Source organism: Borostomias antarcticus (assembly GCF_949987555.1).
Source record: "Borostomias antarcticus genome assembly, chromosome: 19".
Classification (NCBI taxonomy): Eukaryota; Metazoa; Chordata; class Actinopteri; order Stomiiformes; family Stomiidae; genus Borostomias; species Borostomias antarcticus.
In genome coordinates this window covers 5,230,335-5,288,773 of record NC_140252.1, presented here as the reverse complement: position 1 = coordinate 5,288,773, position 58,439 = coordinate 5,230,335, and the positions used below count along the sequence as shown (strand labels likewise).

Below are 58,439 nucleotides of genomic sequence, written 5' to 3'. Positions count from 1 at the left end.
CTTTACGACTCGCTACCACGCGCCTCCTGCGCCTTTACGACTCGCTACCACACGCCTCCTGTGCCTTTATGACTCGCTACCACGCGCCTCCTGCGCCTTTACGACTCGCTACCACACGCCTCCTGCGCCTTAACGACTCGCTACCACACGCCTCCTGCGTCTTTATGACTCGCTACCACACGCCTCCTGCGCCTTAACGACTCGCTACCACACGCCTCCTGCATCTTTATGACTCGCTACCACACGCCTCCTGCGCATTTATGACTCGCTACCACACGCCTCCTGCGTCTTTATGACTCGCTACCACACGCCTCCTGCGCCTTTATGACTAGTTACCACACGCCTCCTGCGCCTTTATGACTCGCTACCTCACGCCTCCTGCGTCTTTATGACTCGCTACCACACGCCTCCTGCGCCTTTATGACTCGCTACCACACGCCTCCTGCGTCTTTATGACTCGCTACCTCACGCCTCCTGTGTCTTTATGACTCGCTACCACACGCCTCCTGCGCCTTTACGACTCGCTACCACACGCCTCCTGCGTCTTTACGACTTGCTACCACGCGCCTCCTGCGCCTTTATGACTCGCTACCACACGCCTCCTGCGCCTCCTGCACCTTTATGACGCTGTGCGTTTCTAAACAGCAGGTATACCGCAGGCTTAATGGGTTTCTATTCATCAGTTGCATGGACCCTGGACTTGCATGTTCCAGGGAGGCTGGTCTCTCCAGCTGACAAACAGAGCGTATCCTCCTGACTTCCCCTCGCCTCCCTGCAGGAATCGCCGCGGCCACCATGTTCGCCCCGGACGTGGAGACCCAGCTGAGCGACACCACGCTGAAAGTGGCGTTCGACGGCGACGCTGTGCTGTTTTCAGACGAGTCCGAGATCATCGTGAAGAAACACGGCCTGGACACGTTCTTTGAGCACGAGAAGGAATTTGAAAATAAACCTCTTGCACAAGTGAATATTTAAGTTTCGACTTTCTAATACTCTAAACGTGTATTCTTAAAAATCGTTACTTAGGTCATTTTGTAGCATTTAGATTTGGCTTGGATTAAGTGAAGCTGTGTTTGATCTGGTTTTGGACAGAGATGCTAAGCGCTCACAGCTGTTGTTTCACTCAGGGTCCTTTGAAGTGTTTCCTGGAGGCCCTCGGGAAGCTCCAGAGGAAGTTCTACGCTAAGAACGAGCGCATGACCTGTCCCATCCGCACCTACCTGATCACGGCCCGCAGTGCCGCCAGCTCGGGGGCCCGCGTCCTGAAGACACTGAGGAGCTGGGGCCTGGAGATCGACGAGGCCCTCTTCCTGGCCGGGGCCCCCAAAGGGCCCCTCCTGCAGAAGATTCGGCCGCACATCTTCTTCGATGACCAGATGTTCCACATAGAGGGCGCCAAGGAGCTCGGGACCATCTCTGCACACGTGCCGTACGGGATTGGACAGAAGTACCACAGGGGCAAACTTCTAGAGCAGCCTGCTAAGGAGAAGTGAACCCTCACAGGTGGGAATGTATCACATGCAAATCCTTTGTTTGCTACCACAAACCTTTCACTTTTCTGTCTTGTGGTGTGTCCTCAATTTAGTAGTTTTCAGTCTTGTGGTGTGTCCTCAGTTTTCTTGTTTTTGGGATTATGTATTATTCCTCTTACTGTAAATGCTTCAATTCGCTGTCAATATTTTACACTTTTTATATACTTAAAAATACTTTTATACTAAAATGGGGTACTAAGAAGTGATGTAGGCTAAGATATGATAACAATAATATTTACAAAGCACTTTTCATACAAAAATAGCACAATGCACTCAAGTGCTTCATCATCCTCATTGTTTGTTCTTTTTAGTGTAGAACTTTTAAGTGTATTTAAATATTCACCCTACAGTGTTTCACATAGGTTTGTTAGAGAAACAGCACTTCAGTGGCACGATTCATGTAATAGTTGGCAGCACTACTTGGCCTTGAGGTATGTTATGAAACAGTCGTTCTCATTCTCAATTTGGAATGTGTGTGTTAGATTACTGTACCACAACCACAACAACCCCACAGTGACCATCAGCAGATCAACGTTTTTCAGTGGACAAACTGAAATTGTTAGATATTTGTGTGTTCAGTGTGTTTCTGTCTCTCTCTTTCTCTCTCTCTCTCTCACACACACACACACACGTGCGCACCAGTGTCCCCTATTGTTTCTGTCCATATAGAGGCAATATCACCTTTTACCACCCTTTAATATAGGAATGTGCCATTTTAAGTGTCATCATTGTGGAAACAACACAATGGCTTTGTGTCATAGTAATGGAGCATTTGGAGCAGAGAGAGGAAGCTTGTACTGGGTAGAATGCTTGAGTATGCTAGACTACACAGTAGGTCTAGAGGCAGGACCTACAGGGTAGAGACCATGTCTTAAAGGCTATTATTGTGCACAGACAAACTATGTACAATGTCTTTACTATGTATTTAGCCCTTTGGGATAAATCTGGCATATCTACACATTGTTGATTAATATGCACTGTCCCATGAACTTAACTGAACTTACATAGCAATCTCAAACATGTTTGGAGAGGTTTTAAGAAATTTAACAGATTATTTTGTTTTAGTGGACACCATTCCATTAATCAATTGAAGGGGACTTTATATTTGTGGATTTAAATAATCTCAAAGTTAATGCTGCATACAAACGTAAAAGTCTCACTTAAAAAAATGTGACTATTAACGTCAGACACTTTGCTTAAAGGATCGTAGCGTAGGGAATGTGAGCCGTGAGTGTAGCCTACAGACGTAACGGAGAATAGCCAGTCTGCGCGCTATGCGCATGTGTGCTGGAGCAAGTGGGGAAGCTATTTCGTTTCTAAAGACGTTTCTAAAGATCATATTACAGAGGCATGTGAAAAACCACAACAAGCCCTCGCTCTATGTAAGCACAACTAGCGATTCATAAAGACAGATTGATGAAAACAACCCTTTCGCGGCAGAAAATAGATTTTTTAGAAGCTGCATTCCCATAGCCCCGTCCGCCGCCATTACATGGATATACTTGGCTCACGGTGGATTTAAAATTTCTTCTACAGGCCTCCGAATTACACCTAAGTTATCTTGGTGAGTCAAACGTCTTATAATATGCCGTAAATAAGGTCCAGGTTGTCAAAAATGAGCATTCTCCTTTAATATTATGACCTGTTTACAATTTCCTAACCCTGATGTCATCATGTCATCTCTCTGTATTTTTTACACACAATGTAAGGCAATTACTGTATTATAAACACACTGCAGAACTGCTTTGTTATAAGCACACTGCAGAGAGCATTAATAAAGATTGAAATGGGACTTAGTAGTTTTTTTCTCCCCCCACATTTTAGGGTGCTGCTCAGCTGTGTTTTCCTTCAGTCCTGTGTTCAGATTCTAGTTCATGTACATGCAGGGCGCGGCCACACGAGGGCACTCCAGTTCCCACTGTCACAGAAAAGCGTCTCCAGGCAGCAGACTGCACCCCTCCAGCAGCTCAGCCCAGGAGGCAGTTGCCATGGATACATCTGGTGCTGAAACAAGAGAACTGACGAGGCACCGTTTGCCTCAGACATAATTAATAACAAAGGATTAGATGGATAAAGTTGCTGGGCGCTCTCTCTGTGAGAGACTTCTTACAGGCACGATAAGGATAATTAGGTTTGTGTGTATTTCTGGAAAAGTGCTGTTCAGATTACATGTCTTTCTAGGTTGTAAGGTGTGCATTTTACAATTTGCTGTATGACGGAATGCACGATGGATGCCCCTTGTGTAAATTGTTAGGTTTTGTCATACATATTTATGCATGGTGTAAGCCTACAGAATACTACTGTATATCTCAGATATGATCCGTCTGGCATGTGTCGATCTGGATGTTTTTGTGTTTGCTGGTGTCTGCACAGTAAGAGCACTCGGCTACACTGTTCTCCCAGGGGGATAACGTTACTGTGTGACGAGCCTAATGTCCCTGTGTTCACAGGAGTCCACAGATGCAGAGCTATGGCAGCCCCTCTGCTGACAGGAAGCTGTCATATGCTAATGACATGTATTGAGGTCAGCGGGTCTCTATTCTTCCTACTGTAGCATTAGCTAGCAGGATTCCCAGTGCAGCATAATATCCAGGTCACATCACACACGTAAAGCACGCTTATTTAACAACAGCTTGATGTTGTTTAGTGGGTTTTTAATAGACGTCAATATAGCACAGAGCCTCTAGAGGCTTAGTGAATCCTGCCCTATTGACTCTTTGCTCACGTGCTCCTCTGTGAAACATGTTTGTTATCCTGGTTATGCATTTGGCGTGTGTCTAATTGGACTCCAGAGTAAACAACACCACTGTCTCAAGAATGCCTTGGTCCTTAACAGTCTAGTTGGTTCTCGTTGTTTTGAATGCCTTGGTCCTTAACAGTCTAGTTGGTTCTCGTTGTTTTGAATGCCTTGGTCCTTATCCAGTTTAGATGGTTCTCATCGGATTATGAGATTCTGTGGAAGGACCCCTGGCTAATCTGAGGCATGGATGGATGGATGGATTATTGATGTACATTATTGAACATCCACTGTGAAAAGCTAAGAGATGCATGTTTGCATGTGAGATTGTGCTGCATCTGCAGCCCTATGTAAAGTAAATAGACCAGTTTAACTTAAAGGAATATGCTCGTTTTTGACAACCTGGACCTTATTTACGACATATTATAAGAAGTTTGACTCACCCAGATCACTTTTTTGTTGTTCGGAGGCCTGTAGAAGAAATATAAAATCCAGCGCGAGCCAGTATATCCATGTAATGGCGGCGCACGGGGCATAGGGAATGCCGTTTCTCAAAATCCATTTTCGGCCGCTAAACGGTTGTTTTCATCAATCACATTGCATGAATCGACAGTTGATATTCCTCTACGCCAGCCATTGTTGTTTTGGTTCCAAATAAGGGGTCTTGATCCTCTGTAACATGTTCTTTAGAAGCCTCTCCCCCACTTGCTCCAGCACGCATGCGCACAGGCCAGCGCGCAGACTTGCTATTCTCCGTCTGTAGGCTACACTCGCGGCTCACATTCTCTGCGCTACGATCGGATTGTTGGTGCCTAGAATACACTCAGAGCAACAAATGCATTCCTCCTCTGTTGGCATAGGGTGACAATGTAGGCAAAAACACCACCAGTTACCATCTCTTCGGGAGCGTGCAGCGGTTTGTTCTCGAGCCAGCTGTTCCTCTCTCTGTCTCCTCACCCTCCTTTCAAGGAGCTCTTCGTCCGTATACTCTGGCTCAAAACGATATGGACGTCCGTCATATTCTAATTCATTTTCTAGATCCTCTAAATCTGACAAATATTCAGCCATATTGCACACAATATTCTAGGCACCAACAATCCGATCGTAGCGCAGAGAATGTGAGCCGCGAGTGTAGCCTACAGACGGAGAATAGCAAGTCTGCGCGCTGGCCTGTGCGCATGCGTGCTGGAGCAAGTGGGGGAGAGGCTTCTAAAGAACATGTTACAGAGGATCAAGACCCCTTATTTGGAACCAAAACAACAATGGCTGGCGTAGAGGAATATCAACTGTCGATTCATGCAATGTGATTGATGAAAACAACCGTTTAGCGGCCGAAAATGGATTTTGAGAAACGGCATTCCCTATGCCCCGTGCGCCGCCATTACATGGATATACTGGCTCGCGCTGGATTTTATATTTCTTCTACAGGCCTCCGAACAACAAAAAAGTGATCTGGGTGAGTCAAACTTCTTATAATATGTCGTAAATAAGGTCCAGGTTGTCAAAAACGAGCATATTCCTTTAATCTGATCAACAGCCTTCAATAAGCCAACATGAACTGTTGTCTGATTGTGTTCTTTAAAGAGCAGATGTTTGGCTGATAAGACAGAGCCCTTGGAGTTTAGCTGAGGTTTCCTGGAGCTATCACCTATTAATGCACTGGCAATTAGTAAGAATACCATTAACTGGTACTGTATATAAAGGAAAAGATGATTGCTTTTGTGTTTCAAGGATTAAGATACTTGCAGCAGCTCTATCCTCCCTATATGAAGATAATTTGGTTCACCTCTGTTATCGCTTTCTATCAGCTCTGTTCTGCTCAGACTATCAGAAGAACAAGGAACAAGTATCGATAATCATCAACACTTCTGTCTTTGTTGTAGGAATCCATTCCAGGACTATTACTGTACCTCCCTACAGCTGCAGCCTGACCATCTCTCCCACCAGGCTCCCTCCCCTCTCCTCCTCCTCCTCCTCTACTCCTCCCCTTTCCTCCCTCTCCTCATCCTCCCTGTCCTCTCTCCCTCCTCCTCATCATCATCACCACCATCCCTCCCCTCTCCTCCTCCCCTCCTCCTCTCCTCCTCCTCCTCTACTCCTCCCCTTTCCTCCCTCTCCTCATCCTCCTCCCTGTCCTCTCTCCCTCCTCCTCCTCATCATCACCACCATTCCTCCCCTCTCCTCCTCCTCTTCTACTCCTCCCCTTTCCTCCCTCTCCTCATCCTCCTCCCTGTCCTCTCTCCCTCCTCCTCCTCATCATCACCACCATCCCTCCCCTCTCCTCCTCCTCCTCCTCTCCTCCTCCTCCTCTACTCCTCCCCTTTCCTCCCTCTCCTCCTCCTCCTCCCTGTCCTCTCTCCCTCCTCCTCCTCATCATCACCACCATCCCTCCCCTCTCCTCCTCCTCCTCCTCTACTCCTCCTCTACTCCTCCCCTTTCCTCCCTCTCCTCATCCTCCTCCCTGTCCTCTCTCCCTCATCATCATCACCACCATCCCTCCCCTCTCCTCCTCCTCCTCCTGGGAGAGAAAGGAGATGATGAAAGACATTCATCACAGGATAGACTGATTCTATCTAGAATAGTCTGGAGGCGGAGGGAGAGAGAAGCTCTGGATCCTGTGTTTGCTACTGGCTGGACACTCCTCCCCCACAGCAGGGGGGCTGGATTGACCAGGCAGGCAGCCAGAATGGGAGGCCCAACACCAGGGGGCAGACATATGCTCAGCCATGGCTCAGGTTCTCCATAGTGGAAGCTCCAGTTAACAAGCGCAAATTTGCAATAGCTGCGACCACGTTCGAGCTACAGTATAGAGTAGGCTACAAGCTTTTCCAATCTGGCTGAATCTTCTCCTGTCTAATTAGTGGTTTAGTAAGAGCTGTGGTGCCACAATGCTTTTGTGGACAACAGCAGCAATGCACCTTTGTGGAAATTTTTGTGGACCGACCAACCAACCAACCGCTCAACCAACCAACCAACCGCTCAACCAACCAACCGCTCAACCAACCGCTCAACCAACCAACCGCTTAACCAGCCAACCAACCAACCAACCAACCAACCGCTCAACCAACCAACCAACCGCTCAACCAGCCAACCAACCAACCAACCAACCAACCAACCAACCGCTCAACCAACCAACCAACCGCTCAACCAGCCAACCAACCAACCAGCCAGCCAACCAACCAACCAACCAGCCAACCAACCAACCAACCAACCAACCGCTCAACCAACCAACCAACCAACCAACCAACCAACCAACCAACCAACCAACAGAGTTAAAAAAAAAAGAACACAGGAGACTGGAACATCCAGGTCTATTCCCCCCAACCGACCGCTTGCCTGAATACACGAAATTCAAGATGGCTTCCTAAGACCACAGTGGACTATAGTAGGTGATGTGATGTAGGAGAGGCTAGGTGCACTCCTCTCTGATCCGGCCTTTGAGATGTGATTGTGCTGAAGACTACTGTAATTTTATCTAATACTATATAAATAACATATTATGCAAGTCTTATAACAAGCACGCATTGTGGATCAGCTGTGCAGCAATGTTGAGCTGCAGCCTAGCCGGGAAGTGGGGTGGAGGGCTTGGTACGCTCGAATGTCATCCAACATAATAGCTTTGCTCTATTTCAGTAAGTGTAGCTCATTGGTATCTGACTGCTGCCTCTCAATAGCCAAAGCGAATCTCACACAGAGCTGTTATTGCCACCATTATGTAATCTCCTGAATATTGATGAAGATCCCAGTGCCAGCTCTCTGATTAGAATACAGTGTCCCGGATGTTCATGCTGTTCTCTTCACTACCAGACTTCTAATGAAATATAAAATAATGAAATATAAAATAACTGTATCTAAAATGTATTATTTTGCATACTCTAGAGCCCATTAGCCTCTCTCTCTCTCTCTCTCTCTCTCTCTCTCTCTCTCTCTTTCTCTCTTTCTCTCTCACACACACACACTGCATCACATTATTTCTCCCCATCAGCTGTAATGATCTATGATCTATCTATGATCAATGGGATATCTATGATCTATCTATCTATGATCTATTTGTCTATGATCTATATCTATGATCAATGTGATATCTGATCAATGTGATATCTATATATCATTGATCATGCATAGATAGATAGATCTATCTATCTATCTATCTATCTATCTATCTATCTATCTATCTATCTATCTATCTATCTATCTATCTATCTATCTATGCATGCATGCATGATCAATGCACTGTAGAAGCCACTGACCTGGAAACGTCTGAATAGGCTTCATAGCTGACTCTCTCAATAGCTGGTCTAATTAAGGCACTCTCACTCCAAAAGCAGACTAACAGGAATGATCCTGTGCTTCCTCTCTCTTGAGCGTTAGTGGAAGATAGCTAACACACTTGTGGCCAACAGCTCTTGGTTTAAAAATGTAAAAAAGAAGAAAGGCAAAATGCTACTAACCAATAATGCCATGTGACGTATGTGTGTGTGGGGGGGGTCAGTCTAGTACAGTGTGTGTGTGTGGGGGGGGTCAGTCTAGTACAGTGTGTGTGTGTGGGGGGGTCAGTCTAGTACAGTGTGTGTGGGGGGGTCAGTCTAGTACATTGTGTGTGTGTGTGGGGGGGGATCAGTCTGGTACAGTGTGTGTGGGGGGGCAGTCTGGTACTGTGTGTGTGTGTGTGTGGGGGGGGGGGGATCAGTCTGGTACAGTGTGTGTGGGGGGGTCAGTCTGGTACTGTGTGTGTGTGTGGGGGGGGGGGTCAGTCTGGTACTGTGTGTGTGTGGGGGGGTCAGTCTGGTACTGTGTGTGTGTGTGTGGGGGGGGGTCAGTCTGGTACTGTGTGTGTGTGGGGGGGTCAGTCTGGTACTGTGTGTGTGTGTGGGGGGGGGGGGTCAGTCTGGTACAGTGTGTGTGTGTGTGTGGGGGGGGGGGATCAGTCTGGTACAGTGTGTGTGGGGGGGGCAGTCTGGTACAGTGTGTGTGGGGGGGATCAGTCTGGTACAGTGTGTGTGTGTGGGGGGGGGGGATCAGTCTGGTACAGTGTGTGTGTGTGTGTGGGGGGGATCAGTCTGGTACAGTGTGTGGGGGGGGGGGCAGTCTGGTACAGTGTGTGTGTGGGGGGGATCAGTCTGGTACAGTGTGTGGGGGGGAGCAGTCTGGTACAGTGTGTGTGGGAGGGGGGGCAGTCTGGTACAGTGTGTGTGGGAGGGGGGGGCAGTCTGGTACAGTGTGTGTGGGAGGGGGGGGGGCAGTCTGGTACAGTGTGTGTGGGAGGGGGGGGCAGTCTGGTACAGTGTTTGGGCAGGAATAGCTCTAAGACTTAAACATCTGTCCCATGCGGCATTCCATGAGTCACCTGACCATTAGAGAGAAGAGAGAGGGCTCAGTCCTGTCCCAGAACCAGATCCCTGCCAGAGAGATTCACTCTAATCAGGACAGAACAGCCTCCTAGAGAGATCCACTCTAATCAGGACAGAACAGCCTCCTAGAGAGATCCACTCTAATCAGGACAGAACAGCCTCCTAGAGAGATCCACTCTAATCAGGACAGAACAGCCTCCTAGAGAGATCCACTCTAATCAGGACAGAACAGCCTCCCAGAGAGATTCACTCTAATCAGGACAGAACAGCCTCCCAGAGAGATTCACTCTAATCAGGACAGAACAGCCTCCCAGAGAGATCCACTCTAATCAGGACAGAACAGCCTCCTAGAGAGATTCACTCTAATCAGGACAGAACAGCCTCCTAGAGAGATCCACTCTAATCAGGACAACAGCCTCCCAGAGAGATTCACTCTAATCAGGACAGAACAGCCTCCCAGAGAGATTCACTCTAATCAGGACAGAACAGCCTCCTAGAGAGATCCACTCTAATCAGGACAGAACAGCCTCCTAGAGAGATCCACTCTAATCAGGACAGAACAGCCTCCCAGAGAGATTCACTCTCAATACACTGCAAAAAACATTAGTTAAAATTCAATAAATACATTCTGAATTTAAGGAGGAATTACTTAATACCAGTGAAATTATCTGTCCGTGCAGCAAGATAATTTTACGTGACAAGAAATCTTAAAATAAGCTGGTTCAAATCTACAGTAGGAATAAGACAGAAACTAGTAAATAACTTTTAAAACAAGATAATTAATAATTTCCAAATCTAAGATTTTAAATCTTGGCAAGAGCAGAGTAATTAACAGTGCAGGACAGAGGTTCACTGTAAACAGCACAGCCAGCACGCTCTCCCTGCTCTCCCAGGACGGACCAGACCAGCACGCTCTCCCTGCTCTCCCTGCTCTCCCAGCCAGCACGCTCTCCCTGCTCTCCCTGCTCTCCCAGGACGGACCAGACATCGCCAGGCTGCTGGGGCTCCTCCACAGCCTCCCTCCTCCACAGCCTCCCTCCACAGCCTCCCTCCTCCACAGCCTCCCTCCACAGCCTCCCTCCACAGCCTCCCTCCCTCCACAACCTCCCTCCTTCAGCCTCCCTCCTCCACAGCCTCCCTCCTTCAGCCTCCCTCCTCCACAGCCTCCCTCCTCCACAGCCTCCCTCCACAGCCTCCCTCCACAGCCTCCCTCCTCCACAGCCTCCCTCCTTCAGCCTCCCTCCTCCACAGCCTCCCTCCTCCACAGCCTCCCTCCTCCACAGCCTCCCTCCACCACAGCCTCCCTCCTCCACAGCCTCCCTCCTCCACAGCCTCCCTTCACCACAGCCTCCCTCCTTCAGCCTCCCTCCTTCAGCCTCTCTCCTCCACAGCTCACCGAGGGGGTAATTGGTGTCCGTTGGTGTTCTAACAATCAGTCAAACTCTGAGAGAGATAAAGGTGGCTGAAGCGCTGCTGGAATCCCTTCAACCACCGGTGCTCATGAAAGTACTCCAAAAAAGAAGGAAATGATAACTATAGGTTAAACAGTCCAGGTCCAGGCACTCAGGTGGGTTTAAATATAAACGTTGGCCTCTCCTGGCCTCCACAGCTGCTGAGTCGTGCCTGGAGGGCCTCCTGGCCGCGCTGCTGGGCGGAGCTGCATAGCAGACTGGGGGTCCTGGTGCTCCGGCCGTCCCAGGCTGCCCGGGGCCTCGCTGCTGTGGATTTCAAAGACAAGAAGCTCACCGAGGGGGTAATTGGTGTCCGTTGGTGTTCTGACATCAAATTCGCCGCAAAGTATGAATCCTGTAGGGTTTTATTGATCATTTTATGAAATCCATTGACTTGTATTGAAGCAACCGTTGTAGATGTGTAGATCAATCCGCAGAGGGGATTCAGGAAGCGGAACTACTTACGGTAGCTATTGTTATTGTTTATGTTGCTAGGCTACCTAGTTTGCGGAAGTTTACACACGTATGTGCTGCGACTAAATAGTTCTATGCTAAATATTTAAAAAAGCCTTTCCAGATGAACTAGAATCTTACTTTATGGCGAATTATATGTCAGAACGCCAACTAACACCTCAGTGAGTTTCTTGTCTTTGAAATTGAGAGTTTAACATGTTTTTTGAATGATTTTTCACGGTGCCCATCCACATCCATTGTATGACCAAAACGGTGGTAGAGCAATTATCAGACTTTCTCAAAAGTGCTAGTTTTGTCAACGTTTTGATCTGAACCATTGTATATGATCATAAGTAACCTTAAAACAGGGCTAAACATGCATTTTGCCTTTACTACTCCTTTAAGTATCGATAAGCAGTATCGGTATCGATAAAATCCTAACGATACACATCCCTACTCCTGTCCTCAGTTTTTTGAGTCATCAGCCGCAACTGTTATATACACAAGATGTCCTGATCCTCTGGGTATACTGTAGTTATATATGGCAGATAGTCATTCAGGAACCGCTCTTCCTGAGTCTCTGCTCGCCGTGTGTGTGCGGTATCTTTTCCCTGACCATAGCAGAGAGAACAGTCTGTTGCCTGTGTGGCTGGGGCCTCTCAGGATCCTGTTGGCCTTGGTCTTGCATCTTCAAGTGGATGTCTTCAAGGTGGGGGAGTGGCCCCCCCAAAGTATGTTCAACTGACCGTACCACTCTCTGTAGGGCCTTGCGATCCTGAGAGCTGCTGTTCCTGTACCAGGTGGTGATATTCCTACTACTACTACTACTACTGCTGCCGCTACTACTACTATTACTACTACTACTACTACTACTACTACTACTACTACTATTACTACTACTACTACTACTACTACTACTACTACTATTACTACTACTACTATTACTACTACTACTACTGCTGCCGCTACTACTACTATTACTACTACTACTACTACTACTACTACTACTATTACTACTACTACTACTACTACTATTACTACTACTACTACTACTACTACTACTACTACTACTACCACTACTACTATTACTACTACTACTATTACTACTATTACTACTACTACTACTATTACTACTACTACTATTACTACTACTACTATTACTACTACTACTACTGCTGCCGCTACTACTACTATTACTACTACTACTACTACTACTATTACTACTACTACTATTACTACTACTACTATTACTACTATTACTACTACTACTACTATTACTACTATTACTACTATTACTATCACTACTACTACTATTACTACTACTACTACTATTACTACTATTACTACTACTATTACTACTACTACTACTACTACTATTACTACTACTACTACTACTACTACTACTACTATTACTACTACTACTACTACTACTACTATTACTACTACTACTACTATTACTACTACTACTACTATTAGTGCTACTGCTGCTACTACAGTACTACTAGTATCCTGCTGCTGCTGCTACTACTACTACTATTACTACTATCACTACTACTACTAGTCTACTGCTACTACTACTAGTCTACTGCTGCTACTTCTTCTACTACTACTACTACTACTAGTCTACTGCTGCTGCTACTACTACTAAAACTACTACTACTACTACTACTACTACTACTACTACTACTACTACTGCTACAAGTCTACTGCTGCTACTACTACTACTACTACTACTACTACTACTAGTCTACTGCTACTATTGCTAGTACTACTACTACAACTGCTACTATTTCTACTGTGTCCAGCACAGGCTTACTATGAGTGTTAAATTAATATGATTCATCACCTTTGTTTACTGTCACATGATGACACTTGCCCTTTGTGACTTCCTTCAACAGTGTGTCTGACAGACTTAGGCCAAGCCACCGCGTGTGTTCAATAATAAAGGACTCAATCACAGTGCCTTAATATATTGTCTGATTAAAATGCAGTCTTTGCCATCACCTTAGCAACTGCTTGGAAAAAGGGTGGGTGGTGAAGTGTCTGAGAGACAATCGTGTGAGCATTTGTGTGCGTGTGTGTTTATGTCAGTGTGTGTATGCATGTGTGTTTGTCAGTTTGTGTACGTGTGTGTGTGTTTATCTCTGTGTGTGTACAGTAAACGTGTGTGTTTATAGCAGTGCGTGTATGTGTGAGTGTTTATGTCAATGTGTGTACGTGTGTGTATTTACAGTATGTCAGTGTATGTATAACTGTGTGTTTGTCAGTGTGTGTATGTGTGTGTGTTTATGTCAGTGTGTGTATGTGTCTGTGTTTATGTAAGTGTGTGTGTTTATGTCAGTGTGTGTATGTGTGCGTGTTTATGCCAGTGTGTGTACGTGTGTGTGTTGTTAAGTTGAACTTTTTTTACCGTGACATCACAGTCATCAATCATGACAGGCTGTGACTGAATTATTTAAGCAATTGACCACTCGAGGCAGTGGGTTACAGGGGATTTTACCACAGCTACGGGGCGTTGTTAGGCCTGACACGATAACGGAGGGCCCAAAACCCCCTTAGCTGTGGTAAATCCCCTGTAACCCAATGCCTCGAGTGGTCAATTGCTTTTCTACAACGGTTACTACATATATATATTCACAAAAAACACTCAGTAGTTACATTCAATCATTTATGTACTGATCATTCTTATCATTTTAGTATTTACAAAATCTTCCGCGATAGGCTATAGTTCTGAATTAAATGGTTGCCAGGCAACATAGGCTATCTCGCCTATTTGGGTTGGCCTTGTTCACATAAGCCATAAGGCATAATTCGGGTGGTTCACGTTTATTTGAATATTTCCAGCCATGGTGCAGTTATTAAAACAGTTCTCCAGAGCACTCGTTTTTGCTGGTAGGGGTGTGGAAGTGTTGGAGTCGAACTGATGAGTGCGTTATTGTAATAGGATATGAACCAGGCCAGGTCCAGCCTGGCTTATGTGTGTTGGCTGGCTTGTTTCTGTGCGGGACTGGTAGGACGGTAATGTTTGATAAATAAAGATGGGTCTTGCCACCTGGACACATCAGTTCCAATGCTTCCAATGCTAATCCAGCACAATAAGAGCGGGATAGCCAGTTAGCTCATGAGCTCACAACAACTAGCAGCAGCTTCCATAACATTAATGGTAGCGGTCAGTGGTTAAAGCAGTTACACTGATGATAACATAAAGTCATCCCCACCAGGAACCCCGGTCTCCTGGGTGGGAGTCCAATGCTCTCACCACTACTCTACTTGTGCAGTGTAGATCGGCGGGTTGATTTTGGTGTCCTTCTTGATTTTGGTGTGCTGGGACTACTGCCTCTTGTGGTGCCAACAGAGAAATGCAGGCCAACATTGTCCGCAGTAACAGAGGGAGGGAGTGATAACCGGACGAACACTATACTAGGTGCGCTGGCTTACAGCCATGCACAAAAAAGCATCAATACATTAAGCTAATTTCTCCATCACCACATAAAGCTGTGCCAGTCAACAGTCAGTCTAATCACTGAAAATAAACCACATGTAGGCGTAGAGCGACTGGTGCATCACATCCTATCCAAAAATGTTTTTCTACACTTTTTTTGGGGGGTGCGCTTTCAAACCATGCCCTGATGGGTTTCACAACACCAGAAGGGCGCTGAGCATTGGCTTTTATATGTACAAACATACAGGAAAACTATAGTAGCCTAGGCTACTGATGTTTTTTTAAACACATCAACAAAGGCCAATAATTTGAGAGCGAGCGAATAAGTGGGCAATATTTAGGCCGAAACAACCAAGCTTTTAGGGACACACTAAATAAACTACAGAGCCATTATGACAACAATGGCCAAGCACCACGAAGAGGAATGACAGGACGATAAAATACACCCCCTTAGGACACAGCACTCAATAGCCTACTCCCCTACTTCACTTTTGCTAGCCAATGAGAATCAAGTATCCAAACTCTCCGTTGTAGAATTCTGATTATCTTTCATGTTATGTTCATGTTATCTCTTACTTACGAAAGATAAGTGTTCTGTCATAATAGTATGAATAGTTTATTTTGTTGTACTGTATTAATCATCCCTTGGACCAGCTCAGTGGCCTTGTGGTTAGAGTGTCCGTCCTGAGACTGGTTCAATCCCCGGCCGAGTCATACCAAAGACTATAGAAACACAATGCCTCCCTGCTTGGCACTCAGTATCAAGGGTTGGATAGGGGGTAAGTCCCTGCGACATACTAGCATCTCATCCAGGGGGTCATATCCAGGGGGTCATATCCAGGGGGTCATATCCAGGGGGTCATATCCAGGGGGTCATATCCAGGGGGTGTCATATCCAGGGTGTCATATCCAGGGGGTCATATCCAGGGTGTCATATCCAGGGGGTCATATCCAGGGTGTCATATCCAGGGGGTCATATCCAGGGTGTCATATCCAGGGGGTGTCATATCCAGGGTGTCATATCCAGGGGGTGTCATATCCAGGGTGTCATATCCAGGGGGTCATATCCAGGGGGTCATATCCAGGGGGTCATATCCAGGGGGTCATATCCAGGGTGTCATATCCAGAGGGTCATATCCAGGGGGTCATATCCAGGGTGTCATATCCAGGGGGTCATATCCAGGGGGTCATATCCAGGGGTGTCATATCCAGGGGGTCATATCCAGGGGGTTGACACCCTGGATATGACCCCCTGAATATGACCCCCTGGATATGACCCCCTGGATATGACCCCCTGGATATGACACCCTGGATATGACCCCCTGGATATGACCCCCTGGATATGACACCCTGGATATGACCCCCTGGATATGACCCCCTGGATATGACACCCTGGATATGACCCCCTGGATATGACCCCCTGGATATGACCCCCTGGATATAACACCCCTGGATATGACCCCCTGGATATGACCCCCTGGATATGACACCCTGGATATGACACCCTGGATATGACACCCTGGATATGACCCCCTGGATATGATGCCCCCTGGATATGAACCCCCCTGGATATGACCCCCTGGATATGACCCCCCCTGGATATGATGCACACCCCCTGAATATGACCCCCTGGATATGACCCCCTGGATATGACCCCCTGGATATGACACCCTGGATATGACCCCCTGGATATGACCCCCTGGATATGACACCCTGGATATGACCCCCTGGATATGACCCCCTGGATATGACCCCCTGGATATGATGCACACCCCCTGAATATGACACCCCTGGATATGACCCCCTGGATATGACCCCCTGGATATGACCCCCTGGATATGACACCCCTGGATATGACCCCCTGGATATGACCCCCTGGATATGACACCCTGGATATAACACCCCTGGATATGACCCCCTGGATATGACCCCCTGGATATGATGCACACCCCCTGAATATGACACCCCTGGATATGACCCCCTGGATATGACCCCCTGGATATGACACCCTGGATATGACCCCCTGGATATGACCCTCTGGATATGACACCCTGGATATGACCCCCTGGATATGACCCCCTGGATATGACCCCCTGGATATGACACCCTGGATATGACCCCCTGGATATGACACCCCTGGATATGACCCCCTGGATATGACACCCTGGATATGACACCCCCTGGATATGACACCCTGGATATGACACCCCCTGGATATGACCCCCTGGATATGACCCCCTGGATATGACACCCTGGATATGACCCCCTGGATATGACCCCCTGGATATGACACCCTGGATATGACCCCCTGGATATGATGCACACCCCCTGGATATGACACCCCTGGATATGACACCCCTGGATATGACCCCCTGGATATGACACCCTGGATATGACACCCTGGATATGATGCACACCCCCTGGATATGACACCCCTGGATATGACACCCCTGGATATGACCCCCTGGATATAACACCCCTGGATATGACACCCTGGATATGACCCCCTGGATATGACACCCTGGATATGACCCCCTGGATATGACCCCCTGGATATGACCCCCTGGATATGACCCCCTGGATATGACCCCCTGGATATGACCCCCTGGATATGACCCCCTGGATATGATGCCCCCTGGATATGAACCCCCCTGGATATGACCCCCTGGATATGACCCCCCCTGGATATGATGCACACCCCCTGAATATGACCCCCTGGATATGACCCCCTGGATATGACCCCCTGGATATGACACCCTGGATATGACCCCCTGGATATGACCCCCTGGATATGACCCCCTGGATATGACCCCCTGGATATGATGCACACCCCCTGAATATGACACCCCTGGATATGACCCCCTGGATATGACCCTATCCAGGGTGTCATATCCAGGGTGTCATATCCAGGGGGTCATATCCAGGGTGTCATATCCAGGGGTGTTATATCCAGGGGGTCATATCCAGGGGGTCATATCCAGGGGGTCATATCCAGGGGGTCATATCCAGAGGGTCATATCCAGGGGGTCATATCCAGGGTGTCATATCCAGGGGGTCATATCCAGGGGTGTCATATCCAGGGGGTCATATCCAGGGGGTCATATCCAGGGGTGTCATATTCAGGGGGTGTGCATCATATCCAGGGGGTCATATCCAGGGGGTCATATCCAGGGTGTCATATCCAGAGGGTCATATCCAGGGGGTCATATCCAGGGTGTCATATCCAGGGGGTCATATCCAGGGGGTCATATCCAGGGGGTCATATCCAGGGTGTCATATCCAGGGTGTCATATCCAGGGGGGTGTCATATCCAGGGTGTCATATCCAGGGGGTCATATCCAGGGGGTCATATCCAGAGGGTCATATCCAGGGGGTCATATCCAGGGGGTCATATCCAGGGGGTCATATCCAGGGTGTCATATCCAGGGTGTCATATCCAGGGGGGTGTCATATCCAGGGTGTCATATCCAGGGGGTCATATCCAGGGGGTCATATCCAGAGGGTCATATCCAGGGGGTCATATCCAGGGGGTCATATCCAGGGTGTCATATCCAGGGGGGTTCATATCCAGGGTGTCATATCCAGGGGGTCATATCCAGGGGGTCATATCTAGGGGGTCATATCCAGGGGGTCATATCCAGGGGTGTCATATCCAGGGGTGTCATATCCAGGGTGTTATATCCAGGGGGTGTGCATCATATCCAGGGCGTCATATCCAGGGGGTCATATCCAGGGGGTCATATCCAGGGTGTCATATCCAGGGGGTCATATCCAGGGTGTCATATCCAGGGTGTCATATCCAGGGGGTCATATCCAGGGTGTCATATCCAGGGTGTCATATCCAGGGGTGTCATATCCAGGGGGTCATATCCAGGGTGTCATATCCAGGGGGTCATATCCAGGGGGTCATATCCAGGGGGTGTGCATCATATCCATAGGGTGTACTTGTACGTCAATAGGGTTTAAAACTGCGACCAAATTGGTCGAATTTGCGACCTTTTTTGGAGTAATGCGATATAAAATTTCGAACGGGTCGCATTAGTGCCAGTAAAATAATTGTCTACAATTTGATTATAAAAATAGATGGCAATGAATTTAATCGATTCATTGGGTCTATATTGATTATGATGCATTTGATCGCTGCTCTCTTCTCCCCCGACATTACAGTCATCTAGCTGAGGCTTTTATCCATTCATAACTACAGTACAGCTCACTTTCCCTCCGCTTCCGCTCTCCCCTCTCGTTCTTTCTCTTCCAGGTGATGGCAGAAAAGGCTGAAAATGTGATGATCCAATGCCATTAAGTAGACCTACTCACACTTCATTCAAAAACAGTATAGATATAGACTGTTACACGTCCCTGTGGGGAGGGAAAGGAAATATCACAAAGACTTCCTGTATACGGAGTGAGCTAGCTAGGAGAAATTGCATTGTGTGCAGCATATCTGGTCGGCTATATAACTGTATATTTTGAAATTGCTTTTATTCAATTCATCGATTAATTAGGTCTGTTTTCTGGGAGGCGCTGTGTCAAAACATTTGGTGCAACCAAATGATGTGCTGGCAACTAAAGAAGCTGGTAGCAGCAGTGCCACCAGTGGAAAATGTGAGTTTTGACCCTGCATCAAGCTGCCTCATGCTAAGGAATCAGGAGATTGGCTCCTACCCGATGGGCCACTAGGCTCCAGAAGGCTACTAATCCTCCCAAGAGAGGTTGGTCATCTGGTCTTCTGCCTCCACCATGGGTTGAGTCCAGCCCAGGGTCAGCTGGCATGACCAGCGTCCCTGGAGGTTATGAGCTAGCGCTGGTTGCCTTGCTCGAGGACACAACAGTAGTAGGCAGCCCTCCAGGCAAGTGGCCTGGCCTTGAACCAGCGACCTTACCACGATCTTACCACTGGGCCATACGAATGAACAACTATAAAACCACCATTATTAAAGGCAGAGGTCCTATGGAACACTGTGTGAGCTGAATAAGATGAGCAGCCTGTGCATGGCATGTTCCCTCTGTCCTGCACACTACATCTGAATGGGGGGGAAATGCTGATCATCATCTACTGTAGCTTCTGGATAATTCATGACAGAGAGAGACGAGAGAGAGGGGGGGAGGGGACTTGAATAGAGCCTGCAGGGTACAGAACAGCCCTGTCCGTGGGCACAGATCCCCCGGTGGAAACCTCACTTTTCCCCACAGCCTCTGACCCAGCGTGAGATTCAACAGATGAGGCCACCTGTTCCCCCCTGCTCCTCTCCTTCCCTCGCTCTGACTCCTTCTCTCTCTCTATCTGCTCCTCTCCTTCCCTCGCTCTGACTCCTTCTCTCTCTCTATCTGCTCCTCTCCTTCCCTCGCTCTGACTCCTTCTCTCTCTCTATCTGCTCCTCTCCTTCCCTCGCTCTGACTCCTTCTCTCTCTCTATCTGCTCCTCTCCTTCCCTCGCTCTGACTCCTTCTCTCTCTCTATCTGCTCCTCTCCTTCCCTCGCTCTGACTCCTTCTCTCTCTCTATCTGCTCCTCTCCTTCCCTCGCTCTGACTCCTTCTCTCTCTCTATCTGCTCGTCTCCTTCCCTCGCTCTGACTCCTTCTCTCTCTCTATCTGCTCCTCTCCTTCCCTCGCTCTGACTCCTTCTCTCGCTCTATCTGCTCCTCTCCTTCCCTCGCTCTGACTCCTCTCTCTCTATCTGCTCCTCTCCTTCCCTCGCTCTGACTCCTTCTCTCTCTCTATCTGCTCCTCTTCTTCCCTCGCTCTGACTCCTCTCTCTCTATCTGCTCCTCTTCTTCCCTCGCTCTGACTCCTTCTCTCTCTCTATCTGCTCCTCTCCTTCCCTCGCTCGGACTCCTTCTCTCTCTCTATCTGCTCCTCTCCTTCCCTCGCTCTGACTCCTTCTCTCTCTCTATCTGCTCCTCTTCTTCCCTCGCTCTGACTCCTTCTCTCTCTCTATCTGCTCCTCTCCTTCCCTCGCTCTGACTCCTTCTCTCTCTCTATCTGCTCCTCTCCTTCCCTCGCTCTGACTCCTTCTCTCTCTCTATCTGCTCCTCTTCTTCCCTCGCTCTGACTCCTCTCTCTCTATCTGCTCCTCTTCTTCCCTCGCTCTGACTCCTCTCTCTCTATCTGCTCCTCTCCTTCCCTCGCTCTGACTCCTTCTCTCTCTCTATCTGCTCCTCTTCTTCCCTCGCTCTGACTCCTTCTCTCTCTCTATCTGCTCCTCTCCTTCCCTCGCTCTGACTCCTTCTCTCTCTCTATCTGCTCCTCTCCTTCCCTCGCTCTGACTCCTTCTCTCTCTCTATCTGCTCCTCTCCTTCCCTCGCTCTGACTCCTCTCTCTCTATCTGCTCCTCTTCTTCCCTCGCTCTGACTCCTTCTCTCTCTCTATCTGCTCCTCTCCTTCCCTCGCTCTGACTCCTCTCTCTCTATCTGCTCCTCTTCTTCCCTCGCTCTGACTCCTTCTCTCTCTCTATCTGCTCCTCTCCTTCCCTCGCTCTGACTCCTTCTCTCTCTCTATCTGCTCCTCTTCTTCCCTCGCTCTGACTCCTCTCTCTCTATCTGCTCCTCTTCTTCCCTCGCTCTGACTCCTTCTCTCTCTCTATCTGCTCCTCTCCTTCCCTCGCTCTGACTCCTTCTCTCTCTCTATCTGCTCCTCTCCTTCCCTCGCTCTGACTCCTTCTCTCTCTCTATCTGCTCCTCTCCTTCCCTCGCTCTGACTCCTCTCTCTCTATCTGCTCCTCTCCTTCCCTCGCTCTGACTCCTTCTCTCTCTCTATCTGCTCCTCTCCTTCCCTCGCTCTGACTCCTTCTCTCTCTCTATCTGCTCCTCTTCTTCCCTCGTTCTGACTCCTTCTCTCTCTCTATCTGCTCTCTCTCATTCCCTCTCTCTCTATCTGCTCTATCTCTCATTCCCTCTCTCTCTATCTGCTCTCTCTCATCCCCCCTCTATCTGCTCTCTCTCTCTTTATCTGCTCTCTCACATTCCCTCTCTATCTGCTCTCTCTCTCTATCTGCTCTCTCTCTCTCTCTATCTGCTCTCTCTCTATCTGCTCTCTCTCTCTCTCTATCTGCTCTCTCAAGTCAAGTCAAGTTTATTTTTAAAGCACATTTAAAAACACAGCCTGGGCTGACCAAAGTGCTGTACAAGATAATAAGATACATATACAAATCAATATGAAAACAATAAAACACAACAGCAGCAAGCAATACCAAACAAACAACAGCAAACAACAACAACGAGACAAAGCACAAAGCAAAGCACATTTAACCAGTAAAAGACTGGGCCGAAAAGGCTAGAGAATAAAAATGTGTTTTCAGCATGGATTTAAAAACTGAGATGGAGGAAGCACATCTAATTTCTAGTGGCAGCTGGTTCCACAATCATGGAGCCGCAACTGCAAAAGCTCGGTCACCTTTTCCTTTAAGCTTTGATTGTGGGACTTGAAGAAAATATTTATTTGTGGATCTCAGAAACCTAGTGGTTGATTGCCAGTGGATGAGATCTGAGATGTATGATGGTGACTGACCATTCAGTGCTTTGAACGCAACCAACAACATTTTAAACTGGATTCTAAAGTGGACAGGGAGCCAATGAAGGGAGGCTAAGCCTGGGGTGATGTGGTCACGTTTTTTGGTCCCCGACAGCATCCTTACAGCGGCATTTTGCACCCGCTGCAGGCGAGTAATTCAAATCTGGGGGAGGCCTGAGTAAAGGGAGTTGCAATAGTCCAGCTGGAAGTAATAAAGGCATGGATGAGTTTTTCTATGTCGGCTGGAGATAGGATGGGTTTGAGTTTGGAGATAGTTCTTAACTGGAAAAAAATGCTTTTTACAACGCAACTGATTTGCTTCTCAAGGCTGAGGTCGGAATCTATGATGACACCCAGGTTCCTTGCATGTGGTTTGACATATGGGGTGAGGTGGTCTAGTTTGCTGGCGAGGATGCTTCTGGACTTAGGGGGGCCGAAGATGATGACTTCTGTTTTGTTGCTGTTTAGCTGGAGGAAGTTGCTTGCCATCCAACCTGAGATGCCTCAATTCCTCAATACAATCAAGGAGAGGCTGCAGGGAATCACTTGATTTTAAGGGGAGATACAACTGTGAGTCGTCAGCATAAAAATGGCAGGAGATATTATGCTTTCTGATAATGTTGCCGAGGGGAAGCATGTAAAGACAAAATAGATCTGGCCCCAGGATGGAGCCCTGGGGGACCCCAAAGGTGACAGGGGCAGAGGGAGAGGAGGACAAACCTAACGCTACAGGGAATGTCCATTGTGAGAGGTACGATTGGAACCAATCCAACGCTGTATCCTTGATACCCACCCACTGTTCAATACGGGCCAGGAGGATGTTGTGGTCCACGGTATCAAAGGCCACACTGAGATCCAATAGGATTAGGATGGCATTTTGCCCTGAATCAACAGAGAGTAGCAGATCGTTTGTCACCTTTAATAAAGCGGTCTCAGTACTGGGAAGGGCTTTGAAGCCAGATTGAAATGGGTCGAGGATATCGTTGGTATTTAGGAAAGGTTGTAGCTGAGACAGAGCTACTTTCTCTATTATTTTGGAAATAAAAGGTAGTTTTGAGATGGTCCGGAAGTTGTTTAGACATTTAGCGTCAAGTTTCTGTTTTTTTAGCAGGGGTTGGACAATTGCGTGTTTAAAACATGTGGAGACAGTACCAGAGGCTAGACAAGAGTTAATAATAGTCTGGATGCTTGGTCCAATTACATTAAAGGTGTCTTTTATAATGCGAGAGGGCATAACATCATTAGGGGAGGTGGTGGGTTTCATCTGGGTGACAATTTTTGTCAAATCAGACATGGAGACTGGTTCAAAGTGGCTAAAAGTAGGCAAGCCCACAGCTGTTTGGGGCAGGGTGTCAGGGGGAGGTGGAGGAACAGGAAATAGAGACCTTATATTGGTAATTTTCTCAGTAAAAAACCTTGAGAATCTTTCACAGATGTCCAGGGATGATTCAACACTTTCAGGAGCGGACGTGTTGAGGAGAGAATTAATTGTATTGAACAGAATTTTAGGTCTGTGGGAATGTTTGGAGATTAAATCTGATAAATATTTGGCTCTTGCCTTTTTGGCTGCTTTTTGAAAAATTTCCAGACAGAGTCGTCTAGCCACTGATGGGATTTACGTTTTGGGTGTCTGAGTTTCCTGAAAAAAAGACAAAGGTTACGATACACAACTAAACATAAAGGTTACGATACACAATGACAACTAAAAACAACAATAACAACCGCTACAACAATGACAACAAATGTTAACAAGACTAGCTCAAAGCACAAAATCAGTAATAGTTCACATGACGATCAGTTAACAATTACAACTACCAATAGATTGGGTTTCTATAGCCTTTACAGCACTTTTGAATTCATTTAGAGTGATTCTGTCCTGGAGTTTAAGGGGCGAATTCACTAAAGCAAATTGCGCCCGCTAATTGCACCATTATATTGCGCGTCAGTTGCGCCCGCTATGTGCTCCGTTTTAAAAACCTATTCACTAAAGACATTGCGCTAATAATATCCCAGCGCAAACACGCCCATTCGGTGTTTGCGGCTGAGTGCAATTTGCTGCTGATATAGGAAATTACTATAAATACTGCGCATGCAGCGCATACAACTCGTATGCATAGGCCTATCATTGGACGATGGCAGACAGAAAGAGAAAAATACGATTCTCAGACCGCGAACTTGAAGGCCTCACGGACGAGGTTCAAAAGCATGCCTCACAGCTTTCCACCAAAAATATGACGGCTACAGCCAAAAATCAGATTTGGGGTTTAATTTCACAAGCAGTCAGTGCCATTTGTGTGTGTAAACGCGGAAGACTGCAAACGGAGGTGGAATGATTTGAAAAGACGAACAAAGGAAAAATTGTCATTTTATGTTATGCAAGTTGCAGCACGATGATCTGGCATACTTTTGGGGGAGTGTATAACATTGCCCCACCGGTACGATCTAGGCATCTAAACGGCTTTTCAGGATTCCAAATGTGCACTCAATCACACCGCGCGTCCTGATGTGAGCCCGGTTGTATGCCGCCTCTCCAACGTTGGAAGGATTACGCACGGGAGTCATCATCCATGGCAGAAGATGATACCTGCCGTCAGCTATGATACAAAAGCAAAATATTTTCAAGACCATTCAAATAAACAAAATATTGTGTAGGCTATGTTTTTATTTATTTATACCTATATCAGCCCCCAGCCGTTCAATGAACAGCTATAGGGAATGCGCAGTTTTGCGTATAGACTATTATACGCACAGTTTCGTGCTATGTAGGCTATTATAAATGAGTATTATTCATTGGGGGAGCTTGGACTCGCTGGGGACGGGTGGAGAGACGCATAGTCAACTGAGCCTCCCCAGACGCGACTTCATCCTCCAGTTGGCTGAAGAGCTGCGCGCTCTGGTGTCCAAACAGGTACCGCTGTGGTTCTAGTGTTAAATCAAAAAGTGACCTTCTTCTAAATATTCTCTCACGAACAACATGCCTGGCATTGCGATGCCGAATTCGCCTCGCAACAATCACTGCTGCCATGATCAGCGGACAGGCTGGCCGCGACACACCCCTTGCGCTTAAATACCACCACGTTTCTGAAAACGGTATTAATTTCACTTTAACTGCGTGAGGCAATTTGCGCCGATCTTTGTGAATTGGGCGGGTTTTGCAATAATGTTCATTTGCATAGAAAGGGGAACATTCTCCGCCCATATTACCTAATTTAAATATGAGCTAATAACACCGGCGCAGAGAAACGCAATGACGAACGCAACGCAGTTAACACCGTATTTCACCCTTTGCGAGGGCTTTGTGAATAGCAAACATAATTTTTGACTTATTTGCACAGGCTTTGCGTCAGGAAAAGCTGCGCAATCCTTTAGTGAATTCGCCCCTAAGTGTGTTTTGTAAAGTGTTCCATGTTGAGGGGGCAGAGTACATGAAAGCCTTTTTGCCCATCTCAGTCCGAACTCTAGGAACAGTCATTGTGATAGAGTCCTGGGATCGCAACCCACGAGAGCTACGTTTTTATAGATAGAGGTTACAATGGCGTTTCTCTGAAAAACCTCTGCAAACTGCTGTGTGTTGAAGGAGTTAATGTGACGGGAAGAGTAACTGAGGGTTTTGGCCGAGGACAGAGGGCTAAATAAGGTGGCATCAAATACAATAGGCAAATGATCTGAAAAATAATGCATTTTCAATGTTAGGCTTTCAACAGAAAGCCCATAGGAAATTATAAGGTCCAACGTGTGTCCTAACACATGGGTGGCCTTATTAATGTGTTGAACGAGGCCAAATTACTCTAAAAGATGGAGAAATTCATTTGACAGAAGTTTACCTGGACAGCAAACATGAATCTTCAAGTCCCCTAGAACCAACAGTCTATCATGGGATGGGACAATGCGAGATAGGAAGTCAGAGAATTCTGAAATAAAATCCTTGACCGGCTTGGGGGGTCTATAGATCAAAGCACACACCAGTGAATTAGTCATAGATTCAATTTTTACAGTCTGCGCTTCAAACGTAGAATAGCTTCCAAAAGAAAGTGACTGTAATTTAAACTGATTTTTGAAAACCAGAGCTACACCACCCCCTCTGCCAACACTTCTATGGGTGCTGATGAAAGAGCAATTTGCAGGACACAGTTCACCAAGGCTGTTGGACTCCCCATCACTGGACCAAGTCTCTGTGATAAATAAAAAGTCCAAATCGCGAGATAAGAATAACAAATAAAAAATGAAAGTCTTATTTGACACAGACCTGGCATTAATCAGCGCCATTTTTGCATTAAAAGAAGTGGCTGGTTGTTGATACCATAGATATGAACACGAGATGACTCGTAATGGATTGAGCGGCGCAAAATACAGCCGCCATATTGGTCCGGTACCGCTGTCCCGTGACAACCACTCTCCTCAGCAGTTTCAGTCAGTAAAAGTAACCCTGCATCGAGAGATAACTCTAGAAGATAAGTGGAACAAATATTTTTTGTCTTTGAACTATCCATTCAAATAACATAAATAATAAATAAATAAAATAAAAAATTACAAAGTGCAAAACAGCAGCATCCAACAGTTTTAGTTGTATCTATCAGCTAACAACTATGTATTTATCATCGTTCACTTAAAAGAGCCGGCACATAGAGCCGTATCGTTCGCGACCGACCCATCACTAGTTTACTTGTGGAGCTCCGTACCGGACCAAGATGGCGGCCGTGTTTTTCGTCCGGCAGCAATCAAATCAACGTCAATGCGGCGTCTAGTGTATATGTCTATGGTTGAGACTGTTGAATAGGCCTATATTCCAGGGTGCGGATGTTTTGGAGATCTGCTCCTCTATTACCAACACTACGAGACAATCTAATACTAATTCTAGCAGGGATGTTGATAATGCCATTGTTAGGTGATCCTAGCCCAGTAGAAGTACTACTGTACGAGGTGGAACCGTTGCAGTAGTGGCTGGGATCAGGGGGGCATCAATTTTTGAGGGACCGGTCAGCACTGGGCAGACAGGTGGGTACCTCTCTCATTCCCTCTCTCTCTCTCTCTGCTCTCTCTCTCATTCCCCCCTCTCTCTCTCTCTCTCTCTCTCTCTCTCTCTCTATGCTCTCTCTCTCATTCCCTCTCTGTCTATCTGCTCTCTCTTTCATTCCCTCTCTCTATCTGCTCTCTCTCTCTCTCATTCACTCTCTCTCTATCTGCTTTCTCTCATTCACTCTCTCTCTATCTGCTCTCTCTCATTCCCTCTCTCTATCTGCTCTCTCGCATTCCCTCTCTCTCATTCTCTCTCTCTATCTGCTCTCTCTCTCTCTCATTCCCTCTCTCTCTCTGTCTACTCTCTCTCATTCCCTCTCTCTCTATCTGCTCTCTCTCTATCTGCTCTCTCTCTCATTCCCTCCCTCTCTCTCTCATTCCCTCCTTCTCTCTCTCTCTATCTACTCTCTCTCTCATTCCATCTCTATCTGCTCTCTCTCATTCCCTCTCTATTTGCTCTCTCTCTCATTCTCTCTCTCTATCGGCTCTCTCCCTCATTCCCTCTCTCTCTCCCTCTCTCTCTCTCTCTATCTGCTCTCTTTCTCATTCCCTCTCTCTATCTACTCTCTCTCATTCCCTCTCTATCTGCTCTCTCTCTCTCTCTCTCTCTCTATCTGCTCTCTCTCTCATTCTCTCTATCTGCTCTCTCTCTTATTCCCTCTCTCTGTCTACTCTCTCTCCTTCACTCTCTCTCTCTATCCACTCTCTCTCATTCCCTCTCTCTCTCCCTCTCTCTCTCTCTCTATCTGGTCTCTCTCATTCCCTCTCTCTCTATCTGCTCTCTCTCAGTTCTCTTCAGCTGAATACAGTGATCAAGATGCTGCTAGCGGGGGTGGGTATGTATCTGCAATCTAGCTACATAGGAGGTTTCCACTCTCTCCCTCTTTCTCTCTCTCCATCTCTCTCTCCCTCTCTCTCTCTTTCTCTTACTCTCTTTCACACATCAGATGTATGTAGATGTAGACTGGCTCTGTAGTCGGATGTAGACTGGCTCTATAGTGGGATGTAGACTGGCTCTATAGTGGGATGTAGACTGGTTCTATAGTGGGATGTAGACTGGCTCTATAGTGGGATGTAGACTGGTTCTATAGTCAGATGTAGACTGGCTTTATAGTAACATGTAGACTGGCTTTATAGTTGGATGTAGACTGGCTTTATAGTTGGATGTAGTCTGGCTTTATAGTTGGATGTAGACTGGCTTTATAGTCGGATGTAGACTGGCTTTATAGTTGGATGTAGACTGGCTTTATAGTAACATGTAGACTGGCTTTATAGTTGGATGTAGACTGGCTTTATAGTCAGATGTAGACTGGCTTTATAGTAACATGTAGACTGGCTTTATAGTCGGATGTAGACTGGCTTTATAGTAACATGTAGACTGGCTTTATAGTCGGATGTAGACTGGCTTTATAGTTGGATGTAGACTGGCTTTATAGTAACATGTAGACTGGCTTTATAGTCAGATGTAGACTGGCTTTATAGTAACATGTAGACTGGCTTTATAGTCGGATGTAGACTGGCTTTATAGTAACATGTAGACTGGCTTTATAGTTGGATGTAGACTGGCTTTATAGTCAGATGTAGACTGGCTTTATAGTCGGATGTAGACTGGCTTTATAGTCGGATGTAGACTGGCTTTATAGTAGGATGTAGACTGGCTTTATAGTTGAATGTAGACTGGCTTCATAGTTGAATGTAGACTGGCTTTATAGTCAGATGTAGACTGGCTTTATAGTAACATGTAGACTGGCTTTATAGTTGGATGTAGATTGGCTCTATAGTCGGATGTAGACTGGCTCTATAGTGGGATGTAACCTGGCTCTATACTCTATGAGCTTTGCAGGAGATGAGGATGGAATAAGGTAAAGGAGAGTGAGAGAGAGAGAGAGTGATAGAGAGTGTGAAAGAGAGAAAGAGAGAGAATGAGAGAGATAGAGTGAGAGAGAGACCGGGAGGAGAGAGGAGGGGGGGGAGAGTGGGCGAACTGAGGAAAAGAACAAGACAGTGAAAGCCGAGATGGAAATTGCGAGTGGACGCAAATACATTTGTGAGTGTGTGTGTTTGTGTGTGTGTGTGTGTGAGAGAGAGAGAGTGTGTGTGTGAGTGTGTGTCTGTGTGTGTGTGTGAGTGAGTGTGTGTGCGCAAAACGCTCTCGACTGCAGAGTTGGTTTTGACAGCTGCCCCTTCCACTAATCCCCTGTGATTGCTTGCAGGTTCCTGGCGATGAGATGAGATGAACACTATAAGGTAAGCAACTGTTTATCTTCTCTGTTCAAAGCCTTTCACTGCTCCCCATCTTTCTCTCTCTCCCTCCTTCTCTCTCTTCTCCATTTCTAGGTTCCTCTCTCTCTCCTCCCTCTCTCTCTCCCTCTCTCTCTCTCTCCTCCCTTCCCTACTCTCTCTCCCTCTCTCTCTCTCCCTCCTCCCTCCCTCCCTCTCTCTCCTCCCTCCCTCTCTCTCTCCTCCCTTCCCTACTCTCTCTCCCTCTCTCTCTCTCTCTCTCTCTCTCTCCTCCCTTCCTCTCTCCCCCTCACTCTCTCTCCCTCCTCCCTCCCTCCCTCTCTCTCTCTCCTCCCTTCCCTACTCTCTCTTCCTCTCTGGGCAGCTGGGGTTTTTTCCAAGGCTGAGCCAGGCTGGACGGCACGCGGCTCCCTCCACACCAGGGCTCAGAGAGGGGAGAGCGGCGGAGCCAGCGTCTCAGCGTCCCCACCAGACATCCAGGATGAAGCTGTGCGCTGGCGGGAGGTACTGCTTCGACGGCGCGTCTTTGAATTCGAAACCTATGGGTTTGCATGAGGGTCTATAATAGTGTAGGCGGTGTTTGTTTGTATGTGTGGTGTAGCTGGACTGTATGTGAACACTGTGGGTTTCCTCAGAGTCACAGCGCTGTTGGTTTATCAGACATACGTGGTGCTTGGTGGGAGATGAGAGGAGAAAGCCTCATGGATGCGCTGCACTGAACGAGCCAGATCTACCTCAGGGTCTATATAGGTATGGGAATATCTAGGTTATTTAAAGGCGTATCTAGGATGTTAACCCTCGCGTCTCTGAGCGGGCTAGGCGTATGAAGCAGGGATGCGTCTGTGTGTCACCACCAATATGTCTGCTGTTGTTTTGGAATTCATCTCAATTTGAAAAAATGCCACTGGGAAAAAATAAGTCTGCGTTTCTTATTCTGCTCCACAAATGTATGTTCCCTACTGTATCTCCCTCTCATTCTGTACCGATCAAACATGTGATTCACTTGATCTTTTTAAAATCTCTGCGTGTCACATCACAGATTATGTCAATTATGTCAACCAGATGGTTATAGTTTTTCAAGAGGGTATAGTGTTGTATATCTGCATTGATGACTGGGATATATATCTAGGATTGTGTAGTGTTGTATATCTGCTGTGATGACTGGGATTAATATCCAGGATTATATACTGTTGTACTGGGATTAAAATCCATAATTATATACTGTTGTACTGGGATTAATATCCAAGATTATAGTGTTGTATATCTGATGTGGTGAGTGGGATTAATTGACTGGGATTAATATCCAGGATTATATAGTGTTGTATATCTGCTGTGATGACTGGGATTAATATCCAGGATTATATAGTGTTGTATATCTGCTGTGATGACTGGGATTAATATCCAGGATTATATAGTGTTGTATATCTGCTGTGATGACTGGGATTAATCGTGACTAAGTAGCATTTCTTGGCCGTGGGGAAGGTGATTAATTTGACGGGTGTTTCAACAACACCCCACATTGATTATGTTCACCTCTGTGTCAGCTGTAACAGTCTTAACTAAATCACACCACCCGTGTCAGGGAGGAGGAGATGGGACTCCCCCTCCCTCCCCCTCTCTCTGCCCCCCCCCCCCCACTCCCTCCCCATCTCTCTGCCCCCCCCCGCCCCCCCACTCCCTCCCCATCTCTCTGCCCCCCCCCCCCCCGCCCCCTCTCTCTGCCCCCCCCCCCCGCCCCCCACTCCCTCCCCCTCTCTCTGCCCCCCCCCCCCTCTCTCTGCCCCCCCCCCCCGCCCCCCACTCCCTCCCCCTCTCTCTGCCCCCCCCTCCCGCCCCCCACTCCCTCCCCCTCTCTCTGCCCCCCCCTCCCGCCCCCCACTCCCTCCCCATCTCTTTGCCCCCCCCCCGCCCCCCACTCCCTCCCCATCTCTCTGCCCCCCCCCCCGCCCCCCCACTCCCTCACCATCTCTCTGCCCCCCCCCGCCCCCCACTCCCTCCCCATCTCTCTGCTCTCCTCGTCTCCAGACGACTCCGGCCTCCCGGAGTCGCGGTGGTGATGCGTCTGTCTGTGACCCCGGCTCTCAGTGTCACCGCCTCCCAGCCCTGCATGATGAAACGCCCTGAAACGCTCCGCTCCCAGAGCACTCTGGCTGCTGGGTTCTGGCCTCTGCCGGGGGGGCTGCTGTGTGTTTCAGATGAAAGCAGATTGGAGTGAGGGAGGGCCCTGTGGTTGGGTCCAGGCAGGAGGGAGCGGAGGCTCAGAGTGGACTGAGTGGCTGATAAACTGGTGAAGTAGAGCTGACCAGACCCCTCAGTCCACTTCTCTATAGAGATATGAGGACATTACAGCTGAGTCTCTAGACCCTCAGTCCACTTCTCTATAGAGATATGAAGACATTCCAGCTGAGTCTCTAGACCCTCAGTCCACTTCTCTATAGAGATATGAGGACATTACAGCTGAATCTCTAGACTATTACTTTCCACTTCACCCTGCTTTAGAGACGGGAGTGTCTTATATATCTATCTATCTATCTATCTATCTATCTATCTATCTATCTATCTATCTATCTATCTATCTATCTATCTATCTATCTATCTATCTATCTATCTACTATAGTTGATATGTTAAATGACAGTACTATCATCTTACTCTCCATGTCAGTTTTCTTGATGTAGTAATGTAAAGACAGTCCACCAATATTTTCACCTTTTAGTCATTTAGTGGACACTCCTATCCAGAGCGATTTACAGGACCAATCTGGGCTAAGTGCTCTGGGGCACATCAGCGGATGTTTCACCTACTCGGCTTGGGTGTTTCAACCAGCGACCTCTGAGCTACTGGAACCACGGCTCTTAGCCGCTAGGCTGCCCGCCCCCATAAAGTAAACCATATAATGAAAGATTTATGTGGCTTTTAAGACCATTGTCTACAGTGGCATCTTTTCTTTCTGTCATAAAGACCGCATTGCTCAAATCTCTATTTTTGAACACACATATACATACACACACACACATACACACCCACACACACACCCACAGAGGCTCCTTTCTTGTGTTGCTGTGCTATAATCACTACATGTCCGTTTGAGCTACAGCCACAGACAGGGTGCTGTAGTGGGCTGGAGACTGTGTGGTTGTTCTATTTTTAATGAACCACTGTTGAAAACCATTGTGTCTCTCTGTCCATGATAATCCCTCCACAATATGATGCCATTTCATGCCTTCCTTGGTTTCTCCATTTTATATTCAGAGAAAAATCGAGTCTTTGTGTCCTTGCTACTCCACAAGAAAAGTTCTACATGTTTTTCAGCTGCAAACTTTGTGAGATAAATGACATTCCATGAGAGAGAGAGTCTGGTCAGCACCATAACACACATTGTCTGACTGCAGGCAGGGATCTTCAGAACAGTGTGTGTGTGTGTGTGTGTGTGTGTGTGTGTGTGTGTGTGCGTGTGTGTGTGTGCATGTGTGTGTGTCAGTTTTCAGTATGTGTACTGGACACCTGTGCTGTTGACTCACTAAGTCTTTGGTGGTGTAATGGTTAAAGCGGTGTTGTGTTAGGTGCGTTGGGAAGTCAGAGGACCTCAGATCAAATCCAGCGTGGATTAGTCACTCATTCAGAGAACGCAGGATCCGCAGAAGAACGCACAACAGCTGAGCTGCTACTGGAAAGACTCACAATTATTAAAAGATATTACAAATGATACTAATATAATTGTATTCCAATCCTATAATACTATACAACTGTAGAATTGAAGTAAACACAATCACCAATGATTTTGCACAAACATGTCTTTCACATGAATATGTCCGCACTTCTAGCCTACTTACGACTGCTCTTTATTGTTCGTAGATTCTGTTCTCACGAACAAATCCCAGATGTGAGAACATTGTTGAATGCCGGAATCTTCGCGCAAACTGGATAAGTGGGGTTTAAGAAGAAAGTGCTTCGTAATGAGCCTGGTAACTTTGTTCGTGGATAAGGCCCAATATCCTGGATTGGCCCAGTCAAAGCCCAGACCTCAATCCAATTAAGAATCTGTGACAAGACTTTGCTGTTCACCAACGGCACCCATCCAACTTCATGGAGTTCGAGCAATTTTGCAAAGAAGAATGGGTGACAATTGTTGCGTCCAGATGTGCAAAGCTGATCGAGACTTATCCAAACAGACTCACAGCTGTAATTGCTGCCAAAAGTGGTTCTACCAAGTATTACCTCTGGGAGGAATGCACACTTCAATATTTTTTATTTGTATCTAGTTCATATACTGGGGATGGACGCTACGACGTGCAAACTCCCAGAGATCCGCTGAAGAAATATGATCATTCAATGTACATAGTTTTTCTAAAATGATGCCAGGATCCAGATGAAATAAATCCCCTTCAAGTGTTGACATTCAGACTGAGTTGCAAGCATACACAAACAATCTACTGTAATCTATGCGGAAAAATCTGTCAGACCCTGTCAATGCCAATAATCAATGCTGATGATTGCAACCCATGCTGTGATGGAATGATCACCACAGATCCTGTAGCTCATGTCGCCTGTTTTAACCAATTGAATGAAATGTGATCCCTCTTTATTAGTGGCCGTGCAAACTGCTTTGCAGATCATCCAATGACAGCTTCGTTAGGCTGAGCCAATGACGGCCAGCAGCATTAGTTCAGCATATCAAATGCTGACCGCACCCCTCTCTGTAGTGCCTTTTGGTCTTGCATGGTGTTGATGTTGCCAGTCAGGATGCTCTCAATAGATGCTCTCAATAGTAGAGGCTCCTGAGTATCTGGAGAGACTGAATTTCCTCAGACGTCTGAGGTGAGATCCTTGGTGATCTGGACACCATGATACTTGGAGTTGTCCACTCTCTCCACAGGGGTCCCATCGGTTTTAAGGGGGTTGTAGATCCTCTCCTGCTTCCTACAATAGTCCACTAGCATCTCCTTCGTCTTACTGATATTTAGATGGTGGTTGTTGCTCTGACACCACTTAGTCAGGCAGTCCTCCGCCTCCAGATATGGCCTTCTCATCAGATCAGGCCTACCACAGCAGTCATCAGCAAACTTGACGATGCAGTTGGACTCGTAGGTGGCTATGCAGGCTATGCAGTGTACAGCAATGGGGAACGGGGGTTGAAAATAATGGCGAATACAGTACTTTTTATAGGCACTGCAGTTGTTGGTAATGTATTGGAGGTGGCTGAGAGGGTTCATGCTGAGAGACCATTCTGAGTATCTGGCCTTACTGACGCATGTTCATGCACACAAACACACACGCGCACACACACACACACACACACATACCATGTTGCTGCTGTATGAGTCAGACACTAAAATTCTTCCCCTTCCAAGCTGAGTCTGGGCCTGTGGTCAGGGCTTTCCTCAGAGCTGCTGTAACTGCGTAGCTAGACGAGCACGGAGAGGGGCAGAAAGGGGGGGGAGGGGTTCCACGCTCTCCTGTGCCCCTTCTCCCTCACTTTTCCTCTCTTGCCCTTCCTCTCTTTTCTTGTCTCTGTCTGTCTCTCCCCATCTTTCCTTCTCTCCTTTCCTTATCCCTCTCTGCAGCAGACAGGAAGTTACCTGAGTGGCAGTCCTTCCCCCTCCCCGCCCCCATCCAAAATAGCTAGCTCTCTAGCTAGCCATTGTTAGCGTAGGCTAGATAAACTAGATAGCAACAAATCCTGGTTGGCCTCCCAACACTTTTGTAACAAATGGGGTTCTGTGTTAAATAAATGTTCGCTTGATCTCACACTTCTAGTATTTGAGCACACTAAAGAAGAACTTTCTAAAACTGAAGCAGAGATAACAGTGTTGAGAAGCGAGATGCAGGCGTTGTTGGGCGCTGAGCATATTAAAGTCATTGAGGAGTGATGTTCGTTTTTAATCAGCGATTATGAGAAAGAACTCTCCGAGATGAAAGTCAACAAGTACCATCGAGACACACTCGATTACAAAAATGACTGTCTATCCGTGGCTCTCCCGAGGCACCAACCATCCCCGTGCCTACAGGAGAGAGGGCGCCATCTCATCCAGCGAGCTGTCTACAGATGAGTCGGGGAGCGACAGCCGACCCCACAGACAGCGATCGAGGGCTTTTTTAGGCACACGAGACCCGGTCCTGACCAGGTCACAAAGAGGCAGTGGCGGCCCACCAGGAGGGGAGGGGCAAAGCACCGCAGGAGGCAGAGGAACCGGGAGGGGCAGGAGGGGAGGTCTAACATGATCAACCTTTCCAATAGACCTCTCTCCAAAGATGAAACTTCCATCCTTTCTAAAGGTTTGTCCTTTTGCCCGACCAAGAAAGCTGACTCATTTCAAACAAAGGTTGAACTTTTTAAGTTTGACAAGACTGCCCCCCACAGACCTCCTCAAGTACCACGCCTGGTTCCCCGTGATGAGGCTACCTCCACCCAAGAACCTCTGGTTGGGGGCAAGAAAACCTTTAAAACAAGAAGCACTTTCAGTCCTATGGTGTCTAACCCTTCTGTGAATACATTTTGTAGACTAGTAGATCGTAAAGTTAAAGGATAAGGACACTGAATTTCATGTTTAGCCATATTCCTGGCTTCCCTGGCATGTATCTGACTAGTACAAGTTAAAATACTTCTGTTTTGTGCAGTAGCCTACAGAGTTCTGTGTCAATAACGTCAGCGCACGCACCCTGGCTCGTTGGGCACACTCGAAAAACTCGAAAAAGTATGATATACGTGGATTTCAAGTTCAGGAATTACATGGTTTATGCTTACCAAGCTCTGAAGTCGTCCTGTAAACACCATAGGTCCTTTCGCCTTTGCATTTCGAAACAACAGTAACTTGTAAACAGTACTAATTTCACCGAACATACAACAGCCATCAATCCACGCTGTAAACTTCCACGAAATTCGGATTCGGATGAATTTCGCAGAGGTTTACAGCGTGAAGGGATGGAGTTTTTCGAGTGTGCCCATAGCTAGCAACGAGCCAGTGTGCGCTCTCCGACGTTATTGACAGAACTCTGTACTGCACAAAACAGAAATATTTTAACCTGTACTAGTCATGCCAGGGAAGCCAGGAATCGGGCTATCCTTTAATGATTTATTTCAGACCAATTTGAATAGAAACTGCCACTCCAATATTTCAGTTCAAGAGAAAAATGCTCTTAAAAATTTAATGAATGATGAGACAATTGTGATTTAAAATGCAGATAAAGGAGGAGCAGTAGTTATACAAAATAAAGATGCATATAGACTGGAGATTGAGACAACTGGGTAATGAGTCATTTTATACTCCCCTTAGGAGTGACCCTACAGCCAGGTTTGCCAAGGATATTACCTCTTTTTTGAATAAGGCTGTTGATGATAATATTATCACTAGAGATTAATGTAACTTCATGATCCAAGAGCACCCTATGCGTCCTATCTTCTATACTATGCCCAAGATTCATAAATGTTGTGTAGAACCAGTCCCAGGGCACCCCATAGTGGCGGGTACCCAGTCCCTCACTGAAAAAGTATCACAATTTATTGATGTAGGCCCAAGGCTCTGCACCTTTAGTTGCAGAATTGCCATCATTCGTGAGGGACACTACTGATTTCCTGAGTAAGATTGATATTGATTGATATTCAAGAGAATGATTATTTATGCCCTGCTGATGTCACTAGCTTGTACACACAAGTAGCCTACTGAATGCTGAAGGTCTAGAGGCTTTAGCCTATTGTCTAGACCAATGATAAGAACAATCTCCGCCCACTCAGTTTTTGGTGGAACTCAGTCAACTAGAGTTGAAAACTAACTACTTTAAGTTTGAAAATTCTTATTATTTACAATGCCAAGGAGTTTCTATGGGGAGCCCTTGCCCCCCTAATTCTGCAAATTTGTCCATGGCAAAGTTTGAAGACGATCATATCTATCAGAACTCCTTCTCCCACCTGTTGAAGTGTTGGTTTCGCTTTATTGATGATGTTTTTTTATTTTTAAATGTACAGTAGAGCAGCTTGAGGAATTTAAAATTAATTTAAATTCTAGAATGCCATCCATAAAATGTACATGTGAAGCCAGTAGGGACTTCTTTACTTGATGTTCTTGTGCAGAAATCTGACCATGTTAGTACTAAGGTTTATAGAAAACCAACTGACCGTAATAACCTTCTTGACTTTTCCAGTTATCATCCCCCTGGTTTGAAACGTGGTTTGCCTTATAGTCAACTCCTCAGAGTGAAGAGAATATGTAGTAGAATATGTATTAACATTTGAGGAACAAGCCTCTGAACTGTGTGAATGTTTTAAAACTAAAGGCTATGAGAACAATATTTTAGATGTTTGTCTCAGAAGGTTCGAGACCTGGATAGAGAGCCTTTTAAATACCAAACCTCCCAAATCGAGGGAATCTCAAATTGTGCTTGCAACCACATTCTCACCGATTAGTAAAGAAGTCAAAGTTACAGTAAAACAACACTGGCATATCTTATCTAGTGACCCTGAAATAGGCCATGTTTTCTGCAATCCACCTATCTTCGCTCAGAAGAGAGAGTCAGAAACCTAAGGGACTCCCTAGTAAAGGCAGACACTTGCACACCACCACGTCACTTCACTGTCAGAACCACCTGTCGGCAACTTCCCTTGTAGCAACTGTATACACTGCAATGCCATGGCAGCTACATTACATTTCACATCAGATCACCTGTAAAAGTAAATTTGTTGTTTACCTTTTGAAATGTCTGTGTGGACTTTGCTATGTAGGGAAAACTACAACACTAATTAAAAGTAAGAATCACAGAACATAAATGTAATATAAAAAATAAGGACGAAAAGTCACTCATTGCTAGACATTTCAACTCAGTTGGTCATGAAGTATGCACATTGAGGTTTCAAGGAATACAGGTTATTCCACCACTGAAGAGAGGGGGCGATAGAGAGCGTAAACTTTTACATCAAGAATGTTACTGGATTCACTCATTGCAAACTGGATGGATGACAACAACAACTGGCTATTTCTCAGGGATAACAATTTTAGAAAAAGTAGAAGATAGGTCTCGAAATGAGACAGTCCATAAAATGTCCTTTAAAAGTTAATCAATAAGATCCGTGTGTCACTATGATCAGGAATCCATTCATCAATGTCAAGGGTTACTCATCCGTCATGGGTTTCCTCCGGGACAGGCGTGCAATACTCTGTCTGTTACGCGTGCCATCTCTCTTGGTTGCGTGCGTCCATCGTCCGCCACTTGCTCTGGTTGCACCAGACAACAACATCATCCAGATAAATGAGCAATGATTCCCCTACCTGGTTCCATAGACACCTCTGCATTAACCTCTGGAATGTGGCTGGCGCATTGCAGAGCCCAAACGGCATGCGCTCAAACTCAAACAGTCCGAGCGGAGTGGTAAACACGGTTTTCTCCCGGTCTCGGGGTCCACCTCCACCTGCCAGTAGCCACTAGCAAGGTCGAGAGTGGAATACCAGGCAACCTTTTTCAGGGTGGTCAAGGACTCCTCGATTTGAGGGAGGGGGTAGGCGTCGAGGGAGGGGGTAACCGCATTGAACTTCCTGTCATCAACACAGAAGCGCCACGTACCGTTCTTCTTCTTAACTGGGACGATGGGTGCGGCCCAGGGACTGGCACTCTCACGCACCACTCCTCCGTCCAGCATCTGCCTCAATAGGCCGCATAGCTCTTGGTAAAGGGCTGGAGGGACAGGGCGGAACCTTTCCCTAATCGGTGCGGCAGTGCCTGTGGGGATGTGGTGGAGTACTGCATCAGAACAGCCGAAATCTTCCTCGTGGCATGCAAACACCATGGCCCATCTCCTCAGCAGGTCTGAGAGTTGTGCAGCCTGGGCTGGGGTCAAGTCCTCTCCTTTCAGGACTTCTGCAGGCACCGTGCCCGCCGATACGGTTACCTCAGGGGTAGCACTGGTCACTCCCACCTCTATGGTGCGTGGCCCTTTGGTGTGGAGGGTGATATCCTTTTCTCCTCTAATCTCCTCCGGATTGATGGAATGGAGGTTTGCCAAGGGCCTGCCCTGCGGGAGCTCAACAGGATATGGATTAACATTTTGCACTCACAAGGCAACGATTTCCTTCAATTTGAACCAAGGCCCAAGCGACCTTCCACTCTGATTCATCATCCAGCCCTTCTACTAGACCACAAAATGGTTGTTTCACTGAAGGGCCACGTACCTCAGTCCATACCACCATCTCACTTTCGGGGGGAATGTGGACTGGTGACTGTGGCCGCAGACGGACAGTGCGGTGTACTTCTTCTCCCCTCGCTGCCTCCTGGACTTTGTTGCAGAGGGTAAAGACCTTCTCCCACTCCTTCCGGCTCTCTGGTTTCATGGTGGTCTGAAACTTGACATGTTGAAGGGGGGTAGCCCCGAAGAGCCCTTGCCAACAAGCAGTTATCACATTCATTCCTAGCACTCCCCGATCACTTCCCAAGCATTCATCTCACACCAGAATCACTCCCCTCTGTGGGATCTTTACTCCTCCAACCTTGAAATCTAAGATGGCTCACCCCACATATGGGATTGATAGCCCATTAGCAGCCTTCAAAGTCAACCAGTCAATGTCCTTTGGGTCACATCGTTTCTGATTTTGAATCCATCTCTGAAAGAAAGACTCACTAAATAAAGTCATTTGAAATCCTGTGTCCAACAGGCATGGGATCGTAACTCCTCCCACTTCTACTAATACCGCTGGGCAGCTTCCTACTAGGTTTGGTGATGCTGGGGGGGAGGGGATTGGGCCTTGGGCAGGACCCAGTCTCTTGCCCTACAGTGGCTGGGGAAGTTAGTTTAAATCTTTTTGACAGCGGGCTGCGATATGACCACTATGCCACAGCGATTACAGATGGGGCGACCTCTCTGGTCCCATTGATAGTTTGGGGCCGCTCTGCCACCGTGCCATGGGGCACCACGCCCTCCTCGTGGCCTATCACTATCAGGTGGTCTATCAGGTGCCCGGTTGGTCTGTAGTTGGGTGTGAATCTCTGAAGTCAGTAGGTGAATCCCAATCTGAGTGCAAAAACCACCCTTGCGGCCCCTCGCACTTGCGGCCTGAGGCCTGAGCACTTAATTGACGTCAGCTGGAAGGGCCAGAGGGTACAGGGCCGTGAATTAAATGGGACAGCACTTCCAGCCGCGTGGCAACGATTCCCAAGCCAGTTTAGCTCAATGCCCCTCCCACTTCGTTTTCATTGGCTGCCGCGTCCCTCCACGCAGAGGCTGCTCTGACGCGCTCCTCAGTTCCGCTCGGCTCTGACGCCTGTTTTAAATTAATAATAATATAAAATGTATGTTGGGTGGCAAATGTTTGCAGCATGTGGATTTCAAGATAAATGTTGTGTTATCGGCAAATGTCATCATTTATGTGTGATTCACTCGGATCATGACTCGGATGCACTCAAGCACTGTGTCACATGAGACGCGGTGGACTGTGGGCATTTTCTGCTCCTAAGTCCGTGAAATTGCGGAATTTCGGTAAGTGCAGTTAAAGTGCGCAAAATGGCGGCAGTGGCGCACTTGTGGACCTAGCGATTCCGTTTTGGGACTACCCTGAGCCCTTGTGGACTTAGCGGGAACGAGCATGTAAGGCCACAAGGCCGCGAGTGCTCTGCACTTTCGCCTAAGTGCGCGATTTGGGATTCAGGTAGAGTTTTCATCTCACCTACTTCCCTCTTCCATTTCTCCATGTCTGTGGGCACTGGATTTGGGTGGTAACCAGCTGCAGCGCAGAGAGCCTCCTCCCTAGAGGTCCGGCTACTTCCTTCCAGGGCACAGCCCTCTTTGGTGGCATCTAGAAACGACATGTTAGGGGTACGGTGAAGTTGTTAGTGCATGCCGTCTCTCTTGGTGCCGCGCGTCCATCATCCGCCACTTGTTCTGGTTGCACGGCGAGCTGGTGCAGGCTGCAGGGAAACGAATGTCCCGAACGGTGACCAAGAAAGGGCAGTCTCTCTCTTCCCTCTCGTTTCGGTGTGGCGTCATTCTTGAGTCCATTCAATTATCCGCACCTGTATACAATCAGTGATTACAGGCAGGCAGGCAGGAACACTACCCTGTTTTGGGATGGGGGTGTGTCAATTGTTGGGAGTGAGCAGTAGGAACGCGTGGGAATTTGCACAACAATCAATTTACACATCACTCGTGATCACACCCCAAAACAAATGTAAACACTGCACACTCGTTAACAACAAAGCACTACAAACGTGATAAAAAAACAATAGGGCTCTTCGTCACCAAGTGACACTAGCTACCACGGAATGCTATACTTACTAATTAGCCACTAGCCAGTGCGTTTCTAACTGATCGTTACAGTAGGCACACACGGAGCTGCTAGCTACCGCTAGCCAGTGAGTTTCTAGCTGATTAATGTTAGGTAAACATGGAGCTTGCTAGCTACCGGCTGTAGTTGGTAGCCCATGTTTACTCAGGCCTACAGTACGTTCTCGCCACCCATATGTTCCCTCAGCTCTGTGTTCCCTCAGCCTATGTTCCCCCAGCCCTAAGTTCCCTCAGCTCTACAGTATGATCCGTCAGCCCTATGTTCCCTCAGCCCTATGTTCTCTCCACCCTATGTTCTCTGCACCCTATGTTCTCTCCACCCTATGTTCCCTCAGCCCTATGTTCCTACAGCATCAGAGCTGGCCTTTCCCTGCCAGAGATTGAGACAGAGATTAATTGTTTTCTGATTGAATAATGTCCTTTTTGATGTGTAACTTCCGCATCAAAGGAAAATTATGTCTTGTGGGAAATGTAAGCCTTGGGTATGCGTTGGTAGGACTGGACTATGAAAAGGCAAGCGACTGCAGTGCAGACTGCATTCCTTGTACCTCTGGACATTGAATTAGCCTTTTACTCTGGCTCAGTGCATGATTTGTTAAGATTAGAGAACTCTTCTCTTCCCAATAAGCATGGCCGATACAGAATGCTTCAGTTTGTAGGCTACAGTATACGTGTGTGTGTGTGTGTGTGTGTGTGTGTGTGAGTGAGTGAGATAGAGAGAGGCTTAATGTAGTATGTAGGGGGGGAAATTAGTCAGTTGTTCCTTGGCCCCATGTCAAACCTTACAGTATGTCAAAGTTGTGTGGTGTTATGTGACGCCCATCAGAAGTTATGCACCTTTTTGCCACAGCTGCAATCAATTTCTTGACATCATGCAAGTCCATCTCTGTTTATTAAGTTTGATATGCTTTGATCAATTCACCACTCAGTCTCATCTCATCAACCACACAATTTGTCTTGGTGACGAGAGTGGTACTTGGGCTGTGAACCCAATCAAGGAAGGAAACTCATTTACACAAATGGCTCCTACAGAAGCAAGTCCATTAATACTGGTTTAAGCTGGAGTTTCAGGAAATGTCAGTTTCAGCATGTGTGTAGACGCTAGATACAATGATTCTGTTTTTTTCGTTGCTGAAGTGGATGTATTATCACTGTTGAATTCAGTTTGCCAATTTCTCCCTTTGCTCTTTTTGTTTTTAATCAACACAGGTAGAGAATTCACACAACTTAGCTGAGACTCCTGGGAAATACACCCCCATGTTCACTCCCTGTGGCCAATACATAGAGCACATGAGACGGTGTGAACACAAACAAAATGAAAAAAATATATATCGGCAAAACGGCCCTAAAAGTCCCTAGAAATGGTGGCAAACATCAAAAAAAGAGGTAAGATCGAACGCTTCGGAAACCCTCCATCCATCCAACCATTCATCCATCCATCCAACCATTCATCCATCCATCCATCCATCCATCCAACCATTCATCCATCCATCCAACCATCCATCAAACCCTCCATCCAACCCTCCATCCATCCAACCATCCATCCACAATGTTGTTCTGAAACACTCCATCCTAACCATCGAACCATCCTTGCAGTCCATCCATCCAACCATCCAGTTATCCTTCCATCCAACCGCTCATCCATCCATCCATCCAACCGCTCATCCATCCAACCTCTCATCCATCCATCCATCCATCCATCCATCCATCCATCCATCCATCCATCCATCCATCCATCCATCCAACCAACCAACCGACCGCTCATCCATCCATCCATCCATCCATCCATCCATCCATCCATCCATCCATCCATCCATCCATCCATCCATCCATCCATCCATCCATCCATCCATCCATCCATCATCCATCCATCCATCCATCCATCCATCCATCCATCCATCCAACCGCTCATCCATCCAACCGCTCATCCATCCATCCATCCATCCATCCATCCATCCATCCATCCATCCATCCATCCATCCATCCATCCATCCATCCATCCATCCATCCATCCATCCATCCATCCATCCATCCATCCATCCATCCATCCATCCTCCCCTGGGTTCTCCTGTGAGCCCTCTTGTCAGATGGTGGAGGCCAGCATCACTGTCCTTCCCGTCTGGTTGTCCCACCTCACCATTTCTCCATGCCGCCAATGAAGCAAAAATACTCATTACCAACGACGCAGTTCACATTCAGACAGGTCACATGTTACACAAAAGGAGCTTGTTCTCTGTCATGGAACAGGCATTGTCTGAAAATGATGAATATTTAACATTCAAGGCAATTAGTACAGTATGTAATAATGGTCTTATCATTCCACTGACTTTTAATCTCAAAACGAACGGATTAGTTTTATTTCCAATGCTAGAGAGGGACCCTTTCCAACTGTGTGTATCACTGGCTTTGAAGTGTGCTTGTGTTGTGTGTGGTGTCAGAGTGTGTGTCTGTTTGGAGAGAGGATGTGTGTCTGTTGTGTGTGGTGTCAGTGTGTCCGTTTGGAGTGGATATGTGTTTTGTTCGTAGTGACCTTTTAAGTTGCTGGCATTCACATTCAAGATTTTCCCCGTGACATTCAAAACATTGCATACACTCATGAACAGAAATTGCGTGACACTGCCATCTAGGGACTTGAAAGTGTTGAAAGGAAACCGTCGTCATCTTCTTACATCCTGTTGTCCAATACACAGCACCATTAGCTGGCCCTGAACACTGAGATCCATTAAAGCAGACTATATTTCAAAATCAGAATTTGTTTGATTGCCATGCAGTTTTTCAACATACTAGGATTTTTCTTTTGGTGGTGGTGCATAGCATGGACACAACATTGGCAGGGTGCAGGGACGAGACAGGACAGTGCAGAGATCACACCTGCCCTGCTGTAAGACTGAAGCCCATTGACGCGAGTCGTCTAGAAATAGCCCTCGTTCTGCGGTCTGATTGGAGCACATCGTAGACCACTATCCAGTGAATCCAACCCTCAACTTCTATTACTATGAGGGATAAAGTCTGCAGGCTTGTATTCCATCCGCGTTGAATCCCTCCTGTAGCTCTGGCCAATAGAGGCCCTCTGGGCTGTGCTGGAGGGGATAAGATGCATAGTGCTTATTGAAGACGTTAAATACAGCACTAAATACAGCACTATCTAGATTCATACAGCATTATCTAGATTCATACAGCACTATCAAGATTCATACAGCATTATCAAGATTCATACAGCACTATCAAGATTCATACAGCACTATCAAGATTCATACAGCACTATCTAGATTCATACAGCACTATCAAGATTCATACAGCACTATCAAGATTCATACAGCATTATCTAGATTCATACAGCACTATCTAGATTCATACAGCATTATCAAGATTCATACAGCACTATCAAGATTCATACAGCACTATCAAGATTCATACAGCATTATCTAGATTCATACAGCACTATCAAGATTCATACAGCATTATCTAGATTCATACAGCATTATCTAGATTCATACAGCACTATCTAGATTCATACAGCATTATCTAGATTCATACAGCACTATCTAGATTAATACAGCACTATCTAGATTCATACTGAACTATCTAGATTCATACAGCATTATCTAGATTCATACAGCATTATCAAGATTCATACAGCATTATCTAGATTCATACAGCACTATCAAGATTCATACAGCACTATCAAGATTCATACAGCATTATCTAGATTCATACTGAACTATCTAGATTCATACAGCACTATCAAGATTCATACAGCACTATCTAGATTCATACAGCATTATCTAGATTCATACTGAACTATCTAGATTCATACTGAACTATCTACAGTAGATTCATACTGAACTATCTACAGTAGATTCATACTGAACTATCGAGATTCATACAGCACTATCAAGATTAATACAGCACTATCAAGATTCATACAGCACTATCAAGATTCATACAGCACTATCTAGATTCATACAGCATTATCTAGATTCATACTGAACTATCTAGATTCATACAGCACTATCAAGATTCATACAGCATTATCTAGATTCATACAGCACTATCTAGATTCATACAGCACTATCAAGATTCATACAGCACTATCAAGATTCATACTGAACTATCTACAGTAGATTCATACTGAACTATCAAGATTCATACAGCATTATCTAGATTCATACTGAACTATCTAGATTCATACTGAACTATCTAGATTCATACTGAACTATCAAGATTCATACAGCACTATCTAGATTCATACTGAACTATCAAGATTCATACAGCATTATCAAGATTCATACAGCACTATCTAGATTCATACAGCATTATCAAGATTCATACTGAACTATCTAGATTCATACAGCATTATCAAGATTCATACAGCACTATCAACATTCATACAGCATTATCTAGATTCATACAGCATTATCTAGATTCATACAGCACTATCTAGATTCATACAGCATTATCAAGATTCATACAGCATTATCTAGATTAATACAGCATTATCTAGATTCATACTGAACTATCTAGATTCATACTGAACTATCTACAGTAGATTCATACTGAACTATCTACAGTAGATTCATACTGAACTATCGAGATTCATACAGCATTATCTAGATTCATACAGCACTATCAACATTCATACAGCATTATCTAGATTCATACAGCATTATCTAGATTCATACAGAACTATCTAGATTCATACAGCATTATCAAGATTCATACAGCACTATCAAGATTCATACAGAATTATCTAGATTCATACTGAACTATCTAGATTCATACAGCATTATCTAGATTCATACAGCACTATCTAGATTCATACAGCACTATCAACATTCATACAGCATTATCTAGATTCATACAGCATTATCTAGATTCATACAGCACTATCTAGATTCATACAGCATTATCTAGATTCATACAGCACTATCTAGATTCATACAGCATTATCTAGATTCATACAGCACTATCTAGATTCATACAGCATTATCTAGATTCATACAGCATTATCTAGATTCCTACTGAACTATCTATTGATATCAGATTACTATCCTGTCTGTAGTATCAGATATCATATCAGATTATTATCCTGTGTCTGTAGTATTGGATATATCAGATTACTGTGTCTGTAGTATCAGATATCATAACAGATTACTATCCTGTGTCGGTAGTATCAGATAGTATCAGGCATTTTGTGCGCTTACTCATAATCGCTCATTACATTACAGTCATTTAGGAGACACTTTTATATAAAGCTTTATATAAAATGTATATACAGTAAAGCTTTTATATAAATTACAATAATTCATCATCATTGCTCATCATCATCGCTCATCATCATTCCATGAAGAAAAAGGTTCAAGACTAAAAAAGGATCAACAATTACACCTTAAATAAATAAATAAATCTGCACAGCATGTCTACTGTATGTACTTAGAAAAGTGTACTGTACCTCCTAATATCGTATATATATATAACCTAATATCTGGTTTATCTGTGTGTGTGTGTGTGTGTGTGCCTGCGTGCATGTGTGTGCGTGTGTGTGTTTATGTGCGCTGTGTGTGTGTGTGTGTGTATGTGCGTATGTGTGTGTGTGTGCACGCAGCTCTCTGCAGGAGCAGAAGGAGGACTTGCGGAAGCGTCTTTCCTACACCACCCACAAGCTGGAGCTGCTGGAGAGCGAGTTCGAGTCCACGCGTCAGTACCTGGAGACCGAGCTGCGGCGCGCCCAGGAGGAGCTCGACAAGTTCACCGACAAACTGCGCAGGTTCGCTCACACACCACCACGTCTCCCCTGACACACTGACTATATCTGGAAAACTACATCACAGTCCACTGGTGTACCGTACCGTGGAGAAAAACTACTGGTACCGAAAGAGCTTTGAACGAAGAGTCGAGGCGTGAAACTACTGGTGACCCCGCCCCTTTCGGTCATCAATTCATTAAGTTTCTCGGCCTAATCGGCAATGAAATGCTCGTCTACAGTAATACTGTAGGTGTCGCAGAGAAATGTAAAATGTACTCACAGTTGCACGAGGGTTTCAGGAACATGTACGGGGGGTTTTGAAAGCTGGCATTTGCTAATAAAGATTTTTACTATTTTGGGAAACACTCAACTTTGGCTGAAAAATATGTCCGGTCTTCTTCTGCGTTTGTATGCCAGAGCGAGTGCTGTGATTGGCCACCCATGGCATACAACACAGAAGAAGTAGCCTATCATATTCAGTTACCAGTGTGAGTGAATGCTACTGAGCAGTTATTCTCCTCCAGAATCCAGAGCAGCTACTCAGCACTACAGAGGATCAACCAGGACCTGGAGGACAGGATCCACAGGAATGTACGTTACTCTGACCCTAACCCTAGCCCTCCCCCTGACCCTAACCCTAGCCCTCCCCTGACCCTAACCCTCCCCCTGATCCTAACCCTAGCCCTCCCCCTGATCCTAACCCTAGCCCTCCCCCTGATCCTAACCCTAGCCCTCCCCCTGACCCTAACCCTAGCCCTCCCCCTGACTCTAGCCCTTCCCCTGACCCTAACCCTAGCCCTCCCTCTGACCCTAACCCTAGCCCTCCCCCTGACCCTAGCCCTCCCCCTAACCCTAGCCCTCCCCCTGACCCTAGCCCTCCCCCTAACCCTAGCCCTCCCCCTGACTCTAGCACTCCCCCTGACCCTAACCCTCCCTCTGACCCTAACCCTAGCCCTCCCCCTGACCCTAACCCTAGCCCTCCCCCTGACCCTAACCCTAGCCCTCCTCCTGACCCTCCCCCTGACTCTAACCCTATCCCCCTATCATGTACTTCATCAAAGGCAAGTGTGTTTGTGTGAGAGTTCTTACACACTATTATTGCCAAAAGTATTCACTCACCCATCCAACAGATGACAGAGCGGGGTCAGCGGATGCTGAAGTGCATAGTGCTTAGAGGTCGCCAACTTTCTGCGTCTGAGTCAATCGCTACAAACCTCCAAACTTCATATGGCCTTCAGATCAGCTCAAGAACAGTGCGTAGAAAGCTTCATGGAATGGGTTTCTATGGCCGAGCAGCTGCATCCAAGCCATACATCACCAAGTGCAATGCAAAGCGTCGGATGCAGTGGTGCAAAGCACGCCGCCACTGGACTCTAGAGCAGTGGAGATGCGTTCTCTGGAGTGACGAATCAGGCTTCTCCATCTGGCAATCTGATGGAAGAGTCTGGGTTTGGCGGTTGCCAGGAGAACGGTACTTGTCTGACTGCATTGTGCCAAGTGTGAAGTTTGGTGGAGGGGGGATTATGGTGTGGGGTTGTTTTTCAGGAGCTGGGCTTGGCCCCTTAGTTCCAGTGAAAGGAACTCTGAATGCTTCAGCATACCAAGTGATTCCGGGGAATTCCATGCTCCCAACTTTGTGGGAACAGTTTGGGGATGGCCCCTTCCTGTTCCAACATGACTGCGCACCAGTGCACAAAGCAAGGTCCATAAAGACATGGATGAGCGAGTTTGGTGTGGAAGAACTTGACTGGCCTGCACAGAGTCCTGACCTCAACCCGATAGAACACCTTTGGGATGAATTAGAGCGGAGACTGCAAGCCAGGCCTTCTCGTCCAACATCAGTGTCTGACCTCACAAATGTGCTTCTGGAAGAATGGTCAAAGATTCCCATAAACACACTCCTAAACCTTGTGGAAAGCCTTCCCAGAAGAGTTGAAGCTGTTATAGCTGCAAAGGGTGGGCCGACGTCATATTAAACCCTATGGATTAAGAATGGGATGTCACTTAAGTTCATATGTGTGTAAAGGCAGATGAGCGAATACTTTTGGCAATATAGTATATATATACTGTATATATATCCATTTATGTACTAAAATGTCTGTTATGTGTACATGTCTTTTATTTGTACACCTCATTAATATGTACAGCTCAATAATATGTACAGCTCAATAATATGTACAGCTCATTTATTCAAACCTGGTGAGAGAAGCATGAAAACGAGTGGTTGTGTTTAGAAAAGGCAATGAAAGACCTGTGAGTGTATTTTAATATGAATGTATTGCTGTTGGTGCCACCAGCGTTAATTACAGCTATTACAACAGCCTGTCCTCCTTCTCATGACAGGGTGGCAGTGAGCCTATTGTGCAGGCCGTGCACTCCTCATCACCTGTCAAACACAGTGTCGCTTTAGCTGAGATACAATTAACCAAGCTGCTACCAGGCATTGTACGTCCATCACCTGTCTCCTGTCTGAATAGTCGGCTAATTGTCCCTTGTTGGATTTGTTCAGGAACAGGAAATAATCACCACCACAGTGATGAGCTGGAGTATAGTGATGTCAGATGCTGCATTCAAGTATTCCTCGGAAATATCGTATTTACCATATTTATGAGTTATGAGCACATGAATCAATCAATCAATCAAAGCTTTATTTGTATAGCGCATTTCATACACAGAGGCAACACAATGCTCTTTACAGAGAACAAGGGAGGTGGGCATAGGTCCCACCCCTACATATTCCAGAGGGAAGCAAAAAAACAGTACACCCAGGGGCCAGAAAAGTGAGTGAAAAAAGTGAACATTCTTCCCTGACCCCTCTCAACGAGGTGATCGAGCAAGCTCCTGGAGTATGTTTGTCTGACGGCTAAGAACATTTATAAAGCAACAAATTACATTAAATTACATTTTCAGAGTAAGAAGGGCTAAAAACATCATAGGAGAGACATGGCAAACATTGATGTATGTCTGTGTGTGCGTGAGTGTGAATGTGCCTGGGCCCAGATAGAGGCAGGGGTTGGGGTAGGGAGGGAGTAGGAAAAGGATACAGACCCGGGTTAGGGTGAGGGGAAGGGGGACTGGGCCCAGGTCCAGGCCTACAGCCAGAAGTGGACTGGTGTATGTCTGTGTGTACGTGTGTGTGTGTGTGTTAACTAAATACTACGACATCCACAGCTGACACGGGGGTATCTATCAGACTCAGGGTGGTCTGCTGGTGACAGTGGGGCATCCACTGGACCTGGTTAGAAGGTAGGAGGGAGAGAGAGAGGCACTAGGAAGAGGGGAGGCAGAAAAGGGGTAGTAGCACACAGAGCCATAAAAGCAACACAGATATTAAAACAGAACGTGCCCTCCAAGGTCATAATTACAAGTGGGAAATAACGATGATACCCGAGATAGAATGTATAGAATGAACATTTTAGCAATATAGCTAGCTAGCTACTGTAAGCAACTATTAGCTAATTATACAGTTAATTAAGTTAATAAGTAAAATAAAACGTCAACTCATACCGGATGCACATTCTCTCCTCTTCATTCTGACGCTGAAAAAGAAAGCCGCTTTGAGCGACTTGCTTTTGCTGATTAGAAATCACCCACAGAAAAACAGCCTTCGTCCTGACATCCATGTTTGTTGATGAGCTTCCAAGGTGCACATGAACGCAGCAATAATCACCACCACAGTGATGAGCTGAAGTGTAGTGATGTCATAATCACCACCACGGAGATGAGCTGGAGTGTAGTCATGTCATAATCACCACCACGGTGATGAGCTGGAGTGTAGTCATGTCATAATCCCCACAACGGTGATGAGCTGGAGTGTAGTGATGTCATAATCACCACCACGGTGATGAGCTGGAGTGTAGTGATGTCATAATCCCCACCACGGTGATGAGCTGGAGTGTAGTGATGTCATAATCACCACCACGGTGATGAGCTGGAGTGTAGTGATGTCATAATCCCCACCACAATGATGAGCTGGAGTGTAGTGATGTCATAATCACCACCACAATGATGAGCTGGAGCGTAGTCATGTCAGGGGATGGCATGGTGGGGATAAGACTAGCGGCTCTGGCTTCCTTTCATAAACTCTGTTTTCACGATATACTGTGATGGATCTGTCAGAGCTACCAGGAGATGAGACATCTCTAAAGATGAGTGAGGAGTCAGATTCAGATTCAGATCTGAATTAGTTCCTCCGTAACCAGTGGTTTATTTACACTCAAGGCCGCTAGGAAACTAATCTGAACTCATGAACCATCAAGACTAGACAGAACAGCATGGAATACAAAACTAAAATGTCAGTTCATAATACTGACATGCGATCTTGTCGTAAATTCATCATATTGACATGAGATCTTGTTGTAAGTTAGAATTATGGAAATAAGACTGTGACTAGGTATTATTCATGATTATACCGCGGTTATCACAAATATGAAGGAATATGTATTAAATACATTAAATCAACTCGTATGGGGCACCACCCTGTTCTGTACAGAGAAACAGATAACCTTTATCAATAGTCTAATCAATCAATCTCAGTCTGAAGGAGGAGGTCTTGACTCAATCAATTGACCTAAAGATCATGTGATGACACTAGGACGTGATCAAAGCTTAATAATATTTATTTAAGTTATACTAATCAATTATCAAAATAACATGAAAACAATTCAATAATAGAGGGGGGAAAAGTGGCAATATGAAAATACAGCAGAAGTGAAATGAATGATGTCACAGATTATCACAGCCTATCCTAAATCCCCTAATCTTAAACGCGAGGCGTTGTTTAGCTCGAAGAAGGGAAGAGGCACGTGACGTTTGATGCAGGGTGTAGCGCGCCTGCGCTCCCATTGAAACAGTGATGGTAGACCGTGGCAAACGTTGATATTCGTGGAGGTTCAGAGTTCAATTTCAGCACTGCTCGTTGTACAGCAACTGAAGTGGTTCAGGATTATGAGTTTAAAAGTTGCAAATGTCTCGTTCAAAACCTCTGCTCTCGCCACAGGTGGATCGTTTGAAGAGTTTCTGCAAAAAGACCCTGGCGTCGACTACAGAGATCTTAGATAGCATGTAGCGGTTCAGCAATTCCTCATCAATCAGGCACAAGCTTGGATTCTTGGTTACGGAGAGAAACTTGAGAGAGATTTGACAGAAACTAGAGAGCACTTTAAGAGAGAGAATCTGTCCCCTTAATCTGTTCCCACTTAAAAAGGGCAGGAGACTGACGTGTGTCCTGTTTGCATAGACAGCACCAATTGGTCACCCACACAGAGTGAGGTGTAGGCGAGCTTTGACCCCCACTCACTTGGGATCATAAAATGGGAGCAAGATTGTCTTAAGAGTCTGGAATCATCAAATATCCCTGTTATGGTTTCAACATATTACATTTCCCCAACATGCATAATCAACTGATTCATGATTTTAGCTTCAGATTGATACCAAACATTGCTAGGTTGACTGAGCAGCATAGAACCAGTTATGTACAACACACAACATTTGGTTACAAATACAATGCATTAATGCCCATAATTTATTCCCAGGGATTGTTCTCACGGTGGTTGCATCACATAGTTGGGAGAAAGTAATTGCTCTTCATTAAAGAAACAAGACAAATACTGTTTATATTTCTGTTTCACTGTGTGAGTCTCTGTTTGGCCCATGTGGCTTCAGGAATGCTGCGCCCTGGGCCCCCCTAGGAGGAGGTAGGAGGATCATTGTGTGAGAAGAAGAGTTCATATTTTTCCCCAAATCCCATTTCAAAGAACCAGTCCTTGCTAAAAGGGGTTTGACAGGTTTACTGTGAGTTTGACAGGAAACGGTCTAAACGAAATGCATTCCTCCCTGTGTGACCTCCCATTGATTAGTCACTGGGTAGGGGAGAGTTGATGTCCCTGGCTGCCAGATCTGTATCAGGCATCACCAACATTCCAGTCAGTGAGATGGTCTCACAGTATGGTCTTTACAATATTTGTCATAATCTGCTACAATACTGACATGAGATCTTGTTGTAAATTCATCATACTGACATGAGATCTTGTTGTAAATTCATCATACTGACATGAGATCTTGTCGTGAATTCATCCTACTGACATGAGATCTTGTCGTGAATTCATCCTACTGACATGAGATCTTGTCATCCCCCAGTCGCAACACCACGAGGAAGAGAAGCGAGCCCTCAGCAGGGAAATCACCGTCCTCAACAACCACCTGATGGACGCCAAGCTGACCATCGAGAAGCTGCGGGAGGACAACGTAAGGCCTGGCGCCACAGGCGGGACAACTTCCTATGATGTGGTGATGGTCTCCGAGGGGAAATAACGACCCTCAGTTCGTGCTGTGATGTCTCCCCATACAGGATTCTCAGTGTTGTTCATGCTGTGATGTGATGTCTCTCCATACAGGATCTGTACAGGAAGGATTGTAACCTGGCAGCTCAGCTGCTCCAGTGCCAGAAGTCCCAGTACAGGACCCAGCTGTCTGAGGTGGGGCCTAGACACACCTGTCTGCGCTAACACTGCTTGGCCTAGACACACCTATCTGTGCTAACACAGTGCTAGCTCTATGCTAAAGCTAATGCAGTATTCCAGTTGCCTGGGAAGGAGGAATTTAAAGTTGTGATTGACGTCACTCCAGAGTTGACCGCGTTCCATAAACAAAAAGGCAAACACTCCACTTTAGCCTCATCTTTGTAGTTCTAACCAAGTAGTCATTGTTAGCAATACCAGTTTATAACAGTGCACTATGAGGTATTTTGCACATACTGTATGAACACTGTAGCAACATTGTCCACTGATAGAAGTTGGACACTTGCTGTACAAGCGGCAGATCTGGACATCTCCTTATTTTCTGCCCTGCATGTTCCCACCCCACACCCTTCTTTTGTTAATATATCTTTGTGAATACTAGACTTCCTGATGTTTACTGGTCCGTATTTATCTGTTATAGACCGTTTACTCTAGACCAGGGGTGTCAAACTCAAATACACAGTGGGCCAAAATTTAAAACTTGAACAAAGTCGCGGGCCAACATTGAACAAATGAAAATTTTAATATGGACCCAAACAAGTTTTGCTTTAACATTGAATATGCACTTTTCACTTTCGCTTTTGGTGCGCATCAATGGTGTGCACTAACATATGTGAATACGCCCTCAGACACAAGTGTTGGTGCTCCATCTGCTCAGTAGAGAAGCTTGTAAAACCCTGACTGTCCTACAGCCAGGCAGACAGACAGACAGCCGGCATGCAGACAGACAGCCAGGCAGACAGGCAGGCAGACATGCCGGCAAGAAGGCAGACAGGATTGAATGAACAGGAACAGAGCGAACACAGCGGCCGGCTAGGTCAACACAGGTGTCTCGATCACAGTGAGACGTTACATAACGTAAAGCTTCTGTTTTCTGCCTTTCTTTTTGCCATTTTTAAGAAGGGGTAACACGGTTACAGTTGTAGTATGAGATTGCTATGACTACTGTCACAGAAGAGAGGGCGTTTCTGGGTCCTGTCTTGATTGACGCGCCAAAACAACAGCAGAGCATTATGGGATTTGTAGTATTAGCGGTGAATGCGCTGTATAATACTGGCGGGCCAGCTCTAGTAGTCATTTGGTATTGCCTCGCGGGCCAAATATAATTACACTGCGGGCCAAATTTGGCCCGCGGGCCAGAGTTTGACACCCCTGCTCCAGACTTTACTGGTCCTTATTAATCTGTTATAGACTGTTAACTCTAGTCTTTACTGGTCCTTATTCATCTGTTATAGACTGTTTAGTCTTTACTGGTCCCTTTTTATTAATATATTATATACTGTTGACTTAGTCCTTACTTGTCCTTATTCATCTGTTATAGACTGTTAACTCTAGTCTTTACTGGTCCTTATTCATCTGTTATAGACTGTTTACTCTAGTCTTTACTGGTCCTTATTCATGTGTTATAGACTATTGACCCTAGTCTTCACTGGTCCTTATTCATCTGTTATAGACTGTTAACTCTAGTCTTTACTGGCCCTTATTCATCTGTTATAGACTTTATTTTAGTCTTTACTGGTCCTTATTCATCTGTTTTAGACTGTTGACTCTCTGTTATAGACTGATCTCAGCTCTGATGACGTATCTTTCATCTCTCCTCTTTCTGTCAGCTGCCTGCAGAGTTCCAGGAGCGTGTAACCCTGCAGATGGAAGGCGCTCCTCTCTGCCACACCCCCTACCCAGACTCCATTCCGGCCTCTGTCATCACCAAGGTGCTGGAGAAGCCAGATGAGGCCTGCAGAAGCAGCCATGCTTCCTGCTCACCTAGCCCCCAGCCCAAGGACCAGGGCTTCCTCCTGGACACCATGGGCAGCAGCGAGCGCTTGGGCCTCCGAGCAGCTTACAAGGTGGACCTGTACAGCAGCGACACGGCTCTGTACTGCCCCGACGAACGCCACCGCGAGCGAAGGCCGAGCATGGACCTCCACGGCCAGAGGACGGTCCTGTACGGGCCCCAGAACTCCACAGACAGTAACCCAGAGGAAAGCCCGGCGGGGCGGAGGCCCAGCTTCTCCCAGGAGCAGTTCCCTGCCTCGCTGGGCGCCGCCTCCAGCTCCTACTCCAGCTTCAGCGGCGGGGAGTCGGAGGACAAGGGCCATGGCCCCCCCAGCAGCACAGCCTCCTCCCCCCGCCACCACTCCCTCTACATGGACTGGAGGGACGACGGGGGAGACTACGGGAGGAAGAGCGACTCCTCCTGGGAGGAGGAGGAGGAGGAGGAGGAGGAGGAGGGGGACGGCCCCGGAGGCTTCGCCGAGGCGCACGGCTTCCCGCCGGCCGAGCTCGGCCACCACCAGGACGACGGCGGCGGCGGCGGCTCGCCCGTCTATAGCCGCACCATGTCATCCTGCTTCAGTGAGCCATATGAGCCGCTACCACCCTCCTCCTCGCCCAGCCTTGCCTACGGGGACAGCCGCCGCGGCAGCGCCCTGGCTCCCGAGGAGGAGCTGATCGGCCGCTGGAGGCAGCTGAGCGTGGAGGACCTGAGCGCCCAGGCGTACCGCAGCCCCGGCCGCGCCGCCTCGCCCTACAGCTTCTCCGAGCAGCACTTCTCTGTGCGGCCGGCCAAGATCCGCCTGGGGCCCGTGTACAGCAGCTTCCAGGAGGGGGCGGACTTCTACCGCCACGCCGGGGGAGGAGCCGCCTCCGACCCAGTCTGCTTCTCCGCCCCCAGCGCCGAAAGCAGCCCGGCGCTACGACCAGCCCACAGCCAGGCGCTCTACCACACCGCGGAGGACGGCCAGACGCTCTACCACACTACAGAAGATGGCCAGGCGCTCTACCACACTACAGAAGATGGCCAGGCGCTCTACCACACTACAGAAGATGGCCAGGCGCTCTACCACACTACAGAGGATGGCCAAGCGCTCTACCACACTACAGAGGATGGCCAGACACTCTACCCCACTACAGAAGATGGCCAAGCACTCTACCACAGTACAGAGGATGGTCAGGTGCTCTACCACACTACAGAGGATGGCCAGACGCTCTATCACACTACAGAGGATGGCCAGACGCTCTACCACACTACAGAGGACGGCCAGGCGCTCTACCACACCGCAGAGGACGGCCAAGAGTCGGAGCACTCAGGGAGCTCCAGGGATAGGGAGGGCAGTGCAGCAGCAGGGGGGCAGACCCAGGAGTACGCCGACATAAGCCCCGACAGCTCCACCGAGTCCCTGACCCAGAGGGCGCTGGAGATGGCCGCAGACCTACAGCAATACCAGGTTGAGATGCACAGTTCGCCCCCTGAGGGTACCCCGACTCCGCCCCCACCTCCTCCCCCTCCTGCTCCCCAGTTCCAACCGTTTAGCTCCTTGGGACTCTCCAGGAAGGACAGTCTGACCAAGGCTCAGCTGTATGGAACACTGCTGAACTAAAAACAAGGTCTCTGATTGGTCTCTCTGCAATCCCCTGTTCAAGAGTAGGTTTAAAAAGGAAAGCGATGTCTAGCCGTGTGATCTGGAGGAGGGAGATGATTCAAACCAATACACAAAACCATACGCATGAAATAATGTGTCTCAGTTGCATTGACTGAATTGTGCCAAACCAATGAGATAACCAATGGAAAAGACTTTGCCAGTGCATCTACTACTGAGGATGATGCTTGTAAGAATGTAGACAAGTTACGTATTTCAACTGTTCAAATATACATATATTTAATTACTATGAGAACTGATTGATATATTTTGTATGTAGCTGTGTCCAAAATAATCAGCATTTAATTGAAATACCTACAATCCCTCAAGATGGACATTGAAACGCAATGCAATTGTATAATATTTCATAGAGATTTTAAATGGTGAGTCTATCAACTCTGCACATAGACCCTTTCAGTATATTTTCCAATCATAGGCTGAAACTGTGCAGAATGAATTACGTACGTATGTAAGCAGCATGTCAGATGCAGTGTGAATTGTGTTCAAAACAGCCGTTGAAAGATCCAGGTCAGACGATTATAGAGCGCAGCTCAGAACAGTTTAGCTCTTTCTTGGCAATGAAATGTTTGATGTACATATTATTTTATTATTAATTGAACTTTTAGAGATGTAATCTTTTGTCTTACCAGTTGGTGTTTTTGGTTATCCTATTTTCCATGGAAAGGTTTTCCTGTCCCACTCTACCTCAGATTTGGAAGCCCACTCCCCATCACACAACTGCAACCCTTTTTTCTTCAACACAA

General features: G+C 46.7%; 2 protein-coding genes across 2 annotated transcripts in view; both read left to right on the top strand.

The window, feature by feature from the left end:
• LOC311321640 (cytosolic 5'-nucleotidase 1A-like) overlaps positions 1-3,165 on the top strand; it is a gene marked incomplete at its 5' end in the record, with an annotated part of 8,966 nt that extends 5,801 nt beyond the window's left edge. Inside the window, 2 exons of the mRNA XM_084453643.1 lie at positions 779-963; positions 1,128-3,165. Of these exons, the coding sequence (XP_084309769.1) occupies positions 779-963; positions 1,128-1,493 (551 nt within the window). The 3' untranslated portion in view covers positions 1,494-3,165. The remainder of the gene's footprint in view (positions 1-778; positions 964-1,127) is intronic.
• Positions 3,166-43,307: 40,142 nt separating this feature from the next.
• Positions 43,308-57,636, top strand: LOC311321638 (brain-enriched guanylate kinase-associated protein; the record flags this gene model as incomplete). The annotated part of the gene is made up of 7 exons (XM_084453640.1): positions 43,308-43,378; positions 47,598-47,759; positions 48,263-48,329; positions 53,877-53,984; positions 54,134-54,214; positions 55,867-57,003; positions 57,301-57,636. The coding sequence occupies 7 exons, from the start codon at positions 43,308-43,310 to the stop codon at positions 57,634-57,636; spliced, it is 1,962 nt and encodes a 653-aa protein (XP_084309766.1).
• Between the last annotated feature and the right edge of the window lie 803 nt (positions 57,637-58,439).